Source organism: Strix uralensis, chromosome 5 (assembly GCF_047716275.1).
Source record: "Strix uralensis isolate ZFMK-TIS-50842 chromosome 5, bStrUra1, whole genome shotgun sequence".
Taxonomy (NCBI): Eukaryota; Metazoa; Chordata; class Aves; order Strigiformes; family Strigidae; genus Strix; species Strix uralensis.
Window position 1 is genome coordinate 35,368,298 of NC_133976.1, and position 72,089 is coordinate 35,440,386.

General features: G+C 39.5%; 1 protein-coding gene and 1 long non-coding RNA gene across 7 annotated transcripts; one reads left to right on the forward strand and one right to left on the reverse strand.

Annotated features, from left to right (window-relative positions):
• Positions 1-6,888: 6,888 nt before the first annotated feature.
• On the reverse strand, positions 6,889-30,251 carry SLC38A4 (solute carrier family 38 member 4). 6 transcript variants are annotated; one of them, XM_074870430.1, is made up of 17 exons: positions 29,662-30,251; positions 26,317-26,407; positions 25,328-25,558; positions 24,426-24,516; positions 23,326-23,441; positions 20,218-20,291; positions 20,000-20,092; positions 18,308-18,389; positions 18,133-18,215; positions 17,978-18,036; positions 17,307-17,585; positions 17,109-17,188; positions 15,875-15,975; positions 14,767-14,891; positions 11,975-12,119; positions 10,901-10,998; positions 6,889-9,482 (listed from the first exon to the last, which is right to left on the reverse strand). In XM_074870430.1, exons 3-17 carry the CDS (start codon positions 25,444-25,446, stop codon positions 9,381-9,383), a joined length of 1,647 nt encoding a protein of 548 aa, XP_074726531.1. In that variant the 5' UTR covers positions 25,447-25,558; positions 26,317-26,407; positions 29,662-30,251; the 3' UTR covers positions 6,889-9,380. The 6 variants fall into 6 exon arrangements, with proteins under 6 accessions (XP_074726531.1, XP_074726529.1, XP_074726535.1 ...); XM_074870428.1 differs by lacking the exon at positions 29,662-30,251 and adding an exon at positions 27,018-27,374 and having other exon boundaries at positions 26,317-26,488; XM_074870434.1 differs by lacking the exon at positions 26,317-26,407 and having other exon boundaries at positions 25,328-25,553.
• A 9,746-nt stretch (positions 30,252-39,997) lies between these two features.
• LOC141944217 (uncharacterized) lies at positions 39,998-53,436 on the forward strand. The gene is made up of 3 exons (XR_012629194.1): positions 39,998-40,157; positions 49,361-49,474; positions 51,532-53,436. It is a non-coding gene; the product is annotated as an uncharacterized LOC141944217 (long non-coding RNA).
• Positions 53,437-72,089: the final 18,653 nt, after the last annotated feature.

A 72,089-nucleotide genomic window follows, 5' to 3' on the forward strand; every position in this document is an offset into this window, starting at 1 on the left:
GGCAAGTGTCTGGCTGTTTCTGATTCTTTTGGCTAAAGGCTGTTGCTGGGGCTAACAGTTCACATGGAGGCATGCCAGCAAGCAGTGCCAATTAGGAAAGGGCATTTAATACAAAAAAAGATCTAATCAGTGCCTAATAAACAAAGACATCTTGCCTTGTGTCAATACACTGTTCACACAGCCACAGCTTCCTCCAACTCTGTGGCCTCTGTGATATGTAGCTTTGTCCAGAAATCTTTAAAATAGCCACCCACATAGACTGGTTGTCTTAAAAATTACATTGTTCTAGGCTGAGGCTCATCAGTGTGATGAGAGACACTGAAAAAGAAAATGCAAAATATATTTCCTTATGTTGCATAAATCTCAGGACTGGATTAATGAGCTTTCTGCTGTCACGTTGTAGCCCTGCCTTCCTTCTGCCTATCCTTTGATAAGGTTATACCTATGGACAGATATGCCAGAGGGCAGCTGCCAAATGCTCTTTCTGATGATGGGACAAAATTTCAGCTACTACTGCTACTACTACTACTATTCTATGTTACATTTTTGGTTTCTGATTGGGATTTTACCTCACTAAGGTTAAAATCTATTTGAACTTTGGATGTAACTGAGTAGAATGCTTTCAAAAGACACATTAATATTATCAGTAGATCACTGTAAACTGAATCCAAATGTATCGTTTGATATTCAACTCAATTCTCTGTGTGCAGGATAAATGTAAATATAAGGTGATTTTATCTCAGAAGCTAGAAATATTGCACATTTTGTTCAGTATGTCAGGTGCTTGACATGTGATGTTTTGTGTTCCTGATTTCAATGAATATCAGAGAACAATGACACCCCAGAAAAAAGCCCAGAGGATTATGCTGTAACTGATATTTTATACAGGGGTGACAGACGTGATGGAATAAAGCACATGCTTAAAGTTAACCTGTATTAGTGCTTGCATGATTTTCTTCAATTAAACGACAATATATGGGGATCCTTAAAACAGAAGAAGGGAAATTATTTCAGGAACATGTTTAATATGTTCCTTCTTGTGATTTGGTTGCCACTTGTCGATGGGTGCATGTGAATTTTTCTACTTGCTTTACTAAAGTAACTTCATGCCAGCTGGTACTAGGTATATGGTATATCAAGTCTGCATGCCTTAGCAGAGATGATCTAACTCTCTGGGCAAGCAGTTAACTCCATATTTACTGATTCCTGTGCATTGTAATAGGAAGGCCTGGATTTTTATGAATACATTTGTTATTTAGTTAGTTCTGGATGGTTTCAGTCAGATGCTGGTTTTCTCAGAAACTATTTCCTGTCACTTGTTTCAGCCCCAAGTGACTAGTAATTCATGCAATATATGGTGTGTTGGCCATCTCTATCTCATGGGATTGTGTCTGCTCTTTCATTGGCTAGTTGAAACTTTTCGTGAAGGCTCAAATGAGTCCCACAAGGATTGGACTTTTGTGCAAACATATATTAGTGTGAGTGTTGCTATAGTGATGTGTGTTTGTGTATTATCCATCACAGATTCCATGTCTCCCCAGAGCAGCAGCAATCATTCTGGTGAATTCATTTGCACATCAGCACTCTCCAGGTCATCTCCTTCCATGAGAATTGTCATGAGCAAAGTATTTTTGTGTTCAGGACTGAGGAGAGCAGAGCACATGGCTGATCTTTAAGCAGATGTTGGAGAAAAGTTAGTATTTTCTTAGTTCCCCACCTTCTGCACTCCAAGTGAAAGAGAGAAGTTTTCATATCTCCCTTTCGAAGTGAGGATCAGACGGTGGAACCCATCATTCTGGTGAACGTTTGTTCCTTGTCTTCTGTTCACCACCTTCAGCATGGCTATACACCAACGTGAATGTACTAGTAAAGTTACCAGAGCAAATAAAAAAATTCTTCATTGTTCCTTAAGGGGACAGATATAACTAGTGATTTTTTAATCCCTGGTGATTTTTACAATAGATGCTGAAATACAATGTATAGATAGCTGTAGTAACCAACATAGACCTCTGGTGTGAACACTAGAAAATATCAAAGGATGAAGATAGGCAGAATATAAGAATCAAAGAAAATGATGGAGTAGTTTCTCGTGCTCAGATGAAATCTCAGCACATGGAAACTGGGAGCACAAAAGCAACAGGTCTTCTTCACATGTGCTAAACGTCGTATTGCAGAAGGCTAAAAGGGCCCGTCTCCCATCTCTTCCCCAGTTACTCAGTAATAATGTTTAAAAATTCTGAAGGTCTTTCCATTTCACTGTCCTTTGTTGTTTTTCTCACCAAACAAGTTTGCAGGAAAGCTATTTTTAGCTTTTGGGAGGGGAATCTGGACTACAATGAGCAGGTTTCTAGTTTCAGCTCTCGGAGAAAGCTGTTCCTGGGAGCTGCTGCTGAGGCTGGAGTGTGTGGCACAGTCTTCTGTGACAGGAGAGTGGGTATGGACTTTTGGGGTGACCTGCTACTATTTTCAAATGCTTGCTTGTGCAACTTGGGTTTTTTTGGTGTCCAACAGGGCAAAAAAGTTGCATGTCTGGTTGCTGATTAAAGAAGAGAAAATGCTATGTCTGACTTGATGGTGCCAGAAGGCAATGCTCAGCATGCCCTGCAGGCCCCCTTCTCCTGGGGTTCACATTTTATTGCTAGTACCCTTACACTGCTTAGTTCATATTATTCACTGATTGTGGGGCATATGGTTAATAGAAAAAACAAAAGTAAAAGTGAAAAAAAATTTCCTTTGGCACTGAAACAATCCAGTTTGACTGCAGGAGACTTTTCTTATTCTCATTCTAGTAGCTTGCTTCCTGGTGTTTACCATGATAACAAATCAAATATTCTATCAGGCTGTACTAAGTATTGTAAAATACTTTTTCACACGGGCACACAGCTGTGGGGTTTTTCTCTGATTTGGCATTGAATCTGGAAGTTGCTGGCTAAGGACTTTGGCACTTAGTTGACTCCAGTGTTTTAGCAAAACTTCCCCTCTACTGAATAAGTAACCTAGCCCTCATGGTAGCTGTTGTGCTTCAAAGCAGCTGAAGCACAGACTGAGCTAGTATTAACTGCATGCTCCCAACTTCTGAAGTTAAGGATGTGATCCCTTTGCTGCTGGTGGTATTGTTTATGGGAGGGAAATGGTTTTGGTCCCATCAAGAGAATGCCAGGGATACCCTCTTTTTTTACAGAAAGATTGAACTTGTCCTTGTCTTTTGTACCTGAAGCCAGGTAAAATATGCCCATTTAACCAAAACGTCTTTTCATGGCTCTGGCAGTGTGTGTAAGAAAATGAGTTATCCCTGACTAGGTTGCCTGACTCACCTCACCATGAATGCTGTTAGACTGAATGCAATTTGGTGTATCTCACGTAGAACTATGAGGTCTTGGGCATTGGAGACAATTTCAGGGAAACTTGTTTTCTGAGTAATCTTGTATTTGATTTCCCAATAGCTTCTAGGAACATAGTTGCTTTAATTGCCTACTGTTGCTTTAGCTGCATTGTGGGCGGATGTTTACACAGCTTGATATCGGTGAGGTTAGTAGCAATATTCAGTGTCTTGAAGACTCTTCATAAGCAATATAAGGAACCACATTCCCTGCAACAGCCTAAGGTTTGACATAAGATTTCCTGGAGAAAATAATGAGGAATAATTTTCTGTTGAACCTGTATCTGCCCAGTTACCCACAAGTGTAAAAGCAGGGGTAATTCAAATATTTGTTTTCTTTGAGGCTGGATTGAAAAAAAAGGTCTGAATGGCATTTTGCAGAAGGTTAATAAAATGAACTGTAGAGTGCAAAACCACTATTAAGAGCAAAGGGGTGTATTAAGACAGCCCAGGCCCCATCAGATTTATATCAGTTCATTGCAGGTTCCAGATATATGTAACTTTATCACTCTGTAGCTGAAGGAGGGAAACAGGTGGCTCCTAACTCATGCAACAGGGCTTTGAGGACATAAGTAGGGCAAATATTTCTGTCCATTAGTAATATATTAGGCTGAAGTGCCTCTGAATGGTGAGGAGGTGTTGTTGCAAGCTGAGGGGAGACTACCAAGTGACCTGTAGGAAACAGTAATTGAGGTGGGGTGTGTGCAAAGGTGTCTGTCTGCCTCAGCAGCTGCTTCTTTGTGGGGACATTCAGAAACGTTTTGTGCTAAGCCCTCTAAGTTTGCTCAGGACGGACCAAGTTAAAGGTGAGGATTCAAAGGAGAAGTGTCAATCTTAGTGTGAGCGCTTGTATTAGCTCATGCACATGAAGCTGTTTGTCGGAGTAGTTTGACCATGGCAGTCTAGAAACTAGAGTCAATTGCTTGAGCTGCTTGTGTAAAAGCTAAACCCAAACATCTCAGAGGGGAAGGGTGGGAAGGGTTGGATTCTCTGTGGTGGAAAAGGCAAAAGTTTCACCTTGGTCAGAGAGGGAAAAGAAGGCTGATGCTGATGGCATGCAGCCATCGCTTCCTGCATGGACCCTCCTTTTGGGAAAAACAGCTAGGTAATAATTTACGTGTAGACAATCTGTTACTGAGGACAGGTAGCTTTCCCAGGCATTAAGATAAATGTGTCAGGAGAGGTGCATGCTGCATGTAAAGGTGAATGAATGCTGTGAACACTTTCCATTTGAGCATGTGGAACTTGAAACATCCACTTCAAAGTGTCCTGGAGAGCTGTGGCCAAGTGAGCATCCTTTTATGTTTAGCTTTGCTTCTGCTGGGTGATAAACACCTTCTGTTTCATTGTCACTAACAGAACAAGGTCTCCATCTCATTTTATGTAGCAAAATTAGGACAGTGTATAGATTTCCAAAGCTATTTATCATTATATGATGCATTGGGTTTAGAACTTGACTCACCAGGTGGGCAGGGGGACTTAGGCTCCACATGAAATAACTCCTTTCACTGTTATGCTTTGCTAATGAAGGCAGCAGCTCTGCAGCACTGTGAATGCCCCCTGACACCTCAGCATCCAGAGGGTACTGAGTTATCAGTGGTGTCTCCTGTGTAGCTGGAAAGAGCAGCTCTTCACAGGTTTTAGTGGTTGTGAGACCAGCTAGCACAGCCTTTTTTTTTTTTTTTTTTTTTCTCCTGGACTTTACTAAATATCTGAAATGAGCAGCTAGAGCCAATGCTGTTGTCTGCAAACACTAACCTAAGACTGTTAGCTAACCCAGGTGAGGAATAGGAAGTTACCTGAGATCCCTTCCAGCTTCATATCTCCCATGCTCTTAAGAAAACAGTCTTTATCACTCAGGTTCAGCACAAGTTTTTAAGTGTTTGTAGTAAGTGATGATTTAATTAACCAAAAACATTCTTCAGGTGTTTTTGTTGGTGGTTTTTTGTTTGTTTGTTTTTTTTTTTTTTTCAAGATGCTACTGAACAACACAATATACCATGGAGATATTGACAGGATTGCCACTGCAGCACTGAGGCAAGGCTCCATGGGAAGAAACTCTGCAACCCCGAGATCATCCTGGATCCCCAGCCAAAGCACCTGGGCTGGGTGTCAGCAGGCTGGCCCTATAGCAGGTCCCCCTCCTGGGGGACCCAGCTGCCAGGGGAGGTGGACTCCAGGAGCTGTAAGCCCTGGGACCCCCCCAGCACCTTGTCAGGCAGGTTAATGGAAAACCAGGCAGGTTTCCACTTGGGTCTGCCTGTATTCTGCCAGAATTTTGTTGCAGTAGCACATTTTCAGTAAAACTTCCATTGAAATTTCAAGTAAAATGAATGGAAATTTTCCACCTATAGCACCAGCAAGACCTCTTAGTGAGTAACTGCTGACTAGCTCTAATTACTATTATGTCAGACGTTGAGAACTAGCCAAGCATGCCAGGGTTTACTGAAAATTGACACCAGAGCCAGCTGCTTTGTGGCTTATCTAGGCCTGCTGCCCTTCTTTCAGATAGATGTTGTTTAACATAATCTTATATTACTTATGGACTAGAGAGGACTTTGCTCTGTAATGAGTGTCCTTTTTTCTGCCTTTTTTCAAATCCAGAGCTGGAATATTTATTCATTACTTCTTTTTTTTTCTATATCACTTCTAGCATTCTTGTCATGTCCATTTAATGACTGCTAAAATTTCTAATACATTTTCACTGTTTTCTTTTTCGTCCTTGAAGACATACCTTTTCCTTTTCTTTAACTCCCCTCATTCACTTTCCACAATTTAAATTGTTTAATTAAAACGACCTCCTGCCACAAGACATTTACAGCTCAAGGCCCATCAAGACAGAGCAAAGGAGGTGTTTCAGGGAATTAAGGATTCCTAGCCACAGGGGAAGGAGAAAATCGGGGAGGATGCTTGTGTCGCAGGTGTTGAGCAAGTGTCTGGGTCTGCAGTGCCTCCCTCACTAGTGGGCAGGTTGCAAACGCTGGCTGGCTGGGTCTGTGAGCGTGGTTCTCACATGAGCTCATCACTGCTGGAGTGGCGCATAGACCAGTATATTTTGGGCTACGATTATACACCAGACAAATATGTAACAGCAGGAAAACCTACAGCTGCAATGATAGGAAGTATTTATACAGAGTGGTACCATCTGGTGCACGCTCCTAATAGTGACTATACTTAGCTGCCATACTGTGTATCCCTGCTAATCCCATGCTCCAAAGAATGAGGCATTCAGTATCTCACAGATAACCTCACTTTTAATGCCAGCCATTCTCTACCTGGTGATTTCTATGCAACTCCATGAATAGATACAAAACAGAGTATGTAAAAGGGTTATTATATGAAGGGGCTGCCATGTTGCTCATCTGCAGAGACATGGATACACAAATTTCTCTCTTAAAAAGGAATGCAGTTTTAATGATGCTCGTGTTAAGGCTACCAGTTTGACTCTGCTTGGTTTAAAAAAAAATTCCTTCTCCCGCTAGCCTAAAACAGAAGATAAAAGATCTACAGTCTTTGAAAAATTCATTTATTATACATCCATGGATGGTTTTGTAATAAAAACCCTCACAAGGCCTATTGTCAACATTACAAAACGAGCAAGAAAATCCAACATCCACCGCTCCCAGCAGTGCTAATAAGTTAGTATGCAATACTACCCTTACAGTGTGCGCAGCAGCTGCATATCACTGTTACCAACATATTTTAACTTGAAAAATGGACATGTTACAGACTCTCTACTTCGATTTTAGACACTGACAGTTTTGCGCTGTGAAAAGACAGTGAATTATGCTATTGTTCCATAGTTTTTCCATTATTTTTCTTGAGGTCATTTATATTTTAAGTGGGCTACATGAATTCCTAAGTCTCTACATGCAGCTGCAGTCACAATATGTGCTTTTGCTCTGAAGCAAAGATGCAGTTACAGTTCAGTTTTTCCATACTCGTAACTCTCAGTAATGGTCACAGGAAGAAAGGTGTGTGGGTGCATTACTGTTAACTCTAGTCCATGCTAAAGGTACCTGCAGTAATAATGCAGCATTATTTGAATTAGTGTACTTAAAATAGAGTAAAATATTATTGGCACCTTTTTCTTTAAAAAATGTAAAGCCAGACTTAGCATTCATGAAGAAGCATGCCCCAGTATATTAAGGATAAAGTACTCAATCAAGCATAAAATACTGCTCAGACAGACAGCAGTTGGAATGGAATACATATTTGGTGTGCCTTTCCTGTTTACCTGTAAGTATTCACACATTTATATACACACATACACACACATAATTTTGTGCGAAGTTGAGGAGTGAGCAGAGACACTTTTTGTGTGCTTTATGGCTTTCTGAATTCACAGGTGTGTGCTCAACAGATTTCTGAGTTGGAAAATGAAAACTACAATTACATGAGCCTGGATTTGTGTAAGCGTGTTAAAACCAACAGTTGCACCTTTGCACTCATTCCCTCTGCTATGGAGTTAACGTGACTTCTCTGACTATTTTCCTCCGGTGTGTACAGAGAGCATATGTAGTGGGTAATCCACAGCACAGCCAAAATCGCAGTCTGGAGGGTACTGAGCATTAATTAAGCACCCATATAACATAGAACTTAACCTTCTTTTTTTTTTTTTTTTTTTTTTTTCCTGTGTTGCACAGCTGCATAGCATGATACACTTGAGATATTGTCAATAATGTCTTTTTCTTTGCATACCTTAATTATGTATGTTGTTGAATGCTAGCATATGCAGAGACAAGCTAAGGTAGAGCAACGAAGCAAGTTACCCAAGTTTATGATGTACAATGATAATACAGAACTGTGAGGCATGTATTAAAAATTCTCAAGAGGAAAACATCTTGCAATTTATTGTAACATAAGTAGTAAACATCTGAATGTGTTTTTACACAGGTAACCGTTAGGGCTTGCTACAGGTATGTTTTAAACACTGCTGAATAAAAATGAACCTTTTACAAACCCACCAATCCAATATGTTTTCTTCAAAACAATATTAAGTGTGTGGCTATAAAAAAATTTCAAAAATCATTTACCACAGGGTAGCATTTTTATAACTAGAGGAAAACAAAAAATTATTTACATAAATACATATTTTTATATATAGCAAATTACAGTTTCCTGCACTGAACATTTATCAAATACACAAGTACTGAACAATACTGGATAGGGTGCTTTGCCACACCTTGTGGTCTCCTTAAATTCCCGTGAGAATGGAAGACGAGTTTCTATGGAGGATACAACTTGTTCAGTGATGCAAGCTCACACAAGAATTAAAAAAGTAAAGAAAACAAACAAAAAAAAAAACCCACAGCAGAAAAGCCTGATGTTTCCAGCACAGGCATCTTTAACAACAAAATGTGAATGCTCAACTGTTCTTCAAGCACATGCCCCAGCACAGAGTTTGTGCCAGAGAGCTTTATTCTGTATGACAGCTGTCATCTGCCAAGGGTGATGAATTTGGGCAACAAATCTGATGCTCAGTTTTGTCCACAAGCTTGTCAAAGCCATCATCTTTCTGGTAGACCAGTTGGTGGGGACCAGTCACCTTTCAGACCCCTACAGAAACCATACCCTTTCTCTTGGAGCTGGGCAGCCATGCCCACAAGCTTCAGATAGAAAACAAGGAACTAGATGGTTTTCTGGCCATTGCCTTTCCAGGACTCTAGGAACTGTGGTTATTAGCATGATGGAAGAGGGTGACACCGAGCTATTTTTGAGGACTAGGTACACAGTTATTTTGGTTTTGAAAATAGAAAGCATCCACATCACACATTTCATTTCACCTGGCCAGAAATGCTAATCTCAGGTTCCTAATGCATAAATAATGATCCTTAGTGAAAAGGATGATGTAGACTCCATTGGGTTCTAGTGACCTTACCAGAAACTGTCTTCAAAATACTGCAGTTACTAGCTAGGAATAACAGTCCCATTTTGGTGTCCTTCGGAGCACACAATAGAAATATTTATGGTATAAAAAGCACTCGGTTGTCTCCACAGGTTAGTGATGTCTGGAACTTGGGGGATTGTAAATCCAGTCCATTACAATAAGAGTCATACTCACAATCATGAAGATTATGCCAAGTATGAGAAAAATTAAAGCCTGCAATTGGAAAATGAAATTTTATTAATGAAGCAAGTGACTGAGCAGACTGTAGTTCACAGACTGTCCTACTGGAACTTGTAACACCCAGGTTCTGAGTTTGGGTCATTGTCTGTGACTAAAACCCAAGTAATGTCATACAGGGCTATGTGAATCAAAGTGAGTCCTGTGTGAATTTCAGTCCAAGAGAGCCAGGCTTTACAAGACTAGATCTGGAAAAAACCCACTCTGTTACTATGAACAATAATACAAAACATAACAGAGGAACAGCTTTTCTTCTTTAAAAACTGACCAATTTTCAATGTATGACCATTGTCACTGATATCAAGAACAGCTTCAGAGTTAATCCTTTTCATCCTTATTAAGACAAACAGGTAAGCCCATCTCTCTTCTCTGAAGACATTTCTGTATATATTGAAGTGATTCAGGTGCTTATAGTCACCCTTTGCTTTAGCGGGGCTTTAGTTTACCGTAATCTGTCCACACTTAACAATATTCTGCCTCACAACACAAAGATGAATATTGTATGTGATCTCAGTGCAGGGTGTGAAATTCTAGATGTGCCTAACACACAGCAACATGAAGAATGAACAAAGAGACATGAACAAATATTCACAGTCTCTCTATAATAACAGCTCCAAAAGTCATCATCATAAATCATTTTATGATAACAAACCTTTTCTTTTATACTTGCAGTATGTATCGATTGAACTTCCATGTTTTTTGTGAACATATATATAGATGTACATATGTACATCTGTTTACACTATGTGCCTCCATATATATTTCACTAATAACTTTTCTGATTAAGTTTTCAAAGGATAGCTCCTTGGTGATATTTTTAAATGTGCAGATAACTATTGATGTTCAGGATGAAAGGTACAGCTGTGACAGTCCAGCACAACATATAAAAACATACTGTGTATAAATGATACACCTTCATATATGTGTCCCGTAGGTGTATGGATCTACCTCAGTGGGGAATTCACTATTACTTAATTATCTCTGCAATTCAACTTCCTTCTTAACCTTGACCTCAAGCCTTCCTGTTAATCCACAGATGGCCTTCTAGCATGAACCAACAGCTCCTTATATGCTCTCTTGGTGTTATTTATGCAAGTGCAGGTGTTAACTAGAGCTTAGATTGGATTAAATAAATGCCTTTTTCTAGTGATTTAAGTCACATTTTAACCTAGACACTTCCTGTTGCGTATCAGTAGGGCGCTAAAGGCTTTGGCTTGTGAGGACTGCCTCTCCATGCTAAGGTGAATTACACTGCCTGACCTGTACTTTGCAAGAGACACTACCATTTATGAGCAACTGCCAGATGTTGCAAGTCAAAGGTCTGAGTATTTGCGACCAGCAGAAAGCACACACCCTCCCATCCTTCTTTTTGCAATTGATGCCAACTCCCTTACCCCAATCTTCTGGGGAGACCTCAGGGGCTCCTTCTCAACCAGCCGCAGGTAGAAGGCAGCAGGGAGGATGAAAATCAGCATTGTAGCAGAAGAGGCACCTGGAAGAGAAAACAGAGCTGACTACCGTGTCATCTGACACTCAAGCAACGTGGTGCACCTGCAAAAGAGCACGTGGGGAGGCAGCTGCTCTTAAAAGCCCAGCTACGCAAGGGGCTTCCTCTGCAGACAGCATTTGTGCAGAGCTCTAGATGTCCAAACACTTATTTGAGTGCTCAGGGCCTGAAGAGGCATTTGTTACTGAGAGGGTTTGTTCAAACCAGCGTGGCTGCCTGTGATATGGATGTCTACATGTGAGCTGGTGAAGCAAGGACAAACAGGCACTTCCAGGGCGTGATGACCCTGGAAAGCAGGTGTAGAAAAGAGTGTGGATGACCTGTGCCCTGGAAATGCCAGCTCCTCTCCTCTCAGCAGAGTCCAGGTGTAAAAGGCAGGGAGGAGCAAATTGGCTGCCTGTGTGGAGTATAAAAATATGTAAAAAGGCAGAAACTCCATGGAGGTGTCTTTCTCAAGGGCATCTGCATCCCCAAGTCCTCAAGCAGCTCAGAGCATGGAGGCTTTTCATGGACCTCTTTGGTCAGAGGCCAAAACTGACCAAAAGAAAGAGGTAGGGAGAGAACTGTGAATGTCAAAAGAAATGTGTCACCTTTCTCCTTCTAACATCACAGTTTGGAAGTCAATACATTTTGACCAAGCTATAGATGCTTGAAAACCAAAGGTGATTTCCCTCTCCTCCACATGAACTTAATGCCCTTTTTGTCAAAGTGGGAATTCCTTACCAGTTTTTATACTAGGATTATTGGATTCCTTGTGCCTCATGCAAGGTAGCAATGAGGTTGGGTAGCATTTAGCTTTGTCTGTCAACTGTTTGGGAATTTTTATTTCCCTTTTTAACTTTAATCTGCATTTATATTACTCTACTGCAAGACCCAAACAGAGACTGTAATTCAGCCCGTGAATGTAAATATGTTGTGGAGAGTATTAACAGAGTGAACAAAAAGTATTTATGAAACTTACCAATAAATCCGAAGATATCTTTAATAGTTGGGACAAAAATTACAAGCAGATCATTAAAAGCAAGAATTACTGCTGCAATCAGGAAATGTCTTATCCAGCTGAATGGCCTTTTGGGAAACAACAATGCACTGATAGATGAACGGATCTGTAAGATGAAAACCAGCAGGGAAAGTAAAACAGCAATTAATTTATCTTCGCTTTTCATTTTTTTAAACGAACTATGCTAGCTACTTTTTCTGTGAGAAATTTTGACTTAAGAAATGTGTTTTCAGTCTTTGATTCCCTTAATGTAATCTCACTGTGATATAGGTTTTTGAGAACTGGGCTCACAGTTTAATGCAGAAACTCAAATATTTGCAGTGTAGAAGAAAGTCAAGTAAATAGGGTGTAAAATCAGGGACATGAAATCTGTTCAACTGAAAGATGCTAATATCAGCAAAAAAGCCCCCAAAGAAACCCCCACTATGAATACTAATCAGCAGGCAAAAAATGCACGGGTGAAATATGAGTTGCTGTATTCCTGAACCTGATCCCTCTGAAAATCCCCCAAGAGTTCTATCATTTACTTTTCTGAGAGAAGGAAGAAGCTGTTGTTTTACTTTCATTAAATATATACATATACATGTACATATACATATACATATAGATCTCTCTCAAAAGTATATTTTTCAATAGCACTTGGAAATTACAATCTTAAAAACTATTGCAGAGGATCCTTTTTGCTCTGCTGACTTTCTCACACAACACAGAGAGAGTTTTTTTGCTTTTTCATCAGCAAAGACGGTAAGTAGGAAAAAGGTGAAGAGCAAATCCCTTTGGTGGCTGGAGATAGTGTTACTCTGAAGTATTGTGATTAACTTAAATCATTTGAAATGTAGAAGTTGAATAAAAATGTTTTTACATTGAAAAAAGCTAGAAACTCACTTCTGTTTGGTTGTTTTAAAATAACAGACAACTGTTTCTGGATGAATGTGGCAATTCAATAAATGTATGGGGTTCTGTCAGACTTGAAGCCCATCTTTTAAAAACAGAGAATGAATTTTGCATATTATGTTTTTCAAGTTGATGTGAGCCAATATTAGGAAGAGGAAGGCAGGTTATAAAAATTTTCTTCAGCCACTGAGTTGGTGTAAACCAGCCTTATTCCACTGAAGAACTGCTGCCTGCATTCCTGTTCACTTATTGTCAACATCTTGTGCATTGTTCCTGCTGTGACATCATCCTTAAGATGAAGCTATCAAACTGAAGTTTTGCAGTGATTAATGGTACATAAATCGATATTTAATTTTTTTTAGCAATGCATTGATTTCCTTTTTTTAAAAAAAGATTAAACTCTGACTAATTTACAAGAAATTTTGTAAGAAATACAAATGTGGTTGTTCATAAAAAAGTAGTTGATACAACTATACTGCTTATTTGGAGTAATTAGATCTGCTGAGCTGGCTGTCTTTATAGGCCGTGTAAAATTGCTTGATATGCTGGTTTACAAGCAAATGATATTTTCTCGGGACTTCTTTTAATAGAGCAATTAGTACTGTGGTATGTAACTGCTAAGCCTTTGCACACTATTCAGATATAAAATGATTATACAGAAAGCTAAAGATGCAAAATGCAAAATGCCACATCTGACAGATAGAGGCTTCTGCAATGACCTTAACTTGTTTTCCCATGAAGAAGAATCTGTTATTTAAGACTAATTTAAGCACGTAGTGACTGATTTAAACACGACATTTAAGACAGAGCATCCGAGCACTCTAAGCTAGATGGACTGATCACTCTGGGTGTTTTATACCAGAAATTTTTCTTCTGTAGACAACCTTGAATCGTGATCAGTGCTTTTAGGTATTTGTCAGCAAGCCTGGAAACAGTACCTACACAGAGCTTGCGTTTGCATCCAGGACAACGGAGCAACAGAACCCCAGAACTACTGCTCTCATCAGGTGGAAACACCACAGTGTGATGTGGATTGGTGGGAGTCCCAAGGCAGCACAATGCAGGGCTGTACACACCATACAAATGGCACACCAGCCTCTCAAAACTAAATGACCAGGATCAACTATTTTCTCCCCTGTTGCATTCCAGCCCAGGAAAGGCATGAGGGACAGTCCTGTACATTCAGGAGCCTGGAGGTCTGCTTTTCAGCTGGGGATTGATTCCTGAGGAGGTCAGTCCCTCTGCAGAGCAGTTTGTTTAGCTGTGTCTTTCTGTCCCTGCTACTGTGGATATTGTGTTTTTCCCTGTAAACTGCACCTAGAAGATCCAAACTTTGCTCAGACGTCTGACTGTGTCTGAGTCGTGACTGCCTCTGTTTTCTGGCACTTAACTTCCATATACTCAAGCATGTAAGATGTGCACAGGGTCTCTGCCCCTCTGCTTTGGCAGCCAGGTCTGGCAGTCCTGCACAGTGCGTGGCTCGAGCTGCATGTGTCTGTCTTGAGTTTGGACGCTATAGTAGCTGCCTATGTCTGTATTAGGAAATTTTGTAAGTGGTTTCAGTATATGCCCAAGTCTTTGGTACTTACACTGCTGCTTTGATAAATATAGTACAAAGAAAGACAGGACAGTTGTTTCTGATTTATTTATAAAGACTGATTTATTTCAGTCTTTCAAAGTTTGCAACCCTAAGTACCTATGGTCCTTGTTCTGATCAAACTGCATATGAGAAAACAGACCCTCCCAAATAAAAACTCAGTCTTACTTTTCTTCAATGTTAAAGTCTGTCTGTGCTGAGTACATACAGTCAGTGTATATGGGCTAGCAGTGATCTCAGCTTCAGCAACTGCATTACTTACGGGGAAAAGGACAAGGGGCACAGTCAGGGTTACAGCCACCAGCACTGCAAGGCGAACTGACAGTAAGAGGGTGTCGAAGGTGTACACTTTGGTGTATGTGTGAAGTAGCTCATCTTCAACTTCTCCTATGAAAAGGAAACACAAAGGAGTTCAATCACTTAAGTAATATCTGTACATGCAAAACGATCTTTACACTCCAGCCAGATAAGATTAGCTTTGGCCCAGCTGCTGTCATCGGATACATGTTTTGGGTTAGGCACGAAAGAGGAATTTTCACAGCACGACTGATACAAGTCCATCATTCAGAGATGATGAGGGTAATACAGCTTTGAGGTGATGCTTTGCACTCCAATATCTCAAATGACTTTCTCAAAGTGCTTAAGTGGATGTGGAACCTGAGGTAAAAATAATTTCTCTGATACAAAATAGGAAACAACTCACTGAACTGGGAACAGGTCCCTCTGACCTTCACCCAGGTGTCCCAGCTCTCAAACAGAGCCATCCTGCCCCAGTGGTAGAGAGCAGATTGTGCTGTGTCATTCACTTCTCTGCTGTAATGGAGGAACTAACAAGGTAAAAAGAGGTGGCGTTTGCATAAAACGGTGTGCTAATAGAGGGGCTGCTCTGTTTACCTACCGGTTAGTCTAGCTCATCCATATTTTTTTTACACTAGAATGATTTGCACCTGTTTTTCAGCATAGGTGAAGCTGAATTAGTGGCGTCAGAGCCAGGGTGGGTAGCACTTAATAGTGTCATGTAAGACTGTTGAGTACTAGAGTGTTTTTAGTATGGTCACTCTTGGCCTTTGCCAAGAGCCAGGTTTGCAGCAGCTTCTTGTCTGAGTTCAGAAAAACAAGAGATACAAAACTGGTCCACCCAGTAGGTGCCTCTGAGTCTCTTGTGGGTGAAGAACTTGAGGCCCAACAGCTGGATAAGTCCCACCACTTATTCATGAGGTTACACACTACATGCTGTGTTTGAATAATGCTTATACCTGGATTCAAGCTCACAGAAAATACATGAACACTTGAGCCTCAGTGTGACAGAACCATCTCACCTGCTTTAAATTGAGAGGGAAAATTCTGCAGAGAACAGGGCTTTGACCTACCATAGAAGGTAAGGTATCCAAAGAGGGCAGCCAGAAGATACATGATAAGCATGCCAGTGATGGAGATATTTGAGACATTCTGCATCCGCTTTCGGGAGCGACTAAAGTAGGAGAGAAAGACAGTAACAGTGCTATTCTTATAAAGCCTCTATTTGTACAAGAAGTGCTCTGAAGAGTCATAGCTCTACTGTCATCCCCACACTGGCTAGTAGTTCATAGCAACTATATTGGTTATACAGAGCTCTTTACTTGAAGCTTCACAGCTCTGTGCAGGGCAGCACAGACTTATAAAAGTGTATTGAAACTCCATTTCTACTGCTTACTTAGTGACAACATATAAATGTGCTGTGTTATTTTGTATATCATTATTTATACACTATCAAATGTTGTATTTTAAATAAAAAATGGAGTGGCTAAAATTGCAGGGCTGGTAATAACAATAGACAAGAGCTTTCAGTCAGCTCAGTATGAACATACCCTTATATCTACATAGGGCTGTTCTGCAGGTTCAAGAACCTCCTGCAGGTCAAATGCTTTCTTTAGAAATCCTTTGGTTAAAGATTTAGTGTAAGAAAATCTTCAGCTTATAAGACCTGGAAGCATGTTCCCAAGTCAGCTGAGAATTTTTATTTCTTCTGAGGTTAAACCTGCTGAAATAGGAGGTAATGGGTCTTGGCCTCCTGGAGTTTTGTAGTACAACCTCCTGTAGTGTAATTCTTGCTGTTGGACAAATTCATTTTCTTAGCCCTTCCCAACTTGTCAACTCTGTGCCCTTGTCAACTCTGTGCTGATTTAAGCAAGTATATTAGATTTTGATATTTGATAAGCGAAATAGCCTGGGTGAAGGGTCTATGTAAGACACCCAAACCAATGGCATCCCAAGAAAGCTTAAGTATAAGCAGCAGCTGACCCAGACGCAGAACTCACTAAGATATTATTAGAAACCAGAATGATCTGTTTCAGTGCAATGAACTTCCCCAGTATATTTCACATCATTTGAAGGACTGTCCAGGTTCCCCCTTTCCTAAGTAAATATCGATCAATGCAGCTATCTGAACAGTGGTTCCCAGTCATCCAGTATCTGACTATTAGGTCAAAGCAAAGCCAATATCTGTTTACTATGGAAAGCAATAAATCATAGCTGTCTACACACCAGCAATCAAGGCAGAACATGTAGAAAGTGATCTCTAGCTATGGTTAACTGGAAGTATGGGACAAAATTTAAGAACCTTACTCTTTCAGTTCACTGTATATTGGTAGCACCTCAGGGTGGCATACGAATGCAAATGCCAGGATGGGTATTGCATAGGCAGTCTGTAAAATAAAGCTCCCATTAGTAAGAATGGTCACTGCTGTACCTCTGACTTTTGGCAGGCAGCAGTTTAGCTGTGGTATGAATGGCTAAAGACAAATTCTACAGAATCTCCCTTACCCGTGAGTTGAACACAAAGTATTTTGGCTGACACATGTCATTACTGTCACTGTGTGCTTCATATTCTACACCACTTTTGGGGGAGGTATCTTTTAGCTCCTCAAGGCCTGGTAAGTGCCCAGCTGTGTTGTCCATCATGAAATTCACACCAGAACTGAGAGACTCATTTGGTAACATGACCAGGTGCATCGGCACTGTGTTGTTGGTGGTGGTCCAGTTTTCAACCCCGTGGTCCATGATGGGGAGAGGACATGGTATTTGGGATTTCTTGAAGATTACCTACAGAAGAGTAGACAATGTAATCAGAAGAGTACCACCATAGGAGATTACACTTACATCCAGGGTATGCCAACAGAAATATAGACAGCAACACAGAAGAGAGAGGGGAAGGAGAGGGAGCAAGTAAAAAATTGCTACCACTTCTGCTTCTCCTGCAAGTATTTGTCGTTACTTTGTGTCTGCAGTTTTCTTGCTTTATTTTTTATTCTTAGGTCTCTGTTTTTTAGGCTGATCTTTTTTATTCTGGCTTCATTTGGCAATAAGCTTGCTGATTTTATTCACTTGCAGGTGTTATTCTAACATCCACATTAAATTGTCAAGGTTAAAAATATAACAGCATTGCACAGTTTGCAGGCTCTGTATTTGCAGAGAGACAATACCCAGTCACTTACCACACTGACAAAGAAAACCATACAGGTCAGTGAAAAACCACTCGTATAACCAAGATAACCTGTGCAGCAAGAAAAAAAAACAATAGTTCAGCTACATATAAATTCACAATCCTAATAGAAATAAGAAATGAGGTTAAGTGGGGCATTAAGCTTACCTAAGCTCTTTAGAAGGGAGAGGGGAAGAATAATCCCAATTGTTACGAGTATGACGAGGTAATTCCCATTTAGGTACCATTCTCTAAAGAGGAGGAATAAAAAATAACAATCATTATCATGGACATCAAAGTGAAAAATTTTCATCTGAGGTTCAGGTTGGGCAAAGGTACCTACCCAGAACTCTCCTCAAGTTTCATAAATGCTCTGATCACTTCAGGAAGTTCATATTTAATAATAAAGAGGTAGCTTGACATGGCTGAAAAAAATAAACACCTTCAGAGAAAACAGTGTACTTCCAACAAAAATAATTTGTTTTAAAACCCATTAAAACTGCATGAAAAACATTTGTTTTGGGAAACCAATTCTTGCTAAAATAGAGAAATTAGTTTTGTTCAAATAACACTGTGACTAAATAGATGGTATGTTCCCTTGATATGGTTATGAGCATGTCCTGAATGACATCTAGCATTCAGTATTAAAATACAATGCAGTTATTACTGAATTAACAACATACTGAAATCACTGTTCTGATGAAATTCATGTTCTTAACTTTTCCTTTTGCTTTTCTGTTGTAAATGTTGTTTTTCCTATGGACACTGTCCATCCACATCCTGTAGTAACTTTAGTTGTTACTGCCTCTAAATCTCTTCATCTGCCTTATCCCTTCTATTTTCAGCTTCTTGCATCCAATACTGTACTCCATATATTAAAAAAAACCCACCCTAGTTGTCAAGATTCCTGATGGAAGTGTGGACTTCTATACATCTCATTTAAATGTACTTCCAGAAGGCATGCTTTTTTCAGTTATTTTACATTGGCCACAGAGAGGTTTCTGGAGACCTATGGATCAGTCTAGACAAGAGAACTAGAGGAACAGTTATTCTTCTCTAAGAGGGAAGCATACTTCCTTTCTGAATTCAACCACATTTGATACCTGGGCTTGAGGAAGGAAAGGAAGACCACGGAATAGGATCTTTTATGAACAAAATCAAAAAGTCTCTTGCAGTAGACCACCTCTGTCTGGGTAACAAAGTTGCTCTAAAATGACAGTAATGATCTGTCAATGGAGATTTGCAAAACATGCCAAATTCCAAGAGAGAGATCGCAAAAAACTCTATGCATATTTAATTGACCATTGATGCATTTAATTTATATTTCAACTACCTCTCCTTAAAAAATCTGGAAAAAACTACAAAATTCCCTGAGCTTTCAGAGATGGTGTTCTCCAGTCTTCTAAAAGGCTTCTTCCAGGGTAGTAAAAGGAATTTTTTGTTGCATGAATGCATAGTCCTACGCCTACTACTTATATCAGTAAGTAAACAGTCTCCTGAGAGGATGAATATTTCTTCATAGATATTTCACAGGAAGTATCTTTGTGGATGAATGCTTTCAACAATCACTCTTAAACACTCAACATGTTAGAGAGATCACAACCCAGCTGTCATTTCAAGGAGAGAATTCAGCTGTAAAATGAACTACTGAAGAGCCTTTCTTTTCTGGAGAAGTCAGAAGCATGTGCCATTCCTTTTAGGTCAGATTAATCTTTTCTGAGTTGAAGCAGATGATGTCTAGTCTGAGCTGTACTCAATGAAGAGAAACAGCCAAGTCTTTAAGGACATTCAGCCAAGCCATTTTAGCCATCATTGAAGGCTCTTCACTGGTCATGGAGGGATCCCAAGTAACTAGCTTTCACCAGACACTGAAGTGTCAGGTAACTGAAACAAGACAAGGTGAATTCCTCCTGTCCTTCCTTATTACAGTATGGTATAGATATATGTACCTGGCTTCTCTCTGATGCCATTTAGCCAGAAGAGGAGAGAAAACACTTGTGTTCTGTAGAAAAGTTAGAAAACTCTTGCCCCTTACCTCCAATGTTCTGCATTGTAACTGAAATGAAAACACCACACTTCCCAGGCCAGCCAAATGCCTTTTCTCCCAGTTTTTCATATATGAGTGATCCTGAAAAAAAAACAAACAAAAAAAGAAACATGGGCCACTGCATTGGACACACTTGAATTGGATTCCAAGGTAAAATACATGCATGCAGTAGGGACTCTTAGTCAGTCACAGCCTGATCCTCATACCTCCTTCTTTTGATATCTTCAGTAAGAGGTGGACCGAGTAGAGTGACAGTATTGCTACGCTGAGCAGCAAAACTCTGCAAGGCAAAGCAGAAATCAGAATCCCAAGCAGGACATCAGAGACACTCAGTTGATTTGAATGTAAGCTTGCTCATTCTCATGAAGTTCAATGCATAAATAGTTTTCAGCAAGTTTGTACTTTGGACTCCCAGTGGTAAATGAAGAGACAATTGTCAGCTGTAGCTTACTTGTGAGTCTTGTACTCCGAGAGCCCCTCAAGGCTTGTTTAAGTTCAGGTAAGTGCCAGTTCTGTGTTGTTCCACAAGGACTGAATCTTACATCTTAACAAGACCCTGCTGAAGTAAACAGATTTCTATACAAGAGTCAGGTCTTCAGTCTCTTACCTGCTCACTGACCTCTTATTTTAATCTCTCTCCTTACTCAGAGCTATTAAAAAAGAAACTAAAACCATGATTGTGACAACTTTGCTGCCAGCTCCTGACTAGTCACCAATTTTGACTTTCACCATGTCATCATGAAGATGTGGAGTTTAGCTTGAGATGCCCACTTTTGCTTTTAGAAATCTTGCATAATGTTAAAGTATGGCACGACACTGGAAAGTCTGCTGTTGGAGCACTTGCAGCATACTCTTCTAGCCTAGTCTGTTTGCAGGTACTGGTGCCTGAATTCATTAATTCTGATTACTGCCATATTCCTTCCACACAACATTCGCATCCTATGTGATTTCAGCTATCTGCCTGTTGTGAACTGCTGGTGAAAAAAGTAGCTTTATATGACATTTTCAGAGCACAACACTGTGGGTAACATATCTTATTACCATAACTGTCTTGTTATCAACCTGCACAAGTGTTGGTGCAGAAGGGGATGTGAGATAACATGACATAGCTAAGAAATACGGATGTGCCTTACTCCATGACTGAACAGGAGGTTGTGCGCACAGCTTCCACTCCACTGAACACATGGTTTGGTATTGCTATGGGAAATCCCGACAGCCAAGTTCATAAATGAGTTACAGTCTAAGAGGACACATAGGCCCTGGGGCCATGTGATGGCCACCACACCACAATTTTCTCTGAATTTTCTTTCTCCAAGAGAGACAGACAGTGCTGCAGACTTCATGTGAGCAGGGTTGTCTCTCACACTGTTGGCTCATGTAATTTGGTAAGGGGGGTCATGTCTGAGGTCGCAGTGTATCCTACCAAGATTGCACCCTTCTTAATCAGGCAGCTGCTTTTCAGAGACATGGTCTCCATGTCTTGACGCATGAGGTGTGGTAAACTAAAGCCATCCTGGTTGCACTTGCTAAATCATGCCAGCAGAAGTGATGTTCTGGTGCATGCTGTGTGCCATTGAAAACCTCCTCTACAGGAGAGGAGGATGTAATAAGAACTTCTGGAGAGCTTCTGAATTTTAGGAGGCCTCCTTTAGCTTTCACCCTGTGGAACATCTTCCAGCATGAGAGCACTTGGGCAACATGAGAACAGTAAATTACAAAAATTTGGACAACTCTGCCAGCATCATCCAAATTAAAATAAATGTCCAGCATTTTCTATTTAGTAGATGGGATTTTTCTGTCCTGCTAACACTAATGTCATGATCTGTGAAAACAGAGGAACTTCCAGCAAGTGGATACATGCCATGGGGGTAACAATATCCTCACACAGTTTTATACTTTTAAATAAAACTCCTTCCTTACCAGAAGGGAGAATGTTCTCATGCAGAAAGTATGAAAGTAGGACAGAAACGAAAATGAACTGTGGGTGCAGATGTCCTTTGTTTTTGCTGTTTAAGACTTCATAGGGTTGCTTTAGCATTACTCCCTGTTTTAGCACCACCAACCGAGCTAATGTCATTAGGCTCATATCAGATTTTTTTAGCCACCCGTGTGAATGAACAGAGCCTTAAAAATAAAGATATTACAAAGGTAATGTTTTTTTTCCCCTAGCGAGGCTTGATGTATCACAGTTTTCTTTCCGGTCATATTTTATGGCCGTACTAGTTAGTACAAGTGCTCAGAGAAAGTTGGAAAAAAAAAATCCTACATTTTTCAGACCCTAATGCAGTCAATGTTAGAACCAGCTTCCATTTTTGTATCTGTAAATACTAGATCTAAACCAATTGAATGCAGGTGCATCTACAATTAATTTTGAGTTAAAAATTCTACTGGAAACACAGGAGGTGCTTCTTAGCAACTGGCTACATGTAGCATTTCAAATGCTGTTGCTGTCATAGTTACACAATCTCCAGAAGAAAGAAGTTGTATGAAGATAGTCATGCAACCTGATTTAAAGGCTTGTTAGATTTCAGTGATGTAAAATAATGGCCTATTGTCATATAGTACTGTCATGCTTTATTCCAGCCTCATGGAGGATTAATATCAAGGCTTCAGTTAAAATTAAAACCAGTTATTGAAAAAAGAAAACCAACTTCTTTTTTTTTTTTTTTTTTTTTTTTTTTTTTTTTTTTGTACAGTCTGTCTCATTTTACAAGGTTAGCCACAGATTAAAAAACTTCATGAGGCTATCTGTTACTGTCTATCAAAACCCATTGTGTATAGATACTGTATGTCAGCCACATACCATTGCTGTCATCTGTGCATGTTGAGTACAAATAGACTTGAGGGAGAACATTAAATCTGAATAAATCTGTGAATGCCTTTTCATTCAAAGCATACTGCTATTTCAGACATATTGAATATTCTTCCATTTCTACATAGTGATTAGATAGTTGGGATGATGTAAATATATACTTTATGGGTGATTTATTTCCCTTGTTGAATTCCCAACTGAACCAGTAAGATTGTTGTTGTTATTTTAGGACCAGTATACTGTTCTACCCCTCTGGTTTTTGATTGCACAGTATCAATTCACAGTTGTGTTCCTGATACAAAACAGAGCTAAATTAAAAAAAAAAAAAAAAAAGTTTGTCAGCAGTGGATGGTTCCTTGTGGTGCAGCTAAAATGTTTTCATTACAGATGATCTTACAAAACTTTTCAGCTAACAAAACCAGTTTAATGTACCTCTCAGTCACAAAAACTTTAGCTCCAGCTCACTGCTATATTCTATTTGTTTTTCTTTATATGTACTTACATGAAAAGGATAATTCCTGTGTTGGCCATGGCATAGGAGAGCCCTAAGATGCCACTGCCCATAATGGCATTGCTGAGGTTGAATGAGGACATTCCAAAGGAAGCTCTTCCCCGGTGCTGTTGGGAACAAGAACAGAAAATGGCAATTAATTTGCATTTTACTGAGAACAACAGACTAATTATCATGTCTGCTGTTTTTCCCTGTATTGCTTCCTTGATCTTTTAGAGGTGGAGCTGTGTCAAGGTTCCTGAGCTCACAGGTGATTTCCACCATAAGGAGCCTCTTCTATCCCCAAAGCCAGCTGTGCTGGTAGGTGTTTGCCTCTTCCCACTCTCCTCTTGTCTCAGTGTGGGGGAGAGCTACATCCCTGACAGGCAACTGAGGTGACATAGCCACAACTGGCTGTGTTGGCCAGCCTCTATAGAAATACATGCTGTTATCTAACAGATTTTCAAATTACTGATTTTTTAAAAAATCAGATGTTCATGAAAACTTTGAATAAAGTTAAATCCTGAGCAGAGAGATACTCCCATGAACTCCCCAGGAGATACCCCTATGAACCCCCCAGAAACCAATGCTGTACTTCCATTGGCACATGGAAAGAGCTGGAGGTGTGCTGAGTGTGTAATGTTCAGCATTGTAAAGCCAAACATGAATGTCCTTTCTTTAAAGCAATGCAGCTGGATGTGGATTAATTTACACTGACTCTGGAAACAAACAATACAAATGCATATGCACTAAGGCCCAGTTCTAACTTGATATAGGAACAACAAAGTTCCCCTGAACCAAATCTCCTATCAGAAAAATGGGTGCAGACCCACCCTGGCTGAACATCTCAGGTGAGATGACATGGTTGCTACTGAAGTCCAAGTATGATGTGAGGAATTTTTCTGAATACTTGTGAAGGAAAGATGCAGTTTTGCTTGCAAGACAACAGAAAAGGTTTGCTGCACTAACTGTTAGAAAATATGTTTACTCTTCCAAAGCCAAGATTATACTGATCAAGATCTAGAGTAACTTTGTTTACTGAAACTTTTGGAAAAAGATTCAGGTCAATAAGATTTACTTTGCAATTACCCTTAAAATTGAATAAAACTTACATATTCTTCACTATATTCTTCCAATTTCTTTTTACCCAGATATCCATTTGTAAGGAACTTCTGACTTTCTGCATCATCACTAGCAAATGCACTGAACATGAAGAAAAATAAGAAAATATTAGATAAGGCTTATGACACACACATTATGTTCAAGTAGTGCCTTTTCTCATCAGTGGAAAATTTCCTTTGACATCTCAATGAATATTTAAAAATCCTTCAGAAAAACCCCTCTTTACTCCTGTAAGATTCTCATGTCCAATGACATGTTTAACAGATCTTTGTTTTGCCTTGGAATTTAGTTTTAAAACCAGTAATCTTCAAATTATATCTGATTGCAGATGTTGGAAAATAACAATTCCTTACTGCCAGCAATGTGCTAAAGCTGAGCATGTACTTCACATCTGAGGAACAAAGTGCCTTGCAACTGCCCTGTTGGAGGTATGTGCCGGGGGTTCAGCAAGCTGAAAGCTGGAGGCTGATGGCTGGCTTTGAGATGTCTTTCTCAGGCCACCCAGGTTCTGGTGCTATAGGGGCTTCTGGCGGAGATGCCTGAGGGTGGGCTGCCCCATGGGAGATGAGCACTGCCCTGGGAGCATATTAATTTACACATGTCCTATCTGACTGGAGTGGTTGAAAATTGCCAAGTGGGTGCCTGAAGAGGTCACTGCAGGCAGTGGCCAGCAAGGGCGAACCTGGGCTGCCCCTGTTGTGCTGGGCACACCATGCTGCAGAGAGCAGAGCAGAGATGGTTGGTGCTGTGGGAAAACACTAGCTAAACAATCACACTAAATTCATTGCATTACCTAGGAAATGTTTTGAGTCCCAGATACCGTTAGTGAAGTTTGCTTTTTGGTTACTGCTTTCTAGCCTTAACAGAACTGCCTTCCCATTTAAATGCTTACCTCCTAATTGCAGCCTTTTCTGAATCAACCAACTCCGTGTAGTTGTCTTCAAGGCTTTCCCCACTGTTGCTCTGATCATCAAGTTCGATGTTGACTTTCTGCAGCTCCATGCGATCCATTAGAGCGGTCAGCGCTTTCCAGCACACACACTCACTTCTTCAGGGTAAACAGCACCACGTCGTCTGCTTGTGGGTCCTCTCTACCATGCGGGGACTGCCAGAACACTCTGTTCTGCAAACAAAACACAACAGAACTCATTAGAGTTTTCCTCAAATTAGATAAACCAGTGTGAATTGTTGGGTTTGTGTTTGTTCTTTGTAATAGCATTAAGAGGGGAAACCGTTGCAGACTGGGAAAATTCTGGGCAAACATAATGTCCCTTTATATGTCAGCACTTGGTCCTTCTGTCTCCCTTCAAATGGGAAAGAGTGCAGGGACCAATGGATGCACAGTGGATATCCAGCATCTGGCAAAATCACAAATCCATCAGAAAGTAATTTCTTGAACTGCTGGTTTTGAATTTCTAGGGTATGGTGATGCAGAAGAGCTTGTGGTTAGAAATGGAGTATATCAGGGTTTTCTTACCACTACTTCAAAACATACTTACTCTTAAGGGAAATTCTCAGTGTTTTGAATAATTTGTTGTAAGATTAATGTTGTCACAGATTTAAATTTTTTGAAGGTTTGGCCACTTCACTGGGATCGGACAGAGGTAAGCATCTCTGTATGATCACTTCTATGATATTTAGTTGGTGCAATTCTGATACAGCATTTTCTGATTTTCAGTATATCTGAGTTTAATTATTACTTGTCTCAAGACTAGAAGCTCTGTCTCATGCAGGAATATTACATGAATATTACATGGACTGTCTTTACCCTTGTTAGAAAAATCCCTGCTTTTTAAAAATCATATGGATAAATGCTCAACTGTCTATTTCTATATGGACCAAAGGAAACTGTACAAACCAGAGTTACAAAGAGGACTTCACCTCCAGGATTATCAGCAGCTTTATGTTACAGTCTCATCTGCAGATACATATTTACATTCATTTGCTCATTCCCAGGTTCAAGAGGAAAACACTGCAAGAAATGTTGCAGTTTTATGATACTTTTCCCTTCCCAAAGATATTCCTTGATACATTTTATATTTCCATTTCATAGCTGAGGAGACAAAAGAGGCACACTGGTGAAGAGAGCAAGAACAGACCAGATAGCATGTTGCTCTACCTGATACATTGCAATCAGGCACACTGGCTGAATCCATTACAATTTTCATAAATATCACATGCTAAATGCAGCCCAGCACTGTATAGTAACAATATCAGACACTGCGACAAATAATTTTTATGTCTGGCTCTTTGTAACACTAAACCTGCAATTATTTAATAGCCTTTTTCCTGGTTTTGCATTTATGGATGGATAGGTCCTTGCTCAATGACCAGACCTTCACTAGCCTCTGCTAATGATCACACTCTGTTCTTAAGAACATCTACAAACATACTTGTAGTGGCAAAATGTTAGAGTGCATGTGTTTAAAATGTAAACGTAAACTTTAAGTACCAGTCCTGGAGGCTAAAACTGACCCCAGGCCAGAAATTAAAGTCAGCTTCCTCGCTTACTAAAAACATTCACCCAGACCACACAGCTGAAAAGGAAAAGCAATATCACAGTGCATCAGGAGATTTCCTACCAGAGAGATCGTCTGTGTTTACTCCTTTCTGCTGCCATGCAGGGAGTGTGCGTGAGGGGACGAGTGACTCGGGCATCAGGGCAGAGCTGCCGGCACTCGCATTCCAGCAGCCGGGGGGTTCTGCCCGCTTGGGATATGAATAACTCCAGGACACAGAAAGATAATAAGAAAACCCCCCAATAGAGCCCTCCCAACTGTGATTTCATTCACAGAACTGTCTTCAAATGCAGACACTGCCCTGTCTGAGAAACAAAGTCTTTCCAATTCCTGATGCTTATTTTTAATCATCTGTGGTGTAAAAGTCAGGCAGAAAAATCTGACCGTGCTTAGCCCTGTTCTGGTAAAGGGCAAAATCTCCCCTGTGCACACTGCCAAACGCTTGTCAGAGGAACGCTTCTTTTCCAGTAGTGTCAGTCCAAAAAAAATACAGATCTTCAAAGAGTTGGGAAACAGGAAAAGTAAGCAAAAAAGTTGCCAGTAGTTAAATTACACAGAGATTAAGCTGAAGAGGAAAGTTTGTGCAGCACAGCAAACACAATTTGGAAAGGGGAGCAAAAATGGACTGGAAATACATGTTAGAGCATAAGAATCATCTGGACATTGTCCTGTCAAACATTTACACAAGTAATCTGATTTATGGGCATCACCTCAAGAGGCTGTGGAATTACTGCATAAAGCAGTGATTTAAAAATTATTTTATTTTATTTTTTAATCTGTGAATTCCTAAAAGTCTTCTGGTGAAGGTGGAAAGCCTCAGGTGGCAAAATTAAATCTGTTGAGAAGCTGGTTTCTTACAGTTGTCACCTTTTAGGGAGCAGCTGGTAGAGCTCAAAGGATCTGCAAACCATGATCTGAAAGCCATTGGCATAAATGTGGGCAGGATGAGACCCATGAAACTGTCTTGGTATTAGATTTGAATCCTGAAAACACTAATAACTGTATTTACAACCAATGGTGTCTTTGAACTTCAGCAGAACTTGGCAGAACTGGTCCTTAGTTGGTGGAAATCCATGTCTTCAGGTTCCTAAAGCTGTAGGTACTGAAGGGTTTGAGAAGATGTTGAGGTACTGGTAGCGTTTGCTCCCCATGAGTAACATAGAATGGGCAGAGCTCCCACCCCTTTACCTGAAGAGGAAATGAGGTAGCCATGTGCCTCTTGGGTTGCTGCTTGACCTGCGAGATATTATTTAGAAAAAGGGGGATGCACTAGCTGGCTCTGTTTAAAATAAAATACTGGCTACACTGCATGCTGCACCATGTGCAACCCCACTGCCAGGGCTGGTAGATGGGTGCTCGGCTACACCCCTGCAGGGTTCGTGCTGGTTGAAAGGCTGCTCCTGGGTCATGGCCAGTCACCAGGGCAGTGATGGCGTGACAGAGCACAGCCACCAAGGTCCGGCAGGCCTGGGCCCTGCCAAGAAGATTAGCACATGATATCAGAGGAGAAACATCAAAGTTCATCTGCTTTAGCTTCCCTGGGATTGAGTGCTTTCTGCTTCAGAGTTCTGAATTTGGTCCCTAAATTCTGTTTTAGGCATCCAACCCATCATGACTTGCATGACTTCCTTTCCCTACAGAGGAATTTTGTAAGTTTGGAAGCAGCCAAAAGTCTCCACTTCTTTTTCCTTCTCTGTAGTTCAAACCAATACGTTTCCCCCTTATGTTTATATATATGAAAAATCTTAGCTCTACAGTGTTTCTTAAACTTGGCGTCAATATGGTGATAGTTTTGCTGTCTCCTGTGGCATTTGGCTGAACAGAAAATATTTTTCTTAAAGTATGGTATTAAAATGGAAATACTGGTTGCAAGAGATTCACCTATTATTAGCGGGAAGCTATTTATCCCTATAGAACTATTTTTCTCTTCAAGTATAGGGTACTGTTCTGCATCATTTATTAAGTAACGGTTTTCAGCAGTGATTCAGAAAATGATGAAATTTTTGGCATCAGATTTCACAATGTTATTGATTTCTGTCCAGTCTGCAGTTAGGACATTGAATGAATAGACAATGATCAGGCAGATAATGCCGGGTCACAGATATGACTAACATTTTCATGGGTTTTGCAGTATCAAGATTTGTAAGCTCCACCATGGTATCTGATTTAGCAGATTTTGCCAGATTCTTCATCTTCATGACAGTGACTTTACAAAATTATTGTCTGCACAGCTACTTAAAAATGAAATGTGCTGTCACTGTGAAATTAACAATTAAAATGCAAAGCCTGCTTTCACAAATTCGTTTATTTACAGAAATGTTAGCCAAGTAAATCAAGAGCCTTGAAAAAAATTCTCAGAAATTAGCCAAGGGCTGCAAAGTAAAGCAAGCATACATTTCTTAATTGCCTGGTCAGCTTTAAACACCCTTTGCTGCTTCTCTGTTGCTTAGGTTTTGATTTGCTCTACAAAAAAAAAAAAAAAAAAAAAAAAAAAAAAAAAAAAAAAGACTAAATTTCATTCCTGAAGAAATACCAAAAATATATGCCAATGTAAATTACCATGTCAGTAATTCTTAAGGAACATATCCTTCACATTGCACTTATATTTACAGATTAATTAAATTTCTAATTCTTGGTTTTTAAAAATGTGACCAGTGTCTAAAATACATTGATCAAACATTGTAAAGAAAAAATATTTTAGGTTTACCTCTGAGTCAAGCAGATTCTCTTCCTCACTTGCTAAGCAGGTTATATCTTTTAGGAATTGTACCTGTAATGAAAAGTTTGCTCATGTGCAACCTAGAGCAGTTGGACAGTGATTTAAAGACAAATGGGAGTGTATCAGATGAACCAATCAACAGCTGCTACACCCCAACAACTCCCTTTGACAAACTTGCGTCAGCTCTTTTTAAAAAAAAGGGTAAAAAAAAAAGAAGAAAAGTAAATCAGTTTATTGGAGCACACTGAGGGCAAACATCTCAGTTACAAGAGCTATTTGCTCTCTGAGCTTAACTCTATTACAAAATGCATATCTGCAGAATGCTTCACCCAGGCTTGATCATGCTTTCATTTGATAGTCTTGATTTTTGAATGATGCGCGTGTATTAAGCTTGCAGTAACACAATAGTAATAAGCCTGGAAAATGGGATCTGGGAGAAAAAACTAAGGGCTCCCACACTGCTCTTATCTCTGTAACTACAGAGCAACATCTTGCAATTGCAGTGAGGTGTGCATGGCAGAACTTGATTGGAAGTGTGTGCTTTTAAATAGGCTGGTTGACCTGTACCTTAGTTTCCCAGTTGAAATATTTACTGTAATTACAGTTGTGGAGGTATATGTCAAATGACAAATGTTACTCATTTAATGGCAATATGCACCTGTGGAGAAGTATTTCATTACCTGTGATGCATTTGTGTAGAATTTACAACCTTTTATCCAATTACATAATGACCATAATTAAAAAATCCAAACAACCCTCCAGCCCTCTCTCCCATGTTCCCTTTGTGATTAAAGCCCTCAAACTGGCCTGACTGCGACGGCAGGAAGGTAAGTGAGGGAATGTAAGTTTTAATTCTTAAGAGTTCCCTGCGGAGCACTTCAGACTGCTTTAGCTCAGGCTGAGTGACAACCTGTGGGAACCCAAACCTGCTTTGCCATAAGCAGGGTTTCTGCCTGGTTGCTGCTGGCACTGGCTGTGCTGTGCCGTTTTATGGTTCCCCCCTCCAAAAAAATCCTAGTTCCAATATAGACTCAGACAAATAGTTTAACAAAAATAAGCTCTGTCTCCCTCAGTTCTGCATTCCTATGAAAATGTGACTGATCATAAAGCCTGTCATGTCATACGATGTCAAAAGTAGTACAGTCCAAACATTAAGAGGTGCAAGGTTTGGAGCTGGAGGTCCTATCTTGCTTTAAACTTATCTCATAGTTGGAAAAATGAACACATTTTTGGGCTTAGAGTAGATAAGGGACTTTGAGTCTGAAAGCTGCCCATATTTTCCATTGTATCAGCTGGCCTAATGAGGGAAACAGGCTCTCCTGCTAAAGAATATGACAAAGAATAGGTGTCCTTAATGAATTAAAGCAGTTCTCAGCTATGATTTAGCACCAAACTGTTTTACACCATTTCTAGGATGAGAGGAGCAGAGCTGCAGGAGCGGCTGGGGAAGGCAGTCCTTCTCTGTTTATGCTTGTTTGCTTTGCACACTTGACAGGACTGTGGGTATAGGCAGTTTCTTCGTTGCGCTGTTGTTCATGTGGATGTCTCATGTAACGACAGGGGAGAGAAAAACATTTCTTTAAACAAATGAAAATAAGATTGTAAACCATAAAGCAAACAGCAGGGAGATTTGGGGGCAGATGTACTAACAAATCAACAACAGCTGTGAAAATTACTTCTGATACATATTTTGAACCTGATTAAAAAATAGTAATCAAGATTAGAGTTCATTTCCTTTTCAAATACCACAGATATCAATGTCTATGTCTGATACCCATTGAGCCTAAGCAGCATGGCACAACTCTCTCTGCAGCCACATCAGGGTACTTGGGTGGGTCTTTCCTCAGTGCATGGAGGCATGGAATCATGAGGACCAACAGTGCTCAGCAGTGCCCCTGACCCACCACCTGATGTCCCAAAGATGCCAGGCAGCATAAGGTGTATGGGCAGGTGGGGCTGGCAGAAACCGTCCACATGCTTGTAGGCAATTTTGTCTGCAGAGGAGGAACCAGCTGTATTAACATGAGGACACTGACAGTTCCTTCTGCCTATCCCCAACTAGAAAGCACTGCTTAATTTTCACCAAGAAGGACTTCTCTCAGCTGAGCAAATGTTGGTGTCTGATCTTCAGATTGAAGGGCGACTCGTTCTAACCTTAGGACTGCAGAGCCCTTTCTGTTGTGTATTCCACATGTCTGTATTTGATTTCACTATTTCTAATGAAAACTTTATATTTGTTAGGATTACTGACATCCTGCAAGAATTTAAAGAAGAAAATATATTTTATTGTTTTCTGGCAAAGAATAGGATTAAATTCTCGATTATAATGTTGGAAACAGTGAACAAAAGAAAGCACAACCTTGTGGTATTCATCACACTCATGCCTATTTGTAGCTGGCACTAGCTTTCTGTGAGACATGTCTCTGATACTCTGCAGCCAGAGTAACTTCTCTTATATTCAAAGAAGGACCAAGTATACTGCTTTTGACCAACCACCCATCCTCCAAAAGCTGCTAAATAAATCTCTTCTTTCTCTGTTAATTTGTGGGATCATACTACAAACTCCAATAGTCACCTCAGTGCCTATGGCACACCCTGTAGCTCATGAGGGAGGTTTCCCCCGCAGTGCTAGATCCCTGTTTACTCTTTCTCTGAGGAAGCTGGGTCAACTGCAGCTAGAACTATGCTATTTCATAGATGTTATATTATATTTTCCTCTTCTGGTGCCTTTTGGCTAGCTACCACCTCATAGAGACAGTACGTGATGCAGTAATGCCTGCCGTTGTTTACAGGAGAAATTTCCAGACATGGCAGATCCGAGGTCTGAGGGCACATTTCCTGCACAGAGAAGGCCTCCCCTAAACAATAAAGCTAGAAGGGTGTTTCCAGAGCAGAGGTTTTTGGCAGGGACTGGAGTTAGTGGTGGTGGCAGTGCCATTAAAAAGGGCTCAGTGGTCCCTGAGCTCCAAGCATGACCTCCCACATTTGCCAGATCAGCAGGTCCCATTTTCTGAACACTATAATGCTCTTCAGGAAGCAAAACCTACCAGCCATTGTTCAATGCCCTTGTCTGAGGCAAAGAGCAATCAAGAGCTGGTCTGGCTGTGTGAACTGGAGGTCCTGGCCCAGAGCTTGTTAATTCAGGTCCCCCAAACATGGGGAGCACTGGGGCATGGATGGGGGAAGCTCTGCTGCCTGCCCCTGCCCCAGCTGCTGTCCCACACACTTGGGCTGCAGTGGTCAGCCTCTTTAGGATTTGGCCTTAGGCAAAGCAGGTCAGGGTTGTGCTGCTGTCACTGTAACTGCTTACTTTGCTATGTCTGGAGCCTGGGTTGGCAAAAAGGCTTTATAGGGTGAAATAAGGTTGGTAAGGAGATGCTTTTACCAAAATACTAAGCACATTTTTTCTGCATTTTGGCCTTGTTTTTTAGAATGTGAGATTGTGTCAAATGTTTCATTAACATTTTTGTGTTTTCTGCAAACAGGAAATCCCGCTCTCGCCTGCAAACTAAAAAATATAATGGTAATATGCCTATATTGAAGTAACTGCTGCTCTCTGACTCATACTACCTTCCTCTTGGTACAAGAGCCTTATGTCTGTCTGTGTTTGCTTCTTGCTCAAATACTGTCTTCTGAAGTTGCACGAGATTTTGATGGAGCTCTGAGTTTAGTTTTCACTCTGTACTCATCATCATTGCCACTGAAGCAACCAGTCTGTAGGGGAAAGCAAAGTGTATTTTGCTATTTTGTCGTGGCTGTCTGCTCTTCACCAGTACACTAGAAGTCAAAGTAATCTTGGTGATGATAAGTCAGCTGCATTCAAAGCATATGACACTACAGACACATCTACACACAGGTCCAAATCCACACTTTAAAAGGTTTAGGATGCTTTTTGCAGGAGTAATTTCAGTATTAGCTGAGTCTTGCTATGCTTTATCCTTAGAAAGACACATTAAAAAAAAAATAGTTTTTATTTCCGTTTTTTAAAGTTTAAGACCAAGACAGGTAATGTCATTTCCTGCATCTCAAACACCCTGAATTCTCACCCAGATCCTGCATATCCAAGAAGCCACATCACTTCAGCTGGACTAAAACATTTGGATTTTTTGGAATAGAAAAAGTTGGGGTAACAGGGCTTGTTTAAGCTGGCAGATGGGGAGCTAAGGGGGAGCATGAGAGCAAGCTATAGCTACTTGAAGGGTAGTTACAAAGATGACAGAACCAGACTCTTAGTAGTGCCAGACAGCCAGACATGGGGCAGGACCCATGTACCAGAGTGTGGAAGGTTTAGGCTGGACATCAGCAGAATAGTAGTGCAACTCGGGAACATGTTGCTGAGGGAGCAGAGCCTGCAGAGTCACCGTCTGTGAAGGTTTTTGAGACTTTGCAAGGCAAAGCCATGTCTGAACTGACCTGGTGTTTGTGGCAGCCCTGCTTTGTGGAGGTGACTGGACCAGCTGTCCTCCACAGGACCATTTCAACCAGTGTTCTGATGAGTCTGTGAAACTGCTTAGTGCCGCAAGCAGGAACACAAAAATATTAAAGATGCCCTCAAAACTACTGATGACAGGAACGTAATTAGGTGAGACATGGCCAGACGCTAGGCAAACAACACTCCATGCATCAGAAGCAAGTTAAAAAAATACTCAGTGAGGAATTCAACAGTCCATTGATCTATTGAGGAGATTTGCTGGAGAAAGAGCAGTAGGTTTTAGCTTAAGAAATCTTTTTGTCTTCACATATACACTGTAAATACATAACTACCCACAAAAGAGCTCAAAATGCTCTTTTAAAATATTAATACTCACAAATTTTCCAAATCAAAACTGAAGATAGTTGGTAAATGTATTAAATTCCCTGTAGCAGAATAACTGGTATGTTCTGAAAAAAGGCTGCAACATCCTGTTTTTCCTTTCCAAAACCATAATTTCTTTTATCCCCAATTTTATTCCAGTCTCTCTGGCAGTAATGAGCTTCAGAGGGCAAGTATGAAAAGCAGCATTTGCAATTGGCTACAGTGAACTGAGGAAGAGCTAAAATAGAATATTAAATAAAACTCAAGTGATTCATTTTAAGAAACAGGATTCCATATAATAAATACAACCTTCAGAATCAGGACTATAATTTACAGTATATTAATTGCTTTACTACTGTGCTTTTTGACTGAGTATGCCTGTAACATTAAGTATGACTGTAGGTGACACAGGATATTTTCTCTGTGACATTACCACATCTCCCTATTGTAATGATTCTTGCCAGTGCAGAGTGTAAGTATTTGTTGTTGTCCAATATTTTTAAGAAGAAGGGAAAGACAGAGAGGTTCGGCTTCATAACACCTAACAAAAGGCACTTCAATGCAATGACTAAGAAAGGAGACGATTTGCCTTAGGGTCTGTATAATCTCAATGGAGGGAGATAGGAACATCTCAGAAAACGATTCAGCCCATCTAGAAGGGGGTTATGGTCACCAGCCAGCTTCTTTAATACATTCCAGTCAGGTACTTAAAGGCTGATGATATTAGTCCGAGCTTTGGGAAGGGTACATGTGTTATTTATACTATTTAGAAGAAGGATTCACCACGCAAAATTTGTTTTGCTTACTTTCTGTTTGAATGATATCAGGAACGGACCAAAACAGACTCCCTAGATTTTTACCCTAGGCCTTCTGTTGTTCCACACCCTCACATAAAAAAGATTGCTGTAGTGGTGTCAATCCCTCCATTATTTTCAGAACACATTTGGGAACATCTTGCACTGTCAGGACAATTATTCCTGGCTTCAAGCCTTGCCTGAGTGAAGGCAGGGGCTACCTGGAGATTTTCACTGCAAGCCTGTGTCTATTGTTTGTCTGAAAGTGCCCACGTGTGCTAGAAAGAACATGTTGTCCATGCTCTACATGGAACCAGACTGAGCAAACAAACCTGCAGGTCAGAGGAATGATGAATTCACAAGGTAGTGAATAGCCACTGCTGGATAACATGCAATATAATATCATGGTTGTATATGTTTTTAAATATAATAGCTCACTGAGGAATATTGAGGTGTTAGATCACTTTAGCTTAGCACCTTTCTATACTGATATATATAAGAAGTCTTATGCCTGCTTGTTTGAGACTGTACATTGCAGTTTATCCAATCTCTTTACACTGTGCCATTTGCTAAGTGTAGAGAACTGCCCTTTCAGGTAACTAACTGTGATTTCTCATAGCTGCTGCCATGTGCTGCCCAAATGTGAGCAAGTGACTTCAGGCATTCAAGTGGTTTGACACCTGTGACTGGGGCAGTGAATAATGCTGAGACTCAGGGGCCCTGAGAGCATCCAGAGCTGCACATTAGGCATGACTTTGGGACCTCTGCTTCTTTCAAGATCTGGAAAACTTGCAGGTCCAGAACTTCAGGGTGAAAAGGAGTTAAACCTAGTTTGCTATTTTGGTCTCCATCCTCATTTGAGGACGCTAATTTTTGCAGCAGCTGCAATGACCCCTGCATCCTGAGCAATTCATCAGAAGCAGCCCAGCTCAGATCCAATTTACCAGAACATTTAATCCAAATGGTCCCCATCTCTGCTGCCACCTCTTGTAGTGGCCCTTCAGATGTGAGTAAGGACGGATTTCCAGCAGGATTACTTGCTAAGCTAGCCTGCTTGCAGCTCCCTCTTCCCTGGGCCCCAATGCCCATTGCATGACCAGAAGTGTGTCCACCATGGCATGTGTCCATGGTGATATATCATGAGATAAATACACTTCCAGTCACACAGGCTGGGGAGGGCTCACTGTTCATCATTTAATAGGGAACACATACATACATTTTTATTCATGTCTAGTCATCCAGATATCTATATTTGTTTAGCAATGTACAGCTCTCAAACGTCTCCATATGTGCCAGCATGATGTGCTGGGATGTAAGAGCTAGCCACCACTGCTCCTTACTTCAGGATCACAGAGTGAAGGCCTGAAAGAGCTCTCATGAAACCATCTGGATTGGTTTAGGTAGCGTGTAGCCAGCAGGTCAAAGGCAGGGAAGAGATTATTCCCCTCCATCAGGCACTTCTGAATTGCTTGTCGCCACTGCCCCAAGAAGGAGTACATCAAGACGGTTGTGGAATCCAAGGCATACAAAGAGACATTGAGGAAGTTGGGCTTGGTCAGCCTGCAGAAAAGAAGGCTAAGGAGATGTATTATTGCTGTCTGCAACAACTTAATGGGAATATGGAGAAGAGAGAGCCAGGCTCTCCTTGGAAGCAGAGGGACACCGAACGCAGTTGACCCACAGTAGGGTTAGCAACACCTGGATCTTTCTGACTGAGACCACAAGCATAACTGTGGCTCCCATGGTGAGCTAAGGAAAAGAGGTGGGTAAGGGGATAGATAGGGCACCATTTTTATCAGACCACTGACCTAGCTGGAAAAAGTGGACAAGTTCTGCCTAATAGGCATTTGTCCAGTCTGTCCTTGACCATGTTTCTGTTAACTATGATTTGGCCATTTGTATTTCAGTCTTTGTTACATTAGGAATCAACAAGTTTTTATAAAACATGTAAAAAAGCCACTGATAACTTAGTTTCACCAGTAATCTTTAGGGTCATGTGACTATATTCCTGTTTATAAAAATAACATGTTCATATAAACTAAATGTGATTAAAATCAGCCTATGAAAACAATTAGTTTTTCCTTTCATTAGCAGACTCTGCAGGAGAGCAATACTGTTATGTGTGCTGTCTGAACAGTGTATAATACTTTGTGGCACTTAACAATGTTACTTAGATCCTGAGAGCAGAGTCAGCTCTTTAGGAATGAGGATGAGGTACCACTCTTAAAAAGGTTTATGTTTACACAAGGGGAAAAGCATGCCTTTGGAGACCTATGGGTGTTGACAGCTTACAAGAATTTCCCATTGATTAAAATGAATGAAAAATAGGTGAAACCAATACAGTCCTGGTCCAGTAGAGTGTGAGGCTTTTACTTTCTTCTGGCAGTGAAAGGGTGATGCTGTACACCTAGTCCTGCTCTCCCCAGGTGTCCTGCAGTTAGTCCAGAGCATAAAACTAAATTCCTGGTTCTATTGCAGACTTTTCCTGCCATATTGAATTCACCTCTAAGACAACATTCATGGAGAGCTTAGGCACCAGAGTGGCAGTCAGAGCTCACACCAATGTGTTAGACCCTGACACTTTTGCTGGGGAGATCCCCAGGGTAAACAGAGCCCTGTCTGGCATGGCCACCACCTGGGCAGGGCTCGGCAGCTCAGGATCTGGGAAACTCAGGCTCTACAAAGTCAAAGTTTCTTTACTGTTCAATCTGCCCAATCTGTTCAAAATACACCAAGCATATGCCTACTGGTATGAGACATGGCAGCCTAGCAAAGCTTCAGTTCTCTGCTGTGCTCCTAAGGGTTCCATGGGTTGGACTGACTTTGAACATGGGCAGTGTCAGTGCATGTCTTCCCAAAACACACCTTGTAGACAAACTCACAGCAGCTCAGTATAAGATGTATCAATGTCCCTAGTGGATCTAATCCACTCTGCTTTCCAGTCCTTCATCTGCAAAACTGGGAATGTAGTACATGCCTATTTCACATGGACATCACAGGGATAAGTACATTCGAGGCTAAGTGGAAAAGAAGCATGCACGTCCTCAAGGAAAACTGGCTGCCATTTATCAGCTATTTAATGAATGAATGATACAGAAAAGCCGTATAATAAAATACAAGATGCAAAAAGGGTTAAAAAGATCAAAAACATACTCTATGTGAAACATTCTTCTTATTATTTTTTTTCTATTGAAACTTTATATCTAGAAAACCCTTATCTGTCAGTTCCACATACTTTTCTTGATAGTGTGCCTTACCCCATGATAGTGACTTTTGTAATGTTTTATTAGTTTCTAAAAAAAATTTTAAAAATCACAGATGACTTATAACAATGATTCATGTTATTGTTATTGCTCATTATTATCATTTGTCATATGAGACAATGCCTGGTTGTGCATTTTTCCTCATTTAGAAGAGAAATCTGGCTCAGCTCTGAAGGCTCCAAATTCTGTTTATTATACTAGCTAAAACATGTTTATTACACTGTCATGTTTTTATATCCCTCCTGCTACCTTGTGCAAAACATACTTTTGCTCTGACTAAGCTGTGAAAATTCTGCAAGGTTTTGCCCTCTCTGATCAAGCCATTGATCCACCGAGTTCAACAGCCTCATGTGATGGGAGCCAGTATCTGACCCAGCAGATTGCCCTCCACCTCTCAGTACCACACCTAATCCTGAGAGGCACTCCACGGGGAAGATGCCTTCATGAATTCCAGTCCTAATTTGTGATATTTCCTGAGTTTTAAGCTCTATTATTTCCTTAAAAATGTGAGTTAGAAATGGTCATGTACTGCCTGTCTGTATGATTGTTAGCATAACGGCATTTGATCAAGAGAAGCTGCAGGAGACATATGTAATAGCTAAAAATAACAGTGATAAAGCAACAGTAATGACAACTCTATTTTCATGTTGCAGCTGCAATAAATTTGTACAGAACCTTGGCCAAGAGGCTTTCCAGGCACTTAACTGAGCCTTTTGGACCCCTGAGCCACACTGACTCCACAGCTTGATGGCAAGAAATCTGCTAAGCAACTTTCTGAACACAAATAGCAATCAAATAAAGTCCCCTTATGGGAACTCAGTCACCGTTGATATCTCCTTGATTGTCGACCATATCTGAAAGACTAACAAGCTCTACCTTTTGGACCGGGTGGCTGGAAATGTGACTGTTCTTTCCTGAATTCTGCCATTGGATCTAATGAATTACATTACCTTCCTCTACAAATCTTGCGCCGTCAGGATTGTCTGTGATTCAATAATCAATGGGATGTTGCTAGAAACACACTAAAGGTTCATTGTGGCATGAAAACCTCCCAAACATTTTGCTTGGCTTTGCAGTGATGTCAATATTTATTGTCACTGTCACAGACCCAGAAAGATTACACAGACATGGCCAGGACGCTGCACTTGCGGTTCATATAGGGTTACATACAGCACTCTCCCTCTGCTTTTGAATTTAAGAGATATTGCATCAGAACTGGTGCCAGTGAGATGGGTTTTTCAATCAGCCCAAACACTGTTGGGAAAGGAAGGGAATCAGTGACTGACGTATCTGAGCTCCTGCTTCTTGCTTCACAGACCCCGGCTGGGTTTGAATCCCAGAGGAGCGATGCTAACGCTATAGTCCCACAACTCCCTTAAGTCAACATAAGCAAATGCTGATGCTAAAAGAGGCAGTGCCAACTTCCCACTGACACAATCACTGTTTTCACTCTCCTTGCTTCTCCAGTGACTGCAAATAGTCATAAATACTTACGGGAGGAAAAACAAGAAAAAAAGAGGCTAGTTTTAACCAAGAACGTTGCTTTGTTCCCACTCACCATGGGGCTGCATGAACATCTGGCAGAAGGGAGAGAGAGACGCAAATGGCAATAATCAGGCAGAGGACTGGAAGGTAAGCCAGGACTGCTTATTCCAGTTTAAACTGATTGTGGAGCTAGCGAGTAACCTACAGCACTTGTACAACATTCCCTCAGGGCTAAAAAGGAGTGGAGAATGGGTGTGCAAAAGCATGAGGCAGACTTCCCTGGTTCAGGGAATCCTATCCTGGTTAGGCAGATAAGATAAAACCAATTTTCTGACTCCAGGAAAATGCTATCAGAAATGTTTAAGCTAGTCTAAACATAGCTAAAGTACCCTTAACTTACAAAGTGCTTCACATTATCCATGATGACATCCAAAATCAAGTATTGATAATTTCTAATGAAAGATAACCTAGTCAAGTTGCTCTTTTAATACAAAACCGTTGTCGCCTTTTTTTGAAATTAAAATCACTTGCCTCATAAAAAGTTTTTATGTTTCAGAAAAGTATATTGAGAATAATTTTTCTTAATAATGACTCTTATAACAGCATTACTTAAAACAATTAAATCAATTAGTTCAATAAAATTCTTCAACTGAACTGCAATATTTTGGCACTGTGACTGATTGAGTTTACTGCCTTTCCAATTAATGAAAGATTGGTTCCTTTAGCAATTACACTCTGATTAGTCCTCAGCAAGAACATTTTCCATTACTCATCCCCCACTGCTATCAAAGGGCCGTTATTGCTGGATTTTCATTCTCTCTTTAATCCTGAATTAACAGAGTTTATCACAATCCTTGCTCAGTAGAACTCTTGGAGAAAAATTGATTTTGAATTTTACCCATGCTAAAACTTCATTGACATAGGCAAGTACAAGAAGTAACATTACTAGACACTGAAGTGTCACGCCAGCCACAACCACCTAATATTTTTGGCTTAATTTTAAAAATTGTAGCTGTAGCTGCTCAGGAACGAGTAAGCATTAATATCAAAAAGGGGGATAGAAAATTAACTGTTTATCACAAAATAATCTTTTCATAGCCCAAGCAATCAAGGTGAGATAATTGTCAATCAAGCTCTAAATTCAAACACAGCTGTTAAAAATCAGAGACAAATGAAGCCAGACACTTCACTGCAGTTTTAGCACCTAACTCAGAAGTGAGTACAGAGTCTTGATAGTACCTGAGACCCTGTTGTAACTCTGTACAGTTGTAAAAGCACTCAGAAAAGAAGTCCAAATTGGATTGTCTTTCTGAAGCTGAAGATAAATATATTTACCATGCGGTTAAAAAGGTACTTAATGAGAAAAATGTGTTAGTATATTAGCATTTCTTTAAAAAAAATTAAGTATTAAAGAAAAAATGGTTCTTGACTTCCAATATGCAATTAGTATTTTTTTTAATCAAATCCTATTAATAGAAGTTTTTTCCTGGTTCAGCAGACTGAATGAACATGCCAGTGAAGACTGTGAGCGCACTGTAATGAGCAGTCACCATTCCTGCAGACTCATGGTTCTTTACTTTGCTATTGGCTGTTGAAAGTAATCAGAAACTACAAGTATTGCTAAAACAAAGCTGTATTTATAATTATATTTTGTCACCATTAGCTTCCATGTCTTTTTTATTCAAATGTTAAAAATTAACATTTTATAAGTTTTGTCACTTACTCTACTTGACTCTGTTAAGTACAGTTTGAAGTGAAATCTGGAAATCAGCAATTCTCACAGAAAAGTAACGTTTTATGATGTGCTTCACATTCATACACCACTATTGTTTATTATACTATTGTGCAATTTTGCACAAATATCGATTAGTAATTTCGTAAATCTGAAAACCACAATTCCCAGGTGATGACCATGACCCTAGAAAAAGTCTAGAGAAAACAACCTCATTACGAGACATACCTTGCAATAGATGTTTGTTTAACTGGAAATCCGCAAGAGCAGCTGCCCAGTGCAACGGTACATATTTGCTTCTGAATCCTTTCTCAAAGGCACTATTTAAACATGTTGATGAACTGAACTGGATTTCTCCCCACCTCCATTCCAGCAAAACAAGGAGACTCAGAAGACAAAATTTGTTTAGTTATTGCAAGTAGTGCTATGTTATAAGTGAGAAATTTACTTCCTACAGTCCTATTTAAATATGAAGGTGGGAAATTTCCATATTCCTGCACAGATGCAATGTCTGTGTGTACTGCTCAGTGACATTTCCATTTGAAATTTAAAATAATATTAATCTATTTCTGAAAGTGATTATGTATATAGCTCCTCCTTGTCCATATTTGGCTTGATATAAAAGATCTGGCTACTCTACCTTTACCACTTTGTCAAGAGGGAAAAAAGAGGTATTGTATAGAGAATATCATTCCAATTCAAGGTATATGACTTGTTTCAGATCTGGTTCTGATTTACATTAAACTGTAAAGAACTGAGAATGATAACATGGGTTTTACGATGTGTGCAGCTGGACTAGCTATCACTAAATTTCACACAGCATCCTGAAGAGCAACAGTGGTAACAGAGATTTTTCAGTTGCTCCCGTTCTGGGCTAAGTTCAATGCTTTGACCTAGAGGGGAAAGTTTGTGTCTCCTGAGCCAGTCACACTTTACACTTCCTTTCTGGTCTCTGTTTTAGCCTTTCTTCTGCCAATGTCTGGACTGGAATCCCTTCAGCCTGTCAACACTGTAATTAGCTGAAGAAAATTCTCAAAGTGCTCCTTCTCTCTTGGAGCTGTTTTTGTAACAATTCTATCTCAAAAAAAAAAAGAAAAGGCATCAGGAATGACAAAAGGCAGGTCATCAATGGGCCATGGCTGAGGTGGTGTCATACATCTTCTCTTCCACCATTGGCCAATGATGTAAATAGTCAAAAAGGACTTGATCCAATGTCCCTTCTACTCCTGTGGGCAGCATTTATGCAGGTGACCAACTTCACTCTCCCATGGAGGAAGATCTGAGCTAATTTAATGGTACGCTAAGTGCCATAAAACCAAACTTTCTCAGAGCAGGAATGATGTTTTCCATAGTAAAACAGAAACAAAAAAGTACAAGATGAGTCATGCTTTTAAGATGTGTGAGTTCTGAAGCCTATTTCAAACAAAACTAAAAATGTCCATCAGCTACTTACTCTTTTGTTTGCTTTGTGTCTTCACATGTATTGGTGTCTGTAGGCAATAAATCATAAAGTAGAAGCATGGACTGAATGCTGAGATACTAATTCAGGCTAAACTTATTACCAGCAAAGGAAGATCTGTCTGAGTAACCTTATCATCCCCTCATTTTTTTTCACTGTAAAAAGGAAAAATACTAAAAAATCATATTCCTGCAGCATCCAACAATTTTGCTCCTCTCTGTTTCAATAATCAGAATGTTACCCACTAATCTGGTCTAAAAGTAGAAGGGTAAAACCATGCTTCCTAACAAGACTTGTGGTGGGCTTGAGGAGCAAAGGTATGTTCCTTAAATTTCAACCCTTAGTTTCATAGTGTAATTTTCTGATTCTTGTTAACTTACCTTTTCTTTTTTTCTCCTCTGCAATGTCTTTAACATTAATTTCTGAAATATGACTTTTAAATTTTCAGACCTAATTGCTGGATAAATTAAAGAAAAAAAGGAGACAATGAGCTATATTAGGAATCAAGTGTTCTGTAAACTAAGGTCGTAAATTGCTAAAAAAACAGGAAGATGTTATACTTTTTATTGCAACATTATGAAATTTTCCTTTTACTTTGAAGAAAACTTCACCTTGTGGCAAAATGGGCTAACTCTACCATTTCTAATGGTGTATAGAGAAACTGTCCGCAGTGGTTATGAAATCCAAATCATCAACTCAATCATCAAGACTAGATGGTAATCTTGACTACTACTACTTGCAAAACTCACCAGTGGTAGTGACATATGACACATTTTTCAAGTTCTAATATTCAGTTCTGATGAGAGGAAAAGTGTGATAATAATTTCCTCCCTTTTTCACAATGATTTTATAAAAATCAGTTAGTGCTTGTAAAATGTTTTGATTGGCTAAAATACTACATGAGTGCTCATCCTTTAGTTGGACATCTGACCTTGATGTAATATTCTTAAACATTCTTAATGTATTTCATAGAATCATAGAATGGTTTGGGTTGGAAGCGACCTTAAAGATCATCTAGTTCCAACCGCCCCGCCATGGGCAGGGACACCTTCCACTAGACCAGATTGCTCAAAGCCCCATCCAAGCTGGCCTTGAACCCTTCCGGGGGGGCGTGCATCCACAACTTCTCTGGACAACTTGTTCCAGTGTCTCACCACCCTCACAGTAAAGAATTTCTTCCTTATATCTAATCTAAATCTACCCTCTTTCAGTTTAAAACTGTTGTCCCTCATCCTATCACTACACTCCCTGATAAAGAGTCCCTCCCCATCTTTCCTGTAGGCTCCCTTTAAGTACAGGAAGGCTGCTATAAGGTCTCTTTGGAGCCTTCTCTTCTCTAGGCTGAACAAACCCAACTCTTTTGGCCTGTCCTCATAAGGGAAGGGCTCTAGCTCCCTGACCATCTTCATGGCCCTCCTCTGGACCCACTCAAGCAGGTCCTTCTTATGTTGAGGGCCCTAGAGCTGAACCCAGTATTCCAGGTGGTGTGTCATGAGAGAAGAGTAGATGGGAAGAATCACCTCCTTTGACCTGCTGGCCGCACTTCTCTTGATGTAGCCCAGGATGTGGTTGGCTTTCTGGGCTGTGAGTGCACATTGCTGGTCATAGTCAGTTTTTCATCTACCAATACCCCCAAGTCCTTCTCTGCAGGGCTGCTCTCAATCCACTCTTCGCCCAGCCTGTATTTGTGCTTTGGATTACTTTGACCCATGTGCAGGACCTTGCACTTGGCTTTGTTGAACTTCACGAGGTTTGCACAGGCCCACCTCTCAAGCCTGTCAAGGTCCCTCTGGATGGCATCCCTTCCCTCCAGTGTGTTGACTGCACCACTCAGCTTGGTGTCGTCGGGAAACTTGCTGGGGGTGCACTCAATCCCACTGTCTGTGTCACCAACAGAGATGTTAAACAGAGTTGGTCCCAATACCAACCCCTGAGGAACACCACTCATCACTACTCTCCACTCAGACATTGAGCCATTGACTGCAGCTCTTTGAGTGCAACCATCCAGCCAGTTCCTTACCCACTGAGTGGTCCATCCATCAAATCCATGTCTCTCCAATTTAGAGACAAGGATGTCGTGTGGGACAGTGTCAAATGCTTTGCACAAGTCCAGGTAGATGACGTCAGTTGCTCCACCGACTCTGTAACCCCGTTGTAGAAGGCCACCGAATTTGTCAGGCATGATTTGCCATTAGTGAAACCATGTTTGCTGTCACCAATCATTTCCTTATTTTCCATGTGCCCTAGCATAGTTTCCAGGAGCATTCGCTCCATGTTGGGCACAGAGATGAAACTGGCTGGTCTAGTTCCCCAGGTCTTCTTTCTTCCTCTTTAAAGGGTTATGATTCCCCTTTTTCAGTCACTGGGAACGTCACTGGACTGCCATGATATCTTACATATGATGGATAGTGGCTTAGCTGCTTCATCTGGCTGTTCCCTCAGGACCCGTGGATGCATCTCATCAGGTCCCATGGACTTGTGCACCTGCAGGTTCCTTAGTCTCAAACCCAGTCTTCTCCTACAGTGGGCATTTCTTCATTCTCCTAGTCCATGCTTTTGCCTTCTGTGACTTGGGTGGTGTGGCTGGAGCCCTTGCTGGTGAAGACTGAGTCAAAAAAGTTGTTGAGTACCTCATCCTTCTCCATATTCTGGGTAACCAGGTCTCCTGTTTCCTTCTAGAGAGGTCCCACATTTTCCGTAGTCTTCCTTTTATCACTGATGTTCCTCGTTGCCCTTGATGTCCCTGGCAAGATTTAATTCTATCAGGGTTTTGGCCTTCCTGACACGATCCCTGGCTGTTCGGACAATTTCACTGTATTCCTCCCAAGCTATCTGTCCTTGCTTCCACCCTCTGTAGGCTTCCTTTTTGTGTTTGACCGTGTCCAGGAGCTCCATGTTCATCCATGCAGGCCTCCTGGCATTCTTACCTGACTTCTTTGTCAAGATGCATCGCTCCTGAGCTTGGAGGAGGTGATCCTTGAATATTAACCAGCTTTCTTGGGCCCCTCTTCCTTCCAGGGCTTTGTCCCATGCTACTTTGCCAAGCAGATCCCTGAAGAGGCCAAAGTCTGCTCTCCTGAAGTCCAGGGTAGTGAGCTTGTTGTGTTCCTTCTTCACTGCCCTAAGTATCTTGAACTCCACCATTTCACGGTCACTGCAGCCAAGGCTGCCCTTGAGCTTCACATTCCCCACCAGCCCCTCATTGTTGGTGAAAACATAACTTCTTAATAATATAATTCTTAAGTTTTTTATTACTTCCTTCAAACTTTGAACCTTTAGCTATGATATAGTCTAGCATCTTATATTTTACACAAGGCTGTGACTTCCATGATTTGAAAGTGAAATTCAAAATATTGACAAGATGATGAACCTTTTATTACCTTTCCACACTTGGATAACACTACTGATTTTTTTTAATGAAGAACATTATCATACTATGATTCTGAATCTTTTCTTTCTGGTGCTAATAGTTTACAGCACAGACTAAAATAATGTCACATTATGTACCATGGGTGTCTGTTTCATGACTTGCAAGATCTGGAATCTGTGTCTCACTGGCGGTCTATAAGACTTTTGCTAAAGATGTAACACATAAGATCATATTTCCAGATTTACCTGATAAATTTTCTCATAAGAATAAAGAAGATAACAACAAGAAATCTTAGGCACCAACGAGTTTCACTAAGAAGTGCTAGATTTATCACAAATCAAAACCAATAAAAATGTATAGTTAACTTCAAAACTATCTGTTGTGCCTCAGAAAATTGGTACATATGATAAATTGTTTCACACTGGTACAACTTTTAAATCATGGACCAGGATTTTTTCCATCTCTTGTAAGTCTTTTAATCCATACATTTCTCATCTCAAGGTTATACTTTGAATTCATTCTGGTTGGTACTGCCTATAAGGAAACTAGAGAAGTGTCAACTTTTCAACATGTAGACACTGACCTCCTAAAGGATGGTGGGTGATTTCTCTTAGCATGTTGCCCTGATGTATCACACTGTTTTCTGCTGTTTTTTTTCAAGATGCTACTTTCTGGTATCCACTTATTTGAAAAACTCATTCATGTCTTATCATGAATGAGATTGACGGAGCTGTCATGTTTTAGCCTGCTGATATTGCATGGGTATTCACCGTTGAGGTCTGACAACTATTTTCCAATGAAGACCCTTAAATGTAGAACTTAGCCATCTCCTTCCAGTCCTCCTTGCTCCAGTTTTTTATACACAAGTGAAGGAAAGAGAAAAAGGAATAATATGCTGACTCACTGTCTTAGTGGGATTTCTTTGTACACTGATGATATGACTGAAGAAAACTGTTGTGGAAAATATGAATATAGGATCTTAGTGGGGAAAAAAGGTGAATTACTAGTGCTTCATGGTGATAATTGTTTTGAAAAGTGGATAGGCTGGTGTTTTAGTCATATTCTACTCATAGGTAGGTGCCACAAGACATGTGGAATTCACTATGTTCTATTATTGCTTTGTTTATATTATTGGACAGTATTTTCTAAAAGTTTTAGTGTTGCAGCTTTGACCCCAATACTGTAACATCAGATACTGGCTTGTGTTTGGAAAGAAGGCCTTACAGCAGAAGGTTGAAAGTTCATGGTCTATTTCTTATCTTCTAGTGCTGTCATACTTGATTTTGTGGAGCTTGAGATCTATCCTATCATATGGTGCTGCAGAAACTGAGCAGCAAGTTAGGCAGTAACATCCAAATACTGTAGCACTTAAAAATTGGAGTCACCCCCCAAAACACCATCAAAATTATTTCAAGGATCTCTATGATTCCATTTAACATGAAGGGCCTTGATTTATGCTGTACAAAAACACAGCTTCTACAGTTTATGTCAGGGCAAAATCTGAAACACATTGCATCTCTCTCTTTCTGACTATGGGAGTAAATTCTCAAAAAATAACCTTCCCTTCTCATTACCAGGTAATGATGTACATTTGTGACCTGTTTGAGTTTCTCCATCCAACCGTGTTCTTCCTGACTTACAGGAAAGATGTGTTTGTTCAGCCACACTCTTTCAGCCAATTCAGTAATGAGTATCCACTCTTACCAGCTGACATGTAGCACAGAAGAAACTGTTCCACTTCAAAGTATAGTCTTCACCAGGTCAACGTGCAAGCACATATACAAGTCCCACTATAATAATCAGACCTATTGGCAAGTTGGAAAAGTATTTGTTTTTTTACTGTAAAATTTGACTTTTCCACCCAGGTCCTTAAAACATACGATTCTGAGTAAAAATATATGTATTTACAAATATTCTTGTAGCAGTTTGGTTTCGAAAATATTATTATCTGGTATAAGGGATTTTGCCAAATATAGACACTTCCTACAAAAGTTAATTAAAAAAAAAAAAAACTACTCACAAAAGGAAAACATTTAATCAGGTCAGCTTACAGATTTATGCAAATGCATAATGCAAGAGTTATCCTGACATACACAGGGGAGCTCATACCGAAAACTATTCTCAGAAAGTTACTTACTCTTTTTTCAAAGTAAATGGTTAGAAAAATAAATAGGTGCAAAAAGATAAATGTATTCGATTACTTCCAGCAATGTGTTCCTTTCTTGTGTGTTATCCTGGAGAGTGTCTCAAATAATTGCTCAAAAGAAGGCACTGGAGTGCAGAAGTTAAATTTCTGATGCCATTTAGTTAAATTGAATCATTAAATACAAGAACTAAGGACCTGGTTCTCCTTTACACAAAAGTGTCTTTATGCCACTCTGGCAGTACAGAAGGGCTGTAAAACAAGTAATACAATTAATGCCTGACTGAATGCCCACTGGCACCAACTGGAACAGTGAAATGAAAACTAAAGCCTAAATTTCTCTAAAGATTTTTCTAAATGAAAAGTCCCATAACTGTCACAAATATCACTAGCTACTAAAGAATAGAAACAAATCCACTGATTTTTTTACTTGATTTTTTATGACAGAGGACTTCAGAAAGTGATTGAAGCTGTGCAAAAAATACTCTAGAAGTGTACAAAGACTTCTGTGGATTTGGTCTAGGAATAGTTTTCTTTGTCTTTTGGCCCAGTTGCAACAGGAAAACAAGTATTTTTGATAGAAATGCTGACATAACTTTACTAATAGCACCTCTAACAGAGATTGTTACAATGTCTATTTACTCAGGTACAGCATTAAATAAGAGATGTGAACTCACCATAGCAACCCCTGCATCACATTGCAGATATGCTGCTTCTAAGATACGGCAAATGTTTCTGAAGAAATACACATGAATATTAGGTAAACATCTATCAATTCCGAATGGTGTTTCAAAAATACTTTACCATACAGTATAACAAAAAGCAACATAACTTGATGCTATGTAAATTATTAATTACTGGACTTTATTTTCATTGTCTTATGATTATTGCCTCAAAATATAAGTTTAGATAACTCCCCAACTCACTATGGCAAAAATAGTGACAAACACATTGGTGAGTTCCTCCAAAATGTCACTGAATCTTTAGGCTCCCTACTAACCCAGAGGACTTGCCTGTCCTTTTTCGGCATCCTCCTGCTGATGGCCTAAGGTCTTGCAAAAATGTTCACCATAAGATATTCAGTAGAATTGTGTGAATACAGTTAAGGTTGGAAGTAGGTTTTCTTCTGAAGAGTCTTGCAGCCCACTTTTAGGTGCATGACTGTTTCCTCTTCATTATCTCTCTGCTCTTAGTTTTCGTCTTGAATTTTACCGGCTAACATGTGTCCCTTCAATTTATCTTTATTCAGGTTGGCTTTCCTTCTTTTGCATGAACAAAATGTCATTGTATTTACAAAGTTACTGCTTGTATTTTTACTTAAGTGTTTTTATCCTTTCAGTCATTCTGCTATGATTCATATAAGCATTTTCTGTGTTTAATTTAATTTTAGCATTTTTCCTTTGGAAGCTTGATCCTTAATATATCCAGTATGACTTATGCCCTAATAAAAAGCTTTTGGGTTGATGTTCAATTGACTCCAACTTGACCAAAATCCTTGGCAGGTTGCCTGTTCATATACATCAACTTTAAATAACTTACGCAGTGTCTAAAGCAAGTTCTTGATGATATCCAGCGGGTTGCTCTGCCTCCTGCAATCAAGTTTTTGTTGCTGGATCATTCTTATACTTGTTTCTGCTGCTGTTTTTTTTCTCTACCTTACCCAACAATTCATGGCAGAATTTACTCTTGGAAGGAGAAGTAAGTGATCACATCCGCTTTGGTCTTTTCTTGATATTAAGCAACTACATTGACTCTTCCCAGATCTTATTTGTAGAGGGGGAACACCCATGTTCTCGCATTACCTGAGAAGACTGATAAAGAAGACAACCAGTATTCTTTTTTGACACATAAAGTTGTCTCTATACGTTCTTTCATCACTGCTGACCAACTTTTGGGAGACAAATGCCAAAGTCTTTAATCCTGATGTAGCTTGAGCACAGGAACATCACATGATCAGTTTGGGAACTGTGCACAGCTCCAGGGCTACAAGCATCCCTCCTCTCCATATCTAGTCCATTGGGATCACCTGAGGAGGAAGAGATGGAGACAAGGCTGCTAGTTCTACTAAATTACTAGTGTGCAATATGGTTGTCATTTCTTGCTCCTTGTCCCAAGTCTACTTTAGCCTACTTGGACTGAACAACTACCTGATTTGTCAGTGAACTGGATATTTTAAGATCTTCAGCAGTTTCTGAAGAAAGAAAGAGATTACAGTGGATGTTGTTCAAAATAGCATCTCATCTGGATGCAAACTGACATATACATTTTTGATTGTCTATAGCCGGTATACTAAGATGAACTGTAATGCACCTGTATGCCCACTGTCTATGGAAACAGTGGGGCTTTACACCTACAGATTTCTTATACAGAATATCACAAAAATAACAAAATTATCATTATGTGATCACCACAGAATTGGCTGCCTGCTAAACCTCTGAAGTGCTATCCAGTTTAATCACCAATAGTAATTACTTTCTACACTTCACAGCAGAAAGCTCATCACTTTGCAGAAAACATGAGCAACACTTGGTAGTTCTTTTATACCTCAGCAGCCACTCTCCTGCAACATCAATGTCAGGCGAACAGAGAGGTTCTTCCCTTAAGAAGACTTTGCACCCTCTAACACCTATCTGCTTTTATGTGAGAATAGACACTGAATCTTGGGCTAGCCCAATAGATCTATGTCCACAACTATGTTAAAATAACATAATTGAATATTGCCATTTTTCTAAAATAATGACAAACATTATTTTTAATCTTAGGCGAAATGTAGGGGTTCACCTACTACTCTAATTCGCATTTTAATCATATTTCAAGCCTTCCAAGCTTCAGCAGAATAAATGCTATGAAGAATGCAGCCACCCGAACAAAACAATAAATGAATGAAATCCATGTTCTTGGGACTAATAAGAAGAGAAAAGATGATGTTACTGCAAAATATTCAAGTATCTTCAATATATGAAACTTCTCTGAAATACTGAAATCCAGCAGAACAGGAGAAATTATAAGATCCAGCACTTACTGTTCAGATGTATTCTAGATTGATATCCTTCTATTTAATATTCTGAATTATGTATTAGAAATATTATATATATCTCAGGTATGAGGAGTGAAAAATCCTGTCCTATATGAAAAAAAATTAATATGCTAAAGTGTCAGCTGAGAATTATACAAATGCCTGTGTTTTAGCCAAAAAAAGAATGTGAAATCAAGCAACTATTATAGTGCTCAGAAAAAGCTCAAATGGCATACCTCTAGGTAAAGAAATATCAGAAGAATTAATAGTTATTAAAAGACAAAATTTCTATGTTCTATAATAATTTCTATAATAAATCCTAGAAGCAGTATAACCTATTTTTCATAATGTCTTCAAAACATATGGATGTGCTTCAAAGTAATCAGGAACTTCCTATATAGAGAAGACATGAAAAGATTTGTTTGGAACAGGCTCAGACAAATTATTCTCTAGGGTTTCTGGTTTGTCAGAGGTGAGGTGGAGGAATTAGCAGGAATAAGACTAGCAGTATGGCCCTGGTTACACTGTTCTCACTTTTGCTGAGAAATACATGCCAACAGATACAGATCAGGATTAAAATGGTACTGTCATCAAATTGCTGAAATTTCTGTCTTCAAATGTACACTGTCTTTCATTCTCACATAATGCAATTTCTTCTTTGATATACAAAAAGTGATGTTCTTTCAACCCTGAAAACTCACAGACTTGTGTGAATTTTCGGACCTAGATGTCTCAATTTGGAGAACAGAAAAACATAATGTCAAGAAATATAGCTTCAATAACTTCTGCATGACTAAAACTTATTTTCACCTTGCTGATGAGGGATACCAACATACCAAAGCCATGAGCAGATTCCAACATTCCCTTTCTCTTTTCCCTCTCTCCCCACAATTGTCCCACCTGCTGTTGCAGTAGCAATCCCATTCACTTTGTGACTTTAACAGGACCCAAACTGATATCACTCATCTTTTGATAAATATATGTTTGTAGTCTGCACTTAATACCAAAAGACAGAGGGAAATATGCCAAAGCAATATAAAATATGTGCAATTTAATGAGATGCTATTCTTTAAGTGCACAAACTCTCTTGTTGTAGTAAGTTTGTCCTTTGCTCTTTTTGGACCTGCAAAGATTGATGTTCGTTCTACCACACTGTTTCAGACCACAGGTGATTCATCTCCTGCCTTCCCTGTCTTCAAATGTTAAAGCAGCTCCAGTCAACCAACAGGATTTGGGTATAAATCTTTCAAAGGGTATTCTTACACTATAAACACAATGTACCTCCCCAAACATATGATCACATGAATGTATCCAGTGTTTTTCAACACATTCATTTATTGAAGATCTAAACTTCTTGATTAATGACATACATTACAGGTCTTCTTCAGCCTTAAACTTGTCAATCTGGGGGTGTGTTGTATTGTTCTTACAGGTTTTCATAGCAATGTTGCCGAATCAACTGATTTAAAAATGTGTATATAGACCCTAAAGACCTGTCAAAAATACAGAAGTTTATGTTTAGAATGACTGTGGAAATCTAAGATAGCGGGATGCTGAATACAAAAGATAAATTAGCACAGACCAGACCAATATCATGTGCACCATTTTTTCATTCATCATTCAGGACAAGTGAGGTTTTGCATATTTTATAGCAGAAATAATCAGCAGCTTTTATAATAAAAATAAATGTGTGTTGACCATCCCTACTACTGTTGCAATCTTTATGTTATACTTTGATTTTTCTTGTTTTAAACTGCACTATTTCTTCTAGAATTTACATTAATAAGTTTTATTTCTTCTGCTAAATTTTATTTCTTCTGCTTTACCTGATTTGGTCACATTTATTACTCTTATTATACCAACAGCTTTCAACTATTTTAAATTTACACACTTCTAATGAATTTTGAATGAGTAAGGATTCTTTGCAGTGAATTTGATGCTACTGACAAAAGTCTTGTTTTTCTTAGGTAACTCTCACAGGCTCTCAGAAATTGGCAACTCCAGTCAAGTTAAAAGGTTAAAATTCCTGATGTAATCTAAAAAATCTCTGCTTCCATGCTGGAGTCCCCAAATTCTTCCCCTTCGCTAAGCAGTGAACAATTTATTATCTTGGCATGCTCCCTTCATTGGTCCTGAGAATTTATGCTATTCCAAAATTAGATGGTTCAAAAAGGTCTTCTCTCTGTGGTACAGAAATGTAAAAATCTCAAATATAGTGTGAATATTTTTGGTAGCAGAGGCAGAGATTCAGTTAAAGCCTCAAAGTATTTTAGTAAGCCCAAAAACCTCATCGTCAATCAGCATGTCTCCATTTCATCAGAAGGAAGTGTTTTTTTTTCTTACGAACTAACATGTTTGTTCACTGAAGATGTTTAAAAATCTTATGTAGAAATCTACTGATGAAGTGCATCAACCTCAGATTTAATTTATTTTTATTAGAGCACCGTTTGCCCACTGTTTTTCTTTTTCCTTGTTTTCAGGAAAGGGTTAAGGGATGATGTGCAGTGACAGAAAGGATAGTCCCTGGTGTTGCTGTGCATTCATGACATGCCCTGGTCCCAGGTAACCCCGGCAGTGGCAGGGTTCAGGGACACCTTTCCTGACTTTGGGCCTGACTGCTGTTGGGTGAAGCTCCCACTGTGGTTCTGTGCCTCCAGAATGGGTGCCCTCTTCCTGGGAGGGGCCGAGGCCAAGGCCCCAGGTCACCAGGACAGGTGCCCACCTCCTAGATGTGCTGTGCCAGGAGCTGTATTTAATCTCTGATTTTTATTCTCTTGCCATGACTGCCCATAGGTGTAAAATGTGCTGCTGCTCCGGTGAGAAGGGATAGTTCAGCCGGCACTGGTGAAACCCTGCCGAAGAGTGTCTGCCTCAGAAGTTGTGTGACAATTTACACCTTTGTTATCATTCAAAAGTTTCTTTAAGCTGCTCACTGTGCTCTGTTTTGACTGCCCCTTTGCTCAGCATAGGGATAATGTAAATTGTGACACTGTGGCAGCACACTTTGTCATAGGGTATGTGAGCTGTGCCATGGCTTCCTTCCTGACATCTTTAGCACTCCTTCCCAAGCAATGACATCTCTGTAGTTCTGATTGGTGGTTTTTTTGTTGTTTTGGGTTTTTTTTTTTTTTTTTTTTTTTTTTTTTTTGTGGAGAGGGTGGCCTTTGTTTTCTTTTCAGTTTCAGTACCAGTTTGACTTGGTTTTTGCCTGTCTGATTTATCCAATGTACATCCACCACAAGTTTGCCAGCTCCCCAGCCGAGGATTGCTGATTGTGGTCTTCAGAAGACTGAAATAATAATATGACCAAAACTTACTATAAAATGATAACAATCTGGATTACTTTTCAAGACCTACATTTATACATTTACTTTAGTTTAAGTGAAGGAAGTAGCCTAGCCACCTTGGCTTTGTTTTTCTTATATTAGCTTGAGAACCTTGTGATTAACTATCACAGGGATATACCTGTAACATCACTTGTCCCTGCTAATGTAAAGCCAGGTCACTAAACTCTTCACAACCTCTATCAAAATGAATCAAAAGGCTGCCTATGTGGTTCTCCAAACAAGCATGACCGAAGTATACCATTTTCTGTAACTAGTGACAGCCAGGGGTGTGATGTGGCCAGCATCACATTCAGCTGCCTTTGAGTCCCTGGCTTCAACAGACGAGTTTCTATTTATAACTGGATTTACTGAAAATGGCCTTTGGCACCAGTACAGACCAGAGCTTGGACTTTGGTCTCTGGTTCCAAGGGGGGGAGCCCTGTCAGTTTCCCACCCCCTGCCTCTTCCCCACACAAAACGGCAGCCACATTAGGGAGCCACGGAAATAGTTTATGACATCCTGCTATATGTGTTGCTGTAGATATTCACTGGGTGTGAATATCTACATTCATTAGATATCCATTCATTAAATCCATTCATTAAAAATCAAATCACATCCCCTTGCCTCACAAGAATGTATTTCTTTTATTCTTTTCCTCCACCTGCCTTACTCTGGATAGAAACAATCTGTTCCACGTATTGCAACTTGATGTTATAAATTATTGTTTTATAATGCTTAATGCTTTATTTTTCTTAAAACCTCATTTCTTATTTTCTTTCTGGGAAAAAAAAAGTTTGCATTGGCTTTGCAAAAATTAAATGTCGGCATTTATGTGGCTCAGAGAAGTACCATAAATCTTCCACTGTTGCCATCTCAGATTTCTGGACAGTGTGGCATATTTTTTGCTATATCTGTGTTTTTGTATGGTGTTTTCATTTACAACATTTGAAAAAGAACGTTTCTCTTTTGCAGTGAACATTCTGTTTGACATCACATAGTAATTCCTCATCAATGGTGCTTGAAATAAGTAAGCATTAAAGATTGATATAATATTGTATGGCTTACTGCTGAGTATGCACTGCACACCAGCCAAGGGAATGGGCCACCCTCAGTGTTGAACAGATTTAGAAAATGACTAAGCCTCTCTCCCAGACTTATTGGTACAAATGGTCCCTTTTTAACATTGCACCCCAAAGTCAAATCTGTCAATTCACATTTCTTCCCTTATTACTTTATCTTAGCAATTTGTTTTTTCAGCCATTTGATTTAAAGGAACAAAGAGATATGATAATCCTCAGGTTTTTTTTCTTACTGGAAAGACTTTGATTAAGTTATTTTACTATCCTTTTCCCCGCTGCTGCAGTAACTTTTCCATAGATTATCATTACACATGTATTTTACAATAAAGTAAACAAACACATTGATTCTCTTAATTAAATGAGCTACAGCTTTCTGGCTGAAACAAACAATAATATTATTTATAACTCAAATTACATTACATAAACTGTGCTCTCATCTATAAAGGGACTATAAATGGCATGGTAGGGTTCCATATTTGCTTTTTTCCTTTTTTCCCCCAATGACTTTCCTGTTGACCTCTTTTTAAATTTACAAATAAAACCATGACTCTCTTGACTGCCAGCACTGAACATTCACCCTGGGATCTGAGATCAAGCTGTGCTTTTTCTGCTTTATGCCAAAATAGACTCCGGTTCACCTCCCCAGCTCTGAGGTGGCTCTGCAGAGCTGGCAGGAGTGAAAAGCAATAACAGTACTTTTGCCAGTAAAAAGATGAAATGAACAAATTTTCTCAGAAGTAGGAAGATACCAATTTTCAAGTCAGCTTTATAGAAAACAGTTGTTGTTTGAAACAAATGCTCATAGCAGAGCTGGAGTGACATGTCTCAGTGCTTGATGTTCCTTCACAACCTTCCTTCACTTCTCCCCTTTGGTCTTTCCAGGTCAGCTTATAGATCAATCAAGCTGAGGTCCTTGCAGCTGTGGTTGCACAGCCTTTTTCCCTGGTGGCAGTGCTGGACTTGTGTGTTTCTACCCTCTTCTAATTGTTTGCACCCCTACACTTGTGTTGGTACTGGGGCTGCTCTGTGCATTTTGTGGAGTGGACTTTTGTGGAGGTCCCCAGGCTCATCTCTTTGCAACCAGGTCCCAACACAGCTCTGCAAACAGTTGGGCTGTTATGGATGTATGCTCACCCTTCTGCTTCTGTATTTGTGGGGCATCAGATGAAATCTAGGGAAGGCAGTTTCTTAATTATTTTCTCCCAATCCTGGTCAAAGCTGAACATTCATCCAGTTCTTTGCACTTAGCTATAAGAGCTTCCAAAATTTGTGGTTTTGAAAGTCAGTCTTCCATATCATAGTTGGCAAATATATCTTTCCAGTGAGAGTGTGGTGGATATACAATATTTTGAGAGAAAGCATGAAGACTTAATCCTGGGGTGCCCAGCTTCCTTTGGGAACTGGTCATCTCTGTGGGGCTCAGGCACCCATATACACTCAAACATGGGGATCTAGTTCTCTCCTGCCATGGAGCCCATCATGGGAGAAGGGCTCCCTCCGTGCAAGGACAGGAGTTTACACTCCTGTTACAGGAGTTACAGGAGGACAGAGAAATGTAGGCAGAGCAGAGAAGGTGCAGTGCCTGACAGCAGTTAAAAAAGATGCAAAGAGCAACTGCTCTAGTGGTTTTCAGGAGCTGCAATTATTCCTGCTGCCAACCAGGAGAAGTGGAGCACTTGATAGGTGAGAGATACTCTCTTAGGAAAATGATAACAGACGAGGCCAGGAAGCCAGGATTGTATCCAAAGGCACACGTGAAACCCCCTTCCCAGGCTGCAGTGGGTCTCAGCCCTCTTGGCAGAACCCACGTTCAGCTGCTTAATCCTGTAATTCACTATGCTTTATTTCTCATTTATTAAAGAGGTTAGAGAAAAGGTAATGATGCATAACAAAGACTGCTGCCCCTGGAGCTCTTTCAGACTGTGGACCACAAAATCCCAAATTCAGACTCTGGGAAATATTTGGCTAAGTTTCTGCTGCTTCTTAGGGAAATGCATAGAAGGCAGGAAAATGACCATGTAAAGTTCATGGTTTGCTGCTGATGCCTGGATTGTCAGCTGCCCAACACTGCCCTCCTCTCCCAGTGGCTGTCCACTGTGAGCCCACGTGCCACCAGCCCCTCTGAGAGTGCTGAGCTCATTGCCTAGTGCTGCAGCAATCCTTCTGGAGAGCCTGATGAGCATCGAGAAGCAAAACTGAAGAATTATTTGCACTTTCTAACAGGACAGATTTAACAGAAGAAACAATGAGCCATGGGCGATGTGTGCTGGCATTTACACTTCCTTCTGCTAACATATTTCCTGTGAAATGTGATTCTCTGCACTCTCTCCTTGGGTTTAAGGAAACAGAAGTTAGTGGAACCTGACTTTTGATCTTATATGTAATTCGACTCACTGGATATGCACTGACATGTAGACTAAGAGAAAAGGAAGATAATTACAAATGCAGATTAAAATAGTTTCCAAACAAACCAGAGATTTATACAGAAATTCTTCTAGAAGAAGAAAGTCTGTGCTTGCTTTGGCTGGTATGATGGACTTAGTTTTTTTTTAAATGCAATTTTGTAGACTACTTCTGCAAATATGTGGTTGAGACTTCATTTTAATAACCACAGCCATTTGAATATACACTTGTTTCTGCCTGAGTGGTAAACATCTGCACGTGGTAGAAAATGTATCTGTGACACTGAACAAGAGTTCAAGTCAAGCTCTGCTTTCCCACCAGCCACCACAAAAAAAGGTAATTCTTTTTTAGGAGTAAAACCAAACACACGGAAGTAAAGACATTCACAGTTAAGACATCAATTCCCTTTTCCTCTTAGCTCAGTACAATTTGTTTACGTATTACAGCATCTGCTGCACATTATGTAAGATATGTTGCAAGAACTTGTGATATCTGATGAATAAAGGACAAAGTCCTAGTTTAGTTTTGAATTTTCAGGGTTTATTGAATTCTGCTGTAACCCTGTCCCAGGTCTTACTGCTCCAGTTGTTTCAATTACACATTATCTCTTCCTATGATTAATGGCAAAACTATTGCCACTGAGTGTCTTCAGGTTGCAACCCTGTGTGTTAGGTGCTGTACAAGTGTAATCAAAAGACATTCCTTGGGTCAAAGTGCTAAAATTCACATACTAGTTAACAGACAAATGTCTTTTTGAATTGGATGAACTACTAGATTACATTATCATAAGCAACCTTTGCATTTTATGAGTTGTCATTTAAATTAGAAGAATGATCCTCAGAATCAAAATTCTGTCCTTAGCTCAATTTTTAATATTCAAACTACATGGACACCCCTTTTGACAACACACAAACTAGTTAGCAATCAGAAACCTTAATCTTGTTCATTTGATTCAGATGAGTAGTCTCACTGGGGTTAACTGAAGAGCTCATAAGAATAATATGAACATGGTTACTTAATTCTTGCTTAGGTAATGTTAAATCATTTGATTAAATCCCTTTTTTTCCCCTCAGGGCCACCAATAAGACAAATTAACTGAGACTTACAAATATCCAGTTAAGATCTAGTACAAACCACACACATTCCCAAGGAGAACAAAAAAAAGAGTTTATTTTAACATGAGGATCTTGTTGCTTTTAATATCAGAGTGAAGACAGAGTAATGCTACTGGATTACCATAATTAACTAGGCCAACCTTAAAAAAACCCCAAATATGCAGACAAATTGCATTCAGAAATTAATTGGGTTCTGCATAAGAATTATATATTTTGCATTCATTACTTGCAAATGTACATTTGGACAAATGAGTGTGTGCTCATTTAATTAAATAATGCATACTATTACATTCCTGAGAATAAGCAGAACAACAGATTAAAAGACACATGGACAAAACTATTATGGCACTCCTTGACTTAGCTCTTGAGTTGGCAATTAAAACACTATGTCCGTCACACAGGCGAAATATACACTCAATTACTGCTCTTTATTTCGTGGATATATAATCTAGAAAAGATAAGTGTTTTCATCAGTATGAATACATATTACATACAGAAAACTGTATAAAACATTCTGAAATTTGTGGAGTGATCTCTCCACACTGAAATACATTTTTGGCAAGGATTGCACCTACATGTGTGAACGTTGTGACAATTGTTACTAACAATCACATTGTGATGGTTAACAGTTAACAAAGAGTAGGTAAAGTCCTATATTCTATATTCAATCCTATGTTTATTTATATATATATGTATATATATAAAATTCCATAGAGTCCTATATTCCATTGCTTCAGTAAGAGACTGGCATGTTAGTACATAAAATGTTAAGCAGTCCCGTGGACAAAGCTGGGCTATTGCTCCAGGCAGTGCAATGGGAGGGGACCGTCTCTGAATGGTTGTCCCATGTGGCTTCTGCTTGAGCTGTGCAGTTAGCTCAGTAAACATAGGGTAGGGAACACCATCGTTTATTTTGACCAAATAACCAATAACTATGGCTGGAATAAAGATTCACTGAATTAAGGTTATGCTTGCAACCTTTGACATTTTCTGCCTCTTGATTTCTTAATTGGGTAAATATCTATTACACTTTGCTCGGCTGATTAAGTAGTATTTCCAGGTTTGCTTTTGAGTTCATTTCTATCTTTAAAATACAAAATCACAGAAAAATAAGTCAACAAGAAGAGTTTAAGTCTTTTGGCACTTCAAAATGAATTTATTTTAGGGAAAGCATGGCTTCTTTACATTCAGTCCACATAAAAAGCTACCACTTTCTTTTGCTCAAACCTCCCAGGACATTCCACCTTCAGTCAGAGCCCAAATGGAAATTTTTAGAAATAGGAAAAAATTTTGAGGTTACTGATGTGTGGTAATACAGCAGAAGTAGACAAGAAATCATTGCAGTGTTCTGAGCGAATGTATTCCAGCACCTATGTCATCACCCCTGCATTTGGAAAATCAGCATGTCTTTTTTTTCAGGAGGCTCTTAGCTCCCTCTTCTTTCCTTCTTCAGTCCTTCCTTTCAACCCACCTGTGTTTTTCTCTGTAAAAATATATGTTAATCACAGGACAAATGAGAGGGTAGCATGACTTAGTGGACATAGGAAAAGAGATGGAAAACACAACAAGAAAAAGCATGCAGTAAGAAAATGGTGGAGCAGATTGTGAAAGACAGTGTGTTCAGGCTGATACTGGGATAAGACAAAAATAGAGTATTTAATCTATGCCTGTGGCAATTATCAATATTAATATGACTATATAATGGCTGTTAGAAGCATAAAACTAGGAGAATAAAAATTGATCATAGAATTTATAAAAACCATTATGATAATTTTAATCCTTATGATGAGTGTTTACTTATGTCTTAGGGTAGAATAATAAACCTTTAATTGCAGACAAGCAATTTTATGTCAGAATAAATCACAACTTGAGTGCAGTGATACCATTTATCCAACAATGCAGTTGATTTTGGCACTCATTCAGCATTCTTTATATTGTTTTAATGCAAAGCATCTGAAGCACATTGTTAATAAAGCTGTTAGATACAACCCGTATACGATGAAATGTTCCCTTCGTTTCCCCTTTTCTTCCTTTTGACACACACAGGGCTTACTTTTATAGTACATATTCACTTTTTGATCTCTAAACTAAGGGAAACAATGAGCCAAACAAAATAAAACACATGCAACGAGCACAGTTGATTTCTGAGGCAGGAAGGGTGAAATATGGAATGACTTCTTGGTCCAGGAATGTTTTGTTAAGCATTCAGAAATATTGTTTTCTGAAGGAAATATACAGATTAAATGGTCTGGAACAATATCATATCAAAAGACTGATCACTGTATTTCAAAAGCAGGAGATCTTAGTCTAGAATAGAATAAGAAGTATCTGTGTTAATTTATTCTAGTTTCAGTGTGTATTAACAAGACCTGTCCTGAACTTGAGACTCATTTGAGAAGTAATATAAAATGTTATTAAAGGACAGACATGTTAATAGGATAACAAAATACCACCCTCTGTCAACATTCAGACTCCTGAATGTCTCAGGCAGCCCTCGCCAAAGGTCCATAGCCATCAAACTCCCCTTCATATATTACCAGAAGACTGGGTCAAGCACCTGAAGTGGACTGAGCTGGAGGTCTGAGAAGGTTTTTTACCATTTAAAGGCAAGTTTTGTGGCCTTTGCAATGCACTAGCGTGTTCATGGGAGATGTGCTAGCCAATGAGTGAGCTGCTGCTGGGGGAACCCTGGTGTGGGGAGGCAGGTTTACTCTGCCACTATTAAAACCTCTACCTCTGTTAAAATCTCTATCACTAGTACTTGCTTGAAATAGAAGGTGGAAAACCATAAGACAAATGACAAGGTTATTGATGTTACAAATCAAGGGAGGGCAATTATAGTGACCTTCCAGAAAATATTAATCTAAAGAGAACAAAGTAGTTCTACCTTTCTGTATGAATATGGGAAAAAAAATAGAGGAAGATTAGACAATGTTATCTAAAAAAAATTCTCATATTCTGGTGGCCAATATTTTAAAATGGCCAAAACCCCAAACTCAACGTCCTAATCCCCACCCCAGCCCCCTAAATGTTATGCAGACTTTACAAATAAATTGCAAATGCTCTGGCAAGAATTGAGTATCAAAGACATAAACAGGATATGTCTACTTTTCTCATCTGCCTTGTCTACTTATTTTGCCATCTACAATGTCTTATTACTTATATATACATATGTATCTATCTTTAAATTAGACTTTCAAAGCAGCTAGAAACTCTGGATTGTAACACTCCTATTTCAGGTTAGGTAAAGATTCACTGTATCACCAGCATACTGGCACTGCCAGGACCTGGAGGTGATTAGAGAAAAAATCAGAATGAACTGCAGGAAGTTCAGAATATTATCAGAGTATTATCCTTCTTCATATATATATATACATATATATAAAATATACAAATATATTAAAAGTACTATTCTAAAATTTAAAATGTCAATAGTAATATTGCTCTAGTTAATGGCTGGACTCAGCATAAGTTGCTTTTTTCCAGGAAAGGACTTGATGTACTGTTTTCACCTAAGCTATATTATTTTGTATATGTTTAATATTATTTTCTAGTGAAAAAGTTGCAAAATGAAGAGAAAATCTTATTTTGCACAACTTATTTCATAATTAAGCCTCTCTGAAACTAAGGTGATTAAATGAGGAGAACGAGCTTGCTTGTTTTTCTCATATCACTTATATATAATCCAATTACTGTTGATATTTCATGAGTTCATGTTGCAGCCTTATATTCTTGATCTCTCTTTAAAGATGATTTTATAATTAATACTGAAATACACATGTCAATTTACACACACAGGCCTTCCTTAACAGAATTTTAAGGCTGTGAGTTCAATCACTCAAAGAATACAGAAAAGCAAGAATCAAGACTGCCAGTGAATGCTCAGGTCGCGTCCCTTTCACAAGTATGCATAATCTTTAATGATCTTTCCCTGTTCTCTGTTGTTGTGCCCACTAGGATTTTTTCAGAGGTTTTTGTTTGGCCAGCTCTGGAAGGTAGTTCCTCCAGCTCAAGTAGGACACTGCCAAAGCTTAAGATTTTATTTCAAAACCTGAAAAGATTTACCAGAAGTCTTATTTTTACTTAATATTGATCACTCATTAGCAGTTGAAGCATGAAAATTATATATAGGCATTAAAGTGTTTGCCTTAACTTATTATCCATCATGGAAAAATCCAGCCCAAATACAACTGGACAAGGTTATAAGGCATGTACATCACAGGTCAATAGCGGGAAGTATTGGACAACCTGTTGTTAGTTGGGGCTGGAACTGACCAGTTCTGCCTGAAATGCAATCTGTAAGGACTATACGAAAATGGAGAGCTCAAATTCATTATTGGTTGGGTAGGATTTTCATTTTTTTTTTTTCAAAACTCAATTTTCAACAGCATGGCCATCCTCAGTTTTCCAACATGGTCAACAACATGACCATGTTCTTCCCTGTCATGGACAGCTCTGGAAATATGACACAAAGGATAAAGCGCAGGAGAATAAAAAGTTAAATATGACCACTGGAGTGTCATTTTAGCTGTTTTCACTTCTGGGAAGCAGCTCTACAGCTCTTAAGGAGTTTGTAGTCCTTCTCTGAGCCCACAGATTAATGAGGATTTGATCCAACAAGATTAGAGAAAAACATATGAGATGGGCTGAAACTAATCATAAGTTGAGGTCCAGTTTGGCAAACATTTTGAGCCTAAAAATACCCTAAGAATTTGTAAAATATTGCAGTATTTATTTAGAAAATTTCAAAAGCAAATTATCGCAACTTTTTATTTTGAAAAAATTTAATTTGTTTTAAAATTGACCAAAGTGTTACAGCAGTATCAAGGAAGGGTTAAATAACCTCAGAATTAAATGATACAACACAGTCCAAACATCTAGCCTGGCTGAATTGCCACAAACTACATTGGCTCAAAATGCAGAAAGTACTAACAAGCTGGAGTCTCACATCTCTGAGGGAGGGAAGAAAAGGAATCTATTTAATGATAATTTAACACTGTTTCTAGTTAGGCTTTCTCTGAGTTCAGCCTGGTACAACACTTCATTGCAATCAATCTGCCTTGGCTTGCTAAAGAACAAAATGCAGACAGATTCAGAAGTAAAGGTCGTGACCTTATGAACTTGAAACCCACCCTACCTTGTGGTTGTCATTAACTCATAGTTGTTGACCAAAGGGATCATAAAAGTTTTGTTGCAATTAATGACTGATACTGAATTTTAAAATCCAGAGACACATCTGTTAAATTAATCAGCAACAGTTACCTTGACTATGGTTATTGTGAAATATGAGATGACCTGTTTTGCTTGTCGATGTTTAAATAAAGCTATTCAGAGGTGGAAGGAATGAAAATGCTTAAAACAAAGTTAAAATATAATTATTCCTAATTATTGTAGCTAAAGGAACTTTCAGGAGTTTGGAGCTGAAAAAGCCCACTCAGGTACTGAGTCTGAAAAAAACCCCTCAACATTCAATTTATACATGGAGTTCAGATTTTTGTTTGCAGTTCAAAAATACCTCTCTGAGAAGGCATGTAAACACATACTTGATCACAACTTTCTTGAATCAGGGGCATGGTACAGTACAAATAATATTAACTTTAAAAATGTATTAAAATAGCCTTAAGAATATACTCTATATGTAAAGGAAATTACAAGGAGACATCAAAGGAACTGAGGATATTTCAAGGAAGATCCTATTTCTCAATATACTAAGGTATTACATTATAAGTTGTATAAAAAAAAGAAAAGTTACCTAAAACCTGACTCTACATCTCCAAAATTTTACCCAAGGTAGATTTATTTCTTTGTAGAGTTATTCAAACTCTTTATTGTTTGCAAGGTATTTGGCGAAATTAATTTATTTGCAGTTTATGAGTTTTTGATAACTTACTATGTTTGTTCTTTAAAAAATACTTTTTTAAGATCACATTTTATCAGTGATTATTCAAAAAATGGCATTTTGTTGACACCTGAAATTGCAGAGAAAAATATAAATTGCAATCACATCAAAGAGATTTCAACTAGGTATAAGCAGATGTCTAATACTGATTAAAGAGTTGAAACTTATAAAGTGTTTCCACAGAAAACATTTTTTTTTGTTTCATTAAAACCAAAATTGTTTATTCTTCACCATAAAAAGTGTCCAAAATTTTCTGCATATGACTCTTGCTATAAATAAATCATAAAATCATAGAATCATAGGATGGTTGGAAGGGACCTGTAGAGGACCTTAAACTTTAACTACCTGATCCTGTTGCACAAGAAAAGAAAACTGAGTGAGAAAATGCAAGATATCAGCTTCACAGCAGATAAGGCAGCACAGACAGCATTTCAAGACCCAATATTGTAAAGTGCCAGAAAAATACAAAGGCCTCATGAAAAGCAAGATGGAGACCTGGTAACCTACTTCCTCAGGGAACTAGTGGCTGTGATTTAACAGCTGCAAAATGTTGGTGTGTGTTATAAACTTATTTCAAAATTATATAAAAGAGAAATTTACTTCTTTTAGTACCTGTATAATAGATTCATACTTTCATCTTCAAAAGTGCCAGGTACCAAATATTTTCTGCTGAGGAAATTTTAAGTGTGTTCTTTCAAAATCTGCCCCCGTGTTCACTGGCATATACAAGGATGATCTTTTCCTTTATCTTCTGGACTTCTGTGCCTTGATATAAGGAGTGTGGGCATTGGCATGCCCACATGAAGAGGAAGAAGGAGCTTTAGCAAATGGAGATACGTATCACCATTGAAAGGTTATGTATGTTGTTTGTATTTTCAATACTTGAAATTACTTAACATCTCATCTAGATCCTGCTTTGTAACCAGTTAGTGTTTAAGAGCTAAACATGATTTTAATAATCAGTTAAAACCCATCATTCATCCTTAATTTCTTTTCAGTTTAAGGTTAATAAAAATTTCTTGATATGTTGAAGAACAAAGAAGGGTTGACTTGCTTCTTCAAAGAACTGAGGACCTCAGAGAATAAAATAGAAAAGCAAATGCCCAGCAATTCTTTCATTCAAATTCCATTCTCATGGATCATCTCTCTTTCTCTCTCTGTATATATGTGTGTATATACGTATAAAAGGAGAGAGAGCAAGTGAAAATGCCTGTTATTACTTTGGCTGCCACCTACTTATTCAATTTGGCAGCACCTTGGAGTCATGAGATAGCAAGAATAAAATATGATTTTTAAACTTCTTGTTCCATGTGTTTTTAAAGCCTGCTATAAGGTCTCCCTGGAGCCTTCTCTTCTCTAGGCTGAACCCCAACTCTCTCAGCCTGTCTTCACAAGGGAGGTGCTCCAGCCCCCTGATCATCTTCATGGCCCTCCTCTGGACTCACTCAAGCAGGTCCATGTCCTTCTTATGTTGGGGGCCCCAGAGCTGCACACAATACTCCAGGTGGGGTCTCACGAACGTGGAGCAGAGGGGGAGAATCACCTCCCTTGACCTGCTGGCCACGCTTCTCTTGATGCAGCCCAGGATACGTTTGGTTTTCTGGGCTGCGAACACACATTGCTGGCTCATAGTCAGTTTTCCATCTACCAATACCCCCAAGTCCTTCTCCACAAGGCTGCTCTCAATCCACTCATCACCCAGCCTGCATTTGTGCATGGGATTGCTTTAACCCTTGTGCAAGACCTTGCTCTTGGCCTTGTTGGGAAGCCAATGACTTCTTCACAGTCAGAGCAATAAATGTGAGTGAATGTCTAAATGGTCTTCTGCAGGCAGATGTTCCCTTGCTCTGCTCATGCCATGAATCCATCTGTGTGGCTGCAGCTAATAGACTATCAAGCCTGAATAATGTCCATTAAATGCACCCACACAGCTTTCATTAATTTCCAAGCATGCAAAGAGCAAACTGAGGTCTGCCTCCAGAAGACCTTGTAAATATTGCTGAGAGTATTGTCTTGAGTCTATATCTGTGTTAAGTAATTAATTGAACCAATAGTACAGTATTGTATTACCACATACAGATAATCTTGAAATACTGTAGTCTCTATACATAGATGCTGGGAGGGAGGGAGTCACGCCTGGATTGTCCTGAAAGGTGTCTGCTTTTGCCTTGAAGTCTATTTAGAAATGTTTAAAACAAATGACTGCTTTTGGAAAAACTCAGTTATCCATAACTTTACAAAAGAAATCATCATATTTAGGCTGAGTTTTGACGGCTACTCGTTTTCTTTGTCTCTCACTTGTCTCCTTGAGTGAAACCATATCCCTGGTTTGGCTCACAGGCTTCCCAGAAAGCAGAGGGGAGAGCTAAGACACACAGGAGAGTTTCCCTGCCCTGGGGGACAGAGGACTTGCCTTGACTCAAGCTTCCCTTCCCATGATTTGTTTCTTTATTTTAGCTGATGACAGTTTAATGCAGAATGCAGAAATGGTGCTGGAAGTCAGAACAGGAATTCAAAGCCTGCTCCTGTCATACTAAGTGCTGAACTACATAGTCATATGTCCTTTTTGTCCCTTGTTTGCCATAATAAATCATAGGTTTAGAGGCAGGCATGAGCTCCTCACATGTCTCTAATGCTTGGCTAAATATCACCTGTCCCTTCGTCAAGCAGTCCTGTGTCACCAAGGTACTGAAGCATGCATCTATCTTATGAACATATTTAAGAGGATAATTTAACATAGTTTTGCAAAGAAACAGTGGACCAAGAAAAGCTTTTTAGTCTTGGGAGATCAGACAGAGAATTAATTTCAGATGTACCATGTTTATTCCAATGGCTTGTTTCCTTGATCTAGGAAGAAACTGAACATGGACTTCTGTGACCTTTCATATGCAGTCTCATCCAGCTTGCTTATACAGGAACAGTTATAATTTCAGAGGTGCAAAAAAGACATGTAGTGAGCTCAGATAATTTAATGAGAGCCTCATGAGTAAACCATATAGTCAAAAGTCAGTTTGGTGTAAATGGTGTAGGTCAACATGGACATGCAGTGTTCTTACTATGTTTTTATACCAAAGAGGTTCTAACCCTTCCTAGTTTAAACTATCAGACAATATTCAGCACTCAATATTTTTCCTCCAAAATGTTGTTATCCCACTCCAATAGTGAGATAAAAGGTGTTAGTTTAAACAGCTCAAAGGCAGCAAGAAAGAGATAGATTCACATTCAGGAACAGTTACTGTAGTGGGAAGGCAGACCCTTGCTGCAGACAGCAGCTCCCCAGAAACGCTGCCCACACAGCTCTGGGGCTTTAGCTCACTTGGAGGGAATCCTGTGTCTCTGTGTATGTTCCCCATTGCTCCGATTGGTGATCCTACTCTCACGTTTAAATCCTGCAAGATACCTCTTTTAAAGACCAAGGTATTTTATAATTCTTCTGTAACACCAGAGAGAATAGGTTCCCTTCCCTTTATAGACAAGCTTGCATTCAATTTTTAAAAAATACTAAACCCATTGGATTGGTAAGACATTAGAAAATAAGCTATTGTTTTAGATAAAGGAAATCTTAAATGCAGCCAGCAGCATAGCTAGCAGGATATTTGGACCCTGGTGGGAAATTTTAAAGTTAAGAAAGACTTGATGGAGATGCTGTTTATCACTTCTTGGGTCTACAGTACAAGGATAACCTTTTACAAAACAGGAAAATCTGATGTGTGTTAAGATGGCCCCAGAGGCATCCCCTCCTTTGCTGGGGGAAGGGGTGGAAACTCTTAAGTAGAATGGAAGCTCTTGAAAATGGTGGGCAGGTGCTGCTGGTGAACATACTGAAGAGGAAGGATGGCAGTCAGAGATGTCACAAAACAATGGAAAAGAGGCCAGGAGTTTCACATTATAAATAGTCTTAATTTAGCACAAAGACAATTTTGCATCTGACCAAAACACACATTGCATGTTTGATGCAGAAATAGATATTTTTACATCGCTTAATCAAGCATAGTTTTGATTAAGTTTTCATTGCTGAAAATATTTTGAATTTGGTACAACTAGCAAAAGTTTCCATACATTCAAGTCATCTTTTTTAAAGGCAAAACCATTCCCAATATTTCTTTGCCACTGGCTTTAATACGTGACCATGTTAGAGGGGTTATGCACATGCTACATACAGGAACCACTGGTGTCTGGCTAAACTAGCTTGGCATAGACAAGTGTGATCTGGCAAAGAACAGCCATTTCCTTTGTTAATGAATCAGCACAAGCAGTTAAGTTTGGACAGAAACAAACTGTAAAATGCCAGCTCAGCAAGAGCACTTCCTCGAAGACATCAAAGCTGTTCCTTTCTACATGGCACAGTTGAGCTCTTTCCAAGAAGGTCTCGGCCAGTATTCTTGCCTTTCAAAGTGTTTTTAAATGAGTACAAATCCCTTCTCCTGAATGCCCCAAAATAAACAGAAAGGGATGTAAAAATTAGAAGCATCAAAATATTAAAATCATCAGTCATGCAAAACATGAGCACAGCTGGAAACAGTGTCCCCTTGAGATTTTGCTTGTATCTTGACTATATTTACAATACAAATGTTGCTGTTATTTCTGGGGAAGCAGATAGGCGAAACATTTTTATTTTCTCTATCTTACAATAAATTTTTTTCATAATGTTTAATTTCCTCTATAACTAAGCACTAAGTACTATCTACATTACTGGCATGGGATAGATTTCTGTTGCAGCAATAACTGTGGGGTAATTTTTCCTGTTTCAGTAGAATGTGGTAGAAGAATCAGAAGTAATATCAGAAGTAACACAGTAGCCAAGTTACAACATCTAACAGCATTTCTGAGGCTATGGACCAATTCTGTGGTCATCATGTGTAAAAGAATAGGAAAACAGCAGGTCAATGTGTTGTTAATTATAAAAGAGCTGTTGTGGTGTTGTGGCTGTCTGCCATGACCCAAGGCAGGGAAATGGCAGTGAGTTGAGAGCTGTGAGCCCATCTCCACACTTGTGAGGGACAGTCCCAGCACACAGTCATGGACACAGGGACACTGAGCATGTGCATCAACCCCATGGCCTCATCTGGCTGCAGGGAAAGAGAAGGGCAGGGGTCTCAGGGTACGGCTCTCAGCCATGGACTATTCCCCAGCTTGTTCAGTAGATAGAGGAGTCCTGGAGGCAAAGCCCCTCTTATAGGTCTTCACAGTTTGTTTCATACTTTTTGGACAAATGGTGTCACTGGCTACCTGTCATGAAAAAGACAGGGATCATGTGTTGTGATGGCGGAGGACTTGCAGGCTGTTGGTCTCTCGTGCTGATGCAGAAGATGACAGAGCCGAGCAGGGTTTCTGGCCAAGCCAGGCTGAATTTTCATCTAAATCCCTCAACAGTGTTGACCCTGTGTCTTAACTTCAGCAGAATTTATGTGTACTGAAACAGACCCAGGCATGGTATAAGTTAGTGATCTTCTGCAAAGGAAAGTATTATATTTTTATAAGAACCAGAAGTATGTATTTGTAAGAAGTAGGAAGAAAAGCTTGGACATGTTAACAACTGGGATGAGGTAGGTCTGCCTGATAAGCTACGTGGTGTACCATGATTTTCTGGTTTTGCTGTTAACAAATAACAGTACAGGAACAGTGGTCCCATCAGAACTGGGGGAGAGGATACCATACCTGGGCTCCCTGCAGAGAGCTCTGGGTGAAAAACGAGAAGCTCACTGGTATGTTTCAGGAGTGGTCAAGCATCCGAGGATGCTATTGCAACTGATTGCCTCTGAGTTCTGCTGTCAGAGCACCACCTGTGGCTTCAGATTGAATTTTACAGGGGACACATCACTCCTGTGTGAAAGAAGGATCTTCTGACAGCTCCTGGGAATAAAACAGCTCCTGCTATTCCTGGATGAGCAAAGCGAGCAGTTTGAGAGGTGTGGAGGGCTTGTCCTGGCATCACAACTGGCTCTGCTGAGACCATCTCAGCTAATCTTGCTGTGCTTGAAAGGTCCAAAAGGTGGCCTGGAAGATGTTCTACACAAAGATGTCCTAGAATATGTATGAATATATAGAGCAAACCAGGGAATAGCAGGATGGAGGGTAAAACAAGGGGCTGGGAAGAAGAGATCTCTGTGAGGTATTGAAAAGAGGACACTTAAAAATTAAGTGGATTAAAAATTAAGGGTATTATTAAAAAAAAAGGTACATCATAAACTATGCATCAGTAGGGTGGAAAAACGAATGAGAGGAGCAGAGCAAGACTGAAGTAGGGGGATTAAAGAACAGAGAAGTCAGCAGGAAATGAGGTAAATAATAAACACATTAAAATGAACAGGGTGGGAAATACATTGGAAATAGTTAGACAAGGGGAAGACAGTTAAACTTAAGAACAATGTACTCTCCTATAACCCTGACTTATTACATGACTCTTACCAAGAGTCCCACTCGTCAATTTCTCTGCATGGAAAATGTGAAAAATTTTATTGGTAAAGTGGACCATAAGAAATTGTTAGCATGTTACTAAGCGTGTGATAAATTTACTTACGCTCAGATTTACCACT

Excerpts from the sequence above, each read along its gene's own strand:
- SLC38A4 (XM_074870434.1), bottom strand. The coding sequence starts at position 25,446 with ATGGATCGCATGGAGCTGCAGAAAGTCAACATCGAACTTGATGATCAG. Across the intron at positions 18,216-18,307 it reads AAACTTGAGGAGAGTTCTGG|AGAATGGTACCTAAATGGGA; the intron begins GTAGGTACCTTT and ends CCTCCTCTTTAG. Across the intron at positions 14,892-15,874 it reads TGGATACCTTACCTTCTATG|GAGAAGTTGAAGATGAGCTA; the intron begins GTAGGTCAAAGC and ends TCCTTTTCATAG.